Source organism: Salvelinus namaycush, chromosome 34 (genome assembly GCF_016432855.1).
Source record: "Salvelinus namaycush isolate Seneca chromosome 34, SaNama_1.0, whole genome shotgun sequence".
Taxonomy (NCBI): Eukaryota; Metazoa; Chordata; class Actinopteri; order Salmoniformes; family Salmonidae; genus Salvelinus; species Salvelinus namaycush.
Genome location: NC_052340.1, coordinates 30,315,751 through 30,383,890, shown reverse-complemented (window position 1 = coordinate 30,383,890; position 68,140 = coordinate 30,315,751). Strand labels below are relative to the sequence as shown.

The window sequence follows — 68,140 nt, the reverse complement described above, 5'->3', positions numbered from 1 at the left end:
CGTTCTCTAACCCAGTGTTGGTCTCTAACCCAGTGTGTTGGTCTGTGTCTCTAACCCAGTGTGTTGGTCTGTGTCTCCAACCCAGTGTGTCAGTATGTGTCTCTAACCCAGAGTGTCGTTCTGTGTCTTTAACCCTGTGTGTGGTCTGTCTGTGTCCTAAAACATGTGTGTTGGTCTGTGTCTATAACCTGTGTGTTGGTCTGTGTCTCTAAAACAGTGGGTTGGTCTGTCTTCGACCAGTGTGTTGGTCTGTGTATATAACCCTGTGTGTTGGGTATGCTAATCTGTGTGTTCCCCCAAGAGGACACTAGGAGTCAGGAGACACAGGTCAGAGGGCCCCAGTGTCTGGAACCATTCACAGCTGTAAACAGAACGTGAGAAAGCCTTGTGTGGTTTCCCCCGTCATAGACAAACACACACACACACACACACACACACACACACACACACACACACACACACACACACACACACACACACCGCTCACAGTGTGTAGTTTCCTCTGTGACACCAGGCTGCATGTGTCCCACATCAACTTCCTCTCTCTCTACTTTATCTAACATGCACACAAACAAAGACTCTCACACCCACCAGCTGGTTTTATTGTTTGTTGTTTGTGCCCTTTGCTCCATTCAAAGTTGGAGCCCAGTTTTGGAACTCACTGATGGCTTTGATAACGAAGTGTCCTGGGTTTTAGTGGGACAAACTCTCCCTACAGTCACCATGTCAATAAGAAACAGATAGTCCTGTCACAGACACAGACACACACACATAAACAGAGACACAGACACACACAAACACACACACAGAGACACAGACACACACACACAGAGACACAGACACAAACATACAGAGACACAGACACACACACATAAACAGAGACACAGACACACACAGAGACACACACACACACACACACACACACACACACACACACACACACACACACACACACACACACACACACACACACAGACACAGACACAGACACATACACAGACACACACATAGACAGAGACACAGACACACACACACAAACACACAGAGACACACAGAGACACACAAACACACAGAGACACAGAAATACACACATAGACACAGACACAGACACACACACACACACACACACACACACACAGACACAGACACACCCACACATAGACAGAGACACAGACACACACACATAGACAGAGACACAGACACAGACACACACACACACACACACACACACACACACACACACACACACACACACACACACACACAAACACACAGAGACACAGACACACACACACACACACACAGACACACACACACACACACACACACACACACACACACACACACACACACACACACACACACACACACACACACACACACACACACACACACACACACACACACACACACAGACACACACACACACACACACAGACACACACAGACACACACAGACACACAGACACACACACACACCCAGAGACACAGACACACACACAAACACACAGAGACACAGACACACACACACCCAGAGACAGAGACAGAGACAGAGACAGAGACAGAGACAGAGACAGAGACAGAGACAGAGACAGAGACAGAGACACAGACAGACAGACAGACAGACAGACAGACAGACAGACAGACAGACAGACAGACAGACAGACAGACAGACAGACAGACAGACAGACAGACAGACATGGTGCCATCTTTAAGACATTATAGCATCAGTCCCATCATCTCCTGCAGAGTGGAATCTGAGATCCGAGGACAACTAACTGGACAACTGAATAACTTAGTGGTTCCTCTCCTTCTCTCTTTATCATTCTCTTTGGGAGTGATGAGGTCACTGTTTTCCATGCCCACAGGCAGCGAGGAGGGTCGCGCATTCCCATTCTATTGTTTACTGTAACACTGAATACACTGTATGTTTCATATTGACCAGATTATTCCCCAATACACCACAGTATATTCTGAATGCTTTACTAGTTACTGAATCTGTGAGCATCTTTACAGAATTGATTGCATTTAGACCTATCTAAGACATCATCTAGCTTAAACCTCTAATATTGAAATGGTTGGTATGGGACTTGGTCTTGTTTTCATGCCCAGGACACGGAGTCTCTGCTGGGCAGATAGAGAAGAGACACTGGCTGATGTCACTCCCTCCATGTGTTATCTCTGTGCTCACAAAGCTCCTCAGAACTGGACCTCCTGACAGAGAGGTGTCAGGGATCTGCTGTCTGGGCCTGGGACCAACGCCCCATATTAAGACTGCAGACAGACACAGTGTAAAGCAATGTGCTTTGGCCACATACATACAGATCCCGAACTTATTGCCTCCTCCTTCTGTCCCTATCTCTGCCTCTCCACCTCCCCCTGTTCTACCATCTCATACATCCTACTCACCTCCCCCTGTTCTACCATCTCATACATCCTACTCACCTCCCCCTGTTCTACCATCTCATACATCCTACTCACCTCCCCCTGTTCTACCATCTCATACATCCTACTCAACTCCCCCTGTTCTAACATCTCATACATCCTACTCAACTCCCCCTGTTCTAACATCTCATACATCCTATTCAACTCCCCCTGTTCTACCATCTCATACATCCTACTCACCTCCCCCTGTTCTACCATCTCATACATCCTACTCACCTCTCCCTGTTCTACCATCTCATACATCCTACTCACCTCCCCCTGTTCTACCATCTCATACATCCTACTCACCTCCCCCTGTTCTACCATCTCATACATCCTACTCACCTCCCCCTGTTCTACCATCTCATACATCCTACTCACCTCCCCCTGTTCTACCATCTCATACATCCTACTCACCTCCCCCTGTTCTACCATCTCATACATCCTACTCAACTCCCCCTGTTCTACCATCTCATACATCCTACTCACCTCCCCCTGTTCTACCATCTCATACATCCTACTCACCTCCCCCTGTTCTACCATCTCATACATCCTACTCACCTCCCCCTGTTCTACCATCTCATACATCCTACTCAACTCCCCCTGTTCTACCATCTCATACATCCTACTCACCTCCCCCTGTTCTACCATCTCATACATCCTACTCACCTCCCCCTGTTCTACCATCTCATACATCCTACTCACCTCCCCCTGTTCTACCATCTCATACATCCTACTCAACTCCCCCTGTTCTACCATCTCATACATCCTACTCAACTCCCCCTGTTCTACCATCTCATACATCCTGCTCACCTCCCCCTGTTCTACCATCTCATACATCCTGCTCACCTCCCCCTGTTCTACCATCTCATACATCCTACTCAACTCCCCCTGTTCTACCATCTCATACATCCTACTCACCTCTCCCTGTTCTACCATCTCATACATCCTACTCACCTCCCCCTGTTCTACCATCTCATACATGCTACTCACCTCCCCCTGTTCTACCATCTCTTACATCCTACTCACCTCCCCCTGTTCTACCATCTCATACATCCTACTCACCTCCCCCTGTTCTACCATCTCATACATCCTATTCACCTCCCCCTGTTCTACCATCTCATACATCCTACTCACCTCCCCCTGTTCTACCATCTCATACATCCTACTAACCTCCCCCTGTTCTACCATCTCATACATCCTACTCAACTCCCCCTGTTCTACCATCTCATACATCCTGCTCACCTCCCCCTGTTCTACCATCTCATACATCCTACTCACCTCCCCCTGTTCTACCATCTCATACATCCTACTCAACTCCCCCTGTTCTACCATCTCATACATCCTACTCAACTCCCCCTGTTCTACCATCTCATACATCCTACTCAACTCCCCCTGTTCTACCATCTCATACATCCTACTCACCTCCCCCTGTTCTACCATCTCATACATCCTACTCACCTCCCCCTGTTCTACCATCTCATACATCCTGCTCACCTCCCCCTGTTCTACCATCTCATACATCCTACTCACCTCCCCCTGTTCTACCATCTCATACATCCTACTCAACTCCCCCTGTTCTACCATCTCATACATCCTACTCACCTCCCCCTGTTCTACCATCTCATACATCCTACTCAACTCCCCCTGTTCTACCATCTCATACATCCTACTCACCTCCCCCTGTTCTACCATCTCTTACATCCTACTCACCTCCCCCTGTTCTACCATCTCATACATCCTACTCACCTCCCCCTGTTCTACCATCTCATACATCCTACTCACCTCCCCCTGTTCTACCATCTCATACATCCTACTCAACTCCCCCTGTTCTACCATCTCATACATCCTACTCAACTCCCCCTGTTCTAACATCTCATACATCCTACTCAACTCCCCCTGTTCTACCATCTCATACATCCTACTCACCTCCCCCTGTTCTACCATCTCATACATCCTACTCACCTCCCCCTGTTCTACCATCTCATACATCCTACTCACCTCCCCCTGTTCTACCATCTCATACATCCTACTCAACTCCCCCTGTTCTACCATCTCATACATCCTACTCACCTCCCCCTGTTCTACCATCTCATACATCCTACTCACCTCCCCCTGTTCTACCATCTCATACATCCTACTCAACTCCCCCTGTTCTACCATCTCATACATCCTACTCACCTCCCCCTGTTCTACCATCTCATACATCCTATTCAACTCCCCCTCTTTATTTCTCTCTTTTTCTGCTTCTGCTTACCATTTCTCAATTCCTCCCATCTTTTTTCTCTCTCTCTCTCTCTCTCTCTCTCTCTCTCTCTCTCTCTCTCTCTCTCTCTCTCTCTCTCTCTCTCTCTCTCTCTCTCTCTCTCTCTCTCTCTCTCTCTCTCTCTCTCTCTCTCTCTCTCTCTCTCTCTCTCTCTCTCTCTCTCTCTCTCTCTCTCTCTCTCTCTCTCTCTCTGTGCTACAGGAGATTATGGATCGTATCTATAAGAATGTGATGACCAAGGTGGAGGAGATGAGCAGTGCTCAGAGGACTCTGTTCACTCTGGCCTACAACTACAAGCTGGAGCAGCTCTCCCAGGGACGCAGCACGCCACTGTGTGACAAGTACGTCAGTCAACTACAGTACACACACACACACACATCCTTACATATACACACTATATCGATTACACACACAAAACCTGATACAAGGTTGAGGCACAGTTCAACCAGGAAGTGTAAACATGAATTAACTGATCTCCTCCCCCTCCCCTCTCCTCCCTCCAGCTTAGTGTTTAAGAAGGTTCGGTCCCTCCTGGGGGGGAAGACCAGGGTGCTGCTGTCGGGTGGGGCACCCCTCTCTGCCGCCACCCAGCGCTTCATTAATGTCTGCTTCTGTTGCCCCGTGGGCCAGGGCTATGGCCTCACCGAGACCTGCGGAGCTGGAACCATCAGCGAGAGTGAGGGAGTGTGAGAGAGTGTGAGAGAGAGTGTGAGAGTGTGTGAGAGAGAGAGGGGTAGGAGGGAGGAAAGGAGGGATTTTTGGGATACAGAGGGATGGAGCTGAAGAGAAAGTAAATGGGAGACAGCATTGAAATATCCATTAGTTCTCCCCAATGCAGTAAAAGACTGCAGCCAGCAGTGATCCATTGCTCAGCATTAATGTTAACTGTGGTCCAATGAGAAAGTGCTGTCATCCCTCAGGGATGGGAGTGAGAGCACGGCCTTGGCGGGGTTACCATGGTTTGATCAGGTTGCCACGGTAACGGATGGGGCGCATTCAGCATAACAGTGCCGCTGTGTATTATACCGTGGTGAGTCAATGCAGCTTGTGATGGTAATGTGTGTGTGTTCCAGTGTGGGACTACAGTACAGGGCGAGTTGGAGGACCACTCGTTTGTTCTGAAATCAAGCTCAAGGATTGGGTGGAGGGTGAGTGACACAGACAGACAGGGAGGAGGACCCTTGGGTCTCTTTATCCACACACACACACACACACACACACACACACACACACACACACACACACACACACACACACACACACACACACACACACACACACACACACACACACACACACACACACACACACACACACACACACACACACTTATGAAAACAATGTCATATAGTTTACCAATCCATCCCACATAATTTACACACATGCCCTAGTCGGTGTGAGAGATGGACAGTGTTTAAGGAGAAAGATCACCCTCTCATATTTGAACTGCATTCACCATGATCTTGTAAGGAAGTCATTCAGAACACAACTCTTTCCTCTGTACAGTTTTCCATCATACAGTGTCGTAAGAAAGTATTCACTCCTCTTGACTTTTTCCAAATGTTCTTGTTACAAGATGGGATTCAAATGTATTTATCCGTCACTGTGTGTCAACGATCTACAAAGTACTACTCTGTAATGTCAAAGTAGAAGAAAAATTCTAACATTTGTCAAATTAAATTCTGAAAAATAAATCCCTAATATACCTTGATTACATAAATATTCAAACCCCTGAGTCAATACTTGTTAGAATCACATTTGGCAGTGATTACAGCTGTGAGTCTTTCTGGGTAAGTCTCTAAGAGCTTTGCACACCTGGACTGTACAATATTTGCACATTATTCTTTTCAACATCCTTCAAGCTCTTTCAAATTGGTTGTTGATCATTGCTAGACAGCCATTTTCAATTCTTACCATAGATTGTCAAGCCGATTTAAGTCAAAACTGTAACTATTTTTGGCATTGTTTTAGGTTATTGTCCTGCTGAAAGGGGAATTTGTCGGGCCTCCCGAGTGGCGCAGCGGTCTAAGGCACTGCATCGCAATGCTAGAGGTGTCACTACAGACCCCGGTTCGATCCTGGGCTGTATCACAACCGGACGTGATCAGGAGTCCCATAGGGCGGTGCACAATTGGCCCAGCGTCGTCTGGGTTAGGGGAGGGTTTGTCCGGGGGGGATTTATTTGGGTCATCGTGCGCTAGTGACTCGGTCGTCTGGGTTAGGGGAGGGTTTGTCCGGGGGGATTTACTTGGGTCATCGTGCTCTAGTGACTCGGTCGTCTGGGTTAGGGGAGGGTTTGTCCGGGGGGGATTTACTTGGGTCATCGTGCTCTAGTGACTCGGTCGTCTGGGTTAGGGGAGGGTTTGTCCGGGGGGGATTTACTTGGGTCATCGTGCTCTAGTGACTCGGTCGTCTGGGTTAGGGGAGGGTTTGTCCGGGGGGGATTTACTTGGGTCATCGTGCTCTAGTGACTCGGTCGTCTGGGTTAGGGGAGGGTTTGTCCGGGGGGGATTTACTTGGGTCATCGTGCTCTAGTGACTCGGTCGTCTGGGTTAGGGGAGGGTTTGTCCGGGGGGGATTTACTTGGGTCATCGTGCTCTAGTGACTCGGTCGTCTGGGTTAGGGGAGGGTTTGTCCGGGGGGGATTTACTTGGGTCATCGTGCTCTAGTGACTCGGTCGTCTGGGTTAGGGGAGGGTTTGTCCGGGGGGGATTTACTTGGGTCATCGTGCTCTAGTGACTCGGTCGTCTGGGTTAGGGGAGGGTTTGTCCGGGGGGGATTTACTTGGGTCATCGTGCTCTAGTGACTCGGTCATCAGGTGAACAGCGTTTCCTCCGACTGGCTTCCGAGTTAAGCGGGTGGGTGTTAAGAAGCGCGGTTTGGCGGGTCATGTTTCGGAGGATGCAAGACTCGACCTTTGCCTCCCGAACCCGTTGGGGAGTTGCAGCGATGAGATAAGGTTGAAATTGGGAAGAAAAAGGGGGTAAAATGCTAAAAAATAAAGTGAATTTGTCTCCCAGCGTCTGGTGAAAAGCAGACTGAACCAGATTTCCCTCTAGGATTTTGCCTGTGCTTAGCTCTACTACGTTTCTTTTAATCCTAAAAAAGTCACTAGCCCTTGCCAATGACAAGCATACCCATAACATGATGCAGCCACCACCATGCTTGAAAATATGAAGAATGGTACTCAGGGATGTGTTGTGTTGGATTTGCCCCAAACATAATGCGTTGTATTCAGGACATAAAGTTCATTTCTTTGCCACATTATTACTTAATTGCTTTGCTACTGCTCTGTCCTCCAGGTGGCTACCACATCACAGACACGCCCACCCCACGAGGTGAGATTCTGATTGGCGGGCCCAATGTTACCATGGGTTACTACAAGAACGAGTCCAAGAACCAGGACTTCTTTGTGGATGAAAACGGCCAGCGCTGGTTCTGTACGGGAGACATAGGAGAGGTCCATCCTGATGGATGCCTCAAGATCATTGGTGAGAAGCAGGGCTAACACCTCTTTTGAATGACTTGATTCTCAGTGTCCCCTTTCACCATGGTTATGCACCCAAGTTCATATTTGCTAAGATAAGCATTTACATTTGGGCATGTCCATCAAATGAGGCTGGTGGGAGGAGCTGTAGGATGATGGGCTCATTGAATGGTTGAAATGGAATCAATGGAGCAGAGTCAAACATTGTTTCCATGTTTGATGTGCTTGGTACCACTTCACTGATTGCATTCCAGCCATAACAATGAGCCTGTCATCCTATAGCTCCTCCCACCAGCCTCCTCTGATATCCATGTACAGTAGTATGTAAAGAAAACTCCCTGATACTGCCTACACCAGCACACCACATCAACATCATCCCAAAACCACTGAATCCCTTCTTCAAAACCCATGCCCCTACGTTCATCTATCAGTCTGGCAGAGCAGCTCCCAAGAACAACTGTTTCCCAATTCCACCTCACTTCTGAGAATTCATCTTGAGCCATGTTTACTTTGACATAAATCCTACAGCTCTCTGTTGTCTACATCTGTCTGTAAAGAATTGCAGTGCAGTGGAAAACGTGCTGTTTCTCCTCCAGTTCTCCTCAGTGTGTCCCTGTGTCTACAGATCGTAAGAAGGACCTGGTTAAGCTCCAGGCAGGAGAGTATGTGTCTCTGGGGAAGGTGGAGGCCATGCTGAAGAACTGCCCCCTTATAGACAACATCTGTGCCTACGCCAACAGGTGTGTGTGTGTGTGTGTGTGTGTGTGTGTGTGTGTGTGTGTGTGTGTGTGTGTGTGTGTGTGTGTGTGTGTGTGTGTGTGTGTCTGTGCGTGCGTGCGTGCGCGCGTGCGTGCGTGCGTGCATGTGCGTGCTCGTGAGTCTGTGTTTTTGTTTGACAATCCTTGTGGCAGTGGAGGCTGCTGAGGGGAGGACGGCTCATAATAATGGCTGGAACGGAGTGAATAGAATGGCATCAAGCCATGTGTTTGATGTATTTGATACCATTCCACCTATTCTGCTCCAGCTATTACCACGAACCCTTCCTTCCCAATTAAGATGCCATCAACCTACTGTGCCTTGTGGGTACCAAAAGTCCTCACAAGGATAGTAAAACAAGGAAAATTCGGACAAGTGGGGACATTTTTCCGCTCCCCACGAGGAGAAATGCTATTTTAGGCTTAGGGGTTAAGGTTAGGGTTAAGTTTAGGGTTAGGGAAAATAGGATTTTGGATGGGAATCAATTCTTTGGTCCCCACGAGGATAGCTATGCAAAACCGTGTGTGTGTGAATCAGTCTATGTAAAAAAACAGAGACATGGCGGTGTCTTCTTAACCGTTATCTCTCTTCAGCGATGAGATGTACGTGATTGGCTTTGTGGTGCCCAATCAGAAGCATCTGCTTTTGCTGGCGGAGCAGTATCTTATCCGGGGCTCATGGGAGGAGCTGTGTGACAACGCTGCCATGGAGGAGGTGGTCCTGCAGGTCATCACCGAGGCCGCCCTATCAGGTGAGAGGTCAAAGGTCATCAGACCTTGGAGAGAGGAGAGGGAAGTTATAGATAGATGGTAGTGGTAGTAGTATATACAGGTTATAGGGAGTCAGGTTGAAGCTCTACTTTTGTCATCCATTCCTTTTGGTGGTTGCTTTGGTTTCATCTCTGACTGGAGTTGTGATGCAATTCCTCTTCTTGTTTGTCTGTGCAGCCCAGCTGGAGCGGTTTGAGATCCCCCGTAAGATCCGTCTGAGCCCCGACCCCTGGACCCCCGAGACGGGCCTGGTGACCGAAGCCTTCAAGCTCAAACGCCAGCAGCTGAAAAGCAAGTACCAGGACGACATCGAGAGAATGTACGGCGGGAAGTAGGACCAGACCAGACCAGAACCTCTCCAAGCACAGAGCCAGCATCTGCCTCAAGCCGCCCAGCTCCTTGCTCCATCCTCTTATCCCCACCCGACCCCCAACCCCCATCCTGGACGAGCCACCAGAAGCACTCAAATTACTTGAATCTACTTTGTTCTCCTGAGACCAAAAAAGATAGACAGAGAGAGATAGAGAGAGAGAGACAGATAGAGAGAGAGAGACAGATTGAGAGAGAGAGACAGATTGAGAGAGATAGAGAGAGAGACAGATTGAGAGAGATAGAGGGAGAGAGACAGATTGAGAGAGAGAGACAGATTGAGAGAGAGAGAGAGAGACAGATTGAGAGAGATAGAGAGAGACAGATTGAGAGAGATAGAGGGAGAGAGACAGATTGAGAGAGATAGAGGGAGAGAGACAGATTGAGAGATAGAGGGAGAGAAATAGAAACATCAAAGAGAGGAGGCTGTGTTGTTGCAATATTTCCCCTTCACTGTTCCTTTATTCGATAAAATGGCTTTGCTTAAAAATGTGAATCAATAGACAATAGCCTAGCCCTGAAGACTGTTGGAGAGAAGGATTAGCTAGGGGAGAGTAAGTAAGGAGTGTTGTTGGAACACCCTCAAACAGTACCTCCATGTTCATTCCACTTCTTGCCCTCTTTGGAGATGATTTCCCTCAAGATGTGAGTTATGAGACAGGACAGGTAGGTCATGTTGCCTGTTGAGCTCATGTCTGTCTGAGTGTTGTCGACCGTTATTGAAGCACAAACTCAGGTTGATTGGAAAACTTTCCGTTTTAACCCCAATGCCCTTCTGTCTGAGGGCATCAGGAATGCTAAGCCATGAGAGCCTGTAGAGAGCAAGTACCATTAACATTTAGGTTAATAGCTGTTGTTTGATTATTTGTTTTTCTCCTTTAATTCCGTGATTCTGTTCACATTAGTATAGAGTCCTCATTGGCTAATTCTCTGTCCAAGTTCCAAATCCATGGCTGCTCACTGGCTGCTCACTGCTCACTGCTCACTGGCTGCTCACTGGCTTCTCAGCTCTATTCCTGAATCCAGTTTTTTTCACTGCTTATTCTATTGTTTATTTCAGAACCTAGTTCTGCCCGGAGACTAGTCTTACTTCCTGCAGGACAGGAAGAAACTACCTGTCAGTGTTTATTTTTGTTGTGTTTGGTTGATGCTGTTTTTTCTGCTTAGTGAGGCTTTAGTACGATGATATATATTAGATGCCCATCTGGCCATCCAATCCTACAAGCATCCAGTCAACAGGAGGTTCAGAGAGACTAAGATAAGATAATTACTTTATTATCCCCATGGGGAAATTTTGGTTGCGGCTAGGGCAGTGAAATGATGAGTCTCTTCCGCCAGAAGAAAAACAGAACATTTTGAGGTGAATATACAGTACCAGTCAAAAGTTTGGACACACCTACTCATTCAAGGGTTTTTCTTTATTTTTACTATTTTCTACATTGTAGAACAATAGTAAAGACATCAAAACTATGAAATAACACATATGGAATCATGTTGTAACCAAAAAAGTGTTAAACAAATAAAAAATATATTTTAGATGTTAGATTATTCAAAGTAGCCACCCTTTGCCATGATGCCAGCTTTGCACACTCTTGGAATTCTCTTGCAATGCTTTTCCAACAGTCTTGAAGGAGTTCCCACATATGCTGAGCACTTGTTGGCTGCTTTTCCTTCACTCTGTGGTCCAACTCATCCCAAACCATCTCAATTGGGTTGAGGTCGGGTGATTGTGGAGGCCAGGTCATCTGATGCAACAATCCATCATGCTCCTTCTTGGTCAAATAGCCCTTACACAGCCTGGAGGTGTGATGGGTCATTGTCCTGTTGAAAAACAACTGATGGTCCTACTAAACACAAACCAGATGGGATGGAGTATCGCTCCAGATGGGATGGTGTAATGCTGTGGTAGCCATGTTGGTTAAATGTGCCTTGAATTCTAAATAAATCACTGACAGTGTCACCAGCAAAGCACCCCCACACCATCACACCTCCTCCTCCATGTTTCACGGGGGGAACCACACATGCAGAGATCATCCGTTCACCTACTCTGCATCTAACAAAGACACGGCGGTTGGAACCAAAAATCTCAAGTTTGGACTCATCAGACCAAAGGACGGATTTCCACTGGTCTAATGTCCATTGCTTGTGTTTATTGGCCCAAGCTAATCTCTTCTTCTTACTGGTGTCCTTAAGTAGTGGTTTCTTTGTAGCAATTCAACCATGAAGGCCCGATCCACGCAGTCTCCTCTGAACAGTTGATGTTGAGATGTGTCTGTTTGCTTGAAATCTGTGAAGCATTTATTTGGGCTGCAATCTGAGGCTGGTAACTCTAATGAATTTATCCTCTGCAGCAGAGGTAACTCTGGGTCTTCTTTTCCTGTGGCGGTCCTCATGAAAGCCAGTTTCATCATAGCGCTTGATGGTTTTTGCGACTGCACTTGAAGAAACTTTCAAAGTTCTTTAAATTTTCCGGATTGACTGACCTTCATGTCTAAAGCAATGATGGACTGTCGTTTCTCTTTACTTATTTGAGCTGTTCTTGCCATAATATGGACTTGGTCTTTTACCAAATAGGGCTATCTTCTCTATACCAATCCTACCTTGTCACAACACAACTGATTGGCTCAAACGCATGAAGAAGGAAAGAAATTCCACAAATTAACATTTAACAAGGCACACCTGTTAACTGAAATGCATTCCAGGTGACTACCTCATGAAGCTGGATGAGAGAATGCCAAGAGTGTGCAAAGCTGTCATCAAGGCAAAGGGTGGCTACTTTGAAGAATCTCAAATATAAAATAGATTTTAATTTGTTTAACAGTTTTTTAGTTACTACATGATTCCATATGTGTTATTTCATAGTTTTGATGTCTTCACTATTATTCTACAATGTAGAAAATAGTAAAATAAAGAAAAACTCTTGAATGAGTAGGTGTGTCCAAACTTTTGACTGGTACTGTATATATTTCAGAACTCTTCCCTTGCCATTTCTATCATTAATATTATTATTATTACTTATGATAATGCCAATTAATAATACTCTTGTCATAAAATCATAATGTTTGTAAGAAAGATGTAGATTGGTGAATACCAATTTCTTTCAGTGGTAGAAAACATATTTGTACTCTGTTATAGGTGTGCACTTACATTAACCACACATTCACTTGCTAATGTAAGAGCTGTCGTTCTAGAACCACTGTCATGCTTGAAGTACACAGTATGACATATGATAATATAACATTTGGACCAAACTAAGGTGGGATTACTTGACCGATGACAAGAAGAGATGCACACAAAACACTTCCGTACGACAGTTAAGAATTTTGAGAATTTAGTTAAGAGCACAGCTTCAGCATTTATTTGTGTGTGTGTGTGTGTGTGTGTGTGTGTGTGTGTGTGCGTGCGTGCGTGCGTGCGTGCGTGCGTGCGTGTGTGCGTGCGCGCGCATGCATGCTGTGTTCTCGCACTTGAAAAAGCCATTCCTTGTATGTTGTTGTATGTGATACATCACAGCAAAAGATAGCCTAAAGCTTTCCTAAATGGTACAAACATTCCTCTGTAGAACACCATTCCACACATGACACCTGTTGCCTTTTCTTGTGATTTCAGGTGGATAACTACGCATAGGAAATATTTGAATAACAATGCTGTACACAGTAATGAAAGATATCGTTTCTTGACAGTTTGTGTTACTGTCACCCAGAATAACATGCCTTTCTGATGTTTTCCTGTATACTGTACATACTGTATATGAGGGGAGAAGGAATTATGTATATGTATAGGCCTATGTTAAATCTATTGAAGCTAGATAATATAGACCCGTTTAGGAACTCCTCCCTACTTGTCTGGGGAATCTGCCTTGTAACATAAGTGCATCAATTGTATTTATTTTTAATTTGCCTTGGAAATTATTAAATGAAGAAGTAAATAAAGATTGTGTTTGGTCTATCAGTGCTGTCCTGAGTTATTTGAGTGCAAATTGAGAAATTGGGCTGTCTTAATTAAAAATCTGATGTCCATTATGTCGTCCATTACAATTAGACCCATAATAAAGCAGTGATTGGTGACGTACCGTCAGGTGGTTATGATGATGATAATTACGTGAGAAAGTTCTGTTTGAACTGTAAGCTACAACAAACTCTTTTAACTTAATTTATCCAATAAGCTCAAAAGGGATCAGGCTAATCAAACTAAACAACCGTGCCCACCATCGTCATTCGTCATAACCTATTAATTTGAGGCTCAAATTTCAAAACCCCTCCCGTTAGCACTATCCTAGATAATTTGTTGCTTAAGTGGTTTTAAACTCTGCTTAATTATCTGTAATAATTTATTTTTATTTTTATTTCACCTCTATTTAACCAGGTAGGCTAGTTGAGATCATGTTCTCATTTGCAACTGCGACCTGGCCAAGATAAAGCAAAGCAGTTCGACACATACAACAACACAGAGTTACACATGGAATAAACAAACATACAGTCAATAATACAGTAGAAAAAGTCTATATACAGCATGTGCAAATGAGGTAGGATAAGGGAGGTAAGGCAATAAATAGGCCATGGTGGCGAAGTAATTACAATATACCAATTAAACACTGGAATGGTAGAATGTGCAGAAGATGAATGTGCAACTAGAGATACTGGGGTGCAAAGGAGCAAGATAAATAAATAAATACAGAATGGGGATGAGGTAGTTGGATGGGCTATTTGCAGATGGGCTACGTACAGGTGCAGTGATGTGTGAGCTGCTCTGACAGCTGGTGCTTAAAGCTAGTGAGGGAGATAAGAGTCTCCAGATTTAGTGATTATTGCAGTTCGTTCCAGTCATTGGCAGCAGAGAACTGGAAGGAGAGGCGGCCAAAGGAAGAATTGGCTTTGGGGGTGACCAGTGAGATATACCTGAGTGAGATATACCTGCTGGAGCGCATGCTACGGGTGGGTGCTGCTATGGTGACCAGTGAGCTGAGATAAGGCGGGGCTTTACCTAGCAGAGACTTGTAGATGACCTGGAGCCAGTGGGTTTGGCGACGGGTATGAAGCGAGGGCCAGCCAACGAGAGCGTACAGGTCGCAGTGGTGGGTAGTATATGGGGCTTTGGTGTCAAAGCGGATGGCACTGTGATAGACTGCATCCAATTTGTTGAGTAGGGTGTTGGAGGCTATTTTGTAAATGACTTCGCCGAAGTCGAGAATCGGTATGATGGTCAGTTTTACGAGGGTATGTTTGGCAGCATGAGTGAAGGATGCTTTGTTGCGAAATAGGAAGCCGATTCCAGAATTAATTTTGGATTGGAGATGTTTAATGTGAGTCTGGAAGGATAGTTTACAGTCTAACCAGACACCTAGGTATTTGTAGTTGTCCACATATTCTAAGTCAGAACCGTCCAGAGTAGTGATGCTGGACGTGCGGGCAGGTGCGGGCAGCGATCGGTTGAAGAGCATGCATTTAGTTTTACTTGCATTTAAGAGCAGTTGGAGGCCACGGAAGGAGAGTTGTATGGCATTGAAGCTCGTTTGGAGGTTTGTTATTAACACAGTGTCCTAAGAAGGGCCAGAGGTATACAGAATGGTGTCGTCTGTGTAGAGGTGGATCAAAGTATCACCAGCAGCAAGAGAGACATCATTGATGTATACAGAGAAGAGAGTCGGCCCGAGAATTTAACCCTGTGGCACCCCCATAGAGACTGCCAGAGGTCCGGACAACAGGCCCTCCGATTTGACACACTGAACTCTATCAGAGAAGTAGTTGGTGAACCAGGTGAGGCAATCATTTCAGAAACCAAGGCTGTTGATTCTGCCGATGAGAATGTGGTGATTGACAGAGTCGAAGGCCTTGGCCAGGTTAATGAATACGGCTGCACAGTAATGTCTCTTATCGATGGCGGTTATGATATCATTTAGGACCTTGAGCGTGGCTGAGGTGCACCCATGACCAGCTCTGAAACCAGATTGCATACCGGAGAAGGTACAGTGATATTCGAAATGGTCAGTAATCTGTTTGTTAACTTGGCTTTCGAAGACCTTAGAAAGGCAGGGTAGGATAGATATAGGTCTGTAGCAGTTTGGGTCTAGAGTGTTTCCCCCTTTGAAGAGGGGGATGACCGTGGCTGCTTTCCAATCTATGGGAATCTCAGACGATACAAAAGAGAGGTTGAACAGGCTAGTAATAGGGGTTGCAACAATTTTGGGCAGATAATTTTAGAAAGAGAGGGTCCAAATTGTCTAGCCCGGCTGATTTGTAGGGATCCAGATTTTGCAGCTCTTTCAGAACATCAGCTATCTGGATTTGGGTGAAGGAGAAATGGGGGAGGCTTGGGAGAGTTGCTGTGGGGGGTGGAGGGCTGTTGATCAGGGTAGGGGTAGCCAGGTGGTAAGCATGGCCAGCCATAGAAAAATGCTTAATGAAATTCTCAATTATAGTGGATTTATCGGTGGTGACAGTGTTTCCTAGCCTCAGTGCAGTGGGCAGCTGGGAGGAGGTGCTCTTATTCTCCATGGACTTTACAGTGTCCCAGAACTTTTTTGAGTTTGTGCTACAGGATGCAAATTTCTGCTTGAAAAAGCTAGCCTTAGCTTTCCTAACTGCCTGAGTATATTTGTTACTAACTTCCCTGAAAAGTTGCATATCATGGGGGCTATTCGATGCTAATGCAGAACGCCACATTATGTTACATTATGTTTTTGTGCTGGTCAAGGGCAGTCAGGTCTGGAGAGAACCAAGGGCTATATCTGTTCCTGGTTCTACCTTTTTTGAATGTGGCATGCTTATTTAAGATGGTGAGGAAAGCACTTTTAAAGAATAACCAGGCATTCTCTATTGACGGGATGAGGTCAATATCCTTCCAGGATACCTGGGCCAGGTCGATTAGAAAGGCTGCCGCGGAAAACAGCAGAGGTGTATTTGGAGGGCGAGTTGGTTAGGATGATATCTATGAGGGTGCCCATGTTTACGGATTTGGGGTTGTACCTGGTAGGTTCATAGATCATTTGTGTGGGATTGAGGGCATCAAGCTTAGATTGTAGGATGGCCTGGGTGTTAAGCATATCTCGGTTTAGGTCACCTAGCAGCACGAGCTCAGAAGAAAGATGGGGGGCAATTAGAGGTGTACAGCAGAGGTGTATAAGAACATTTAACCTGTAAGTGAATGTGTAGTAATAGTCCTCTAAGCACAGATCAACGTCCATCGGACGTCTTTTTCTGGTCCTGTCCGGATTGGATGTCTTTTTGGATGTGGGTGTGGGTGGGTGTGGTCTGGATCGGCCTTGATTTCAACATCCATGGACGTTGATTTTTGTCCAGACCAGACCAAATCTGAAACAATCAAATCTATGTTTGGTTCAGATTTTGTCGGGTCAGATCCGGCCTGGATTTAGCCAGAACATTGTTCAGATTTGGTCCGGGACGAAATGTTTATTTGTTAGCTCATTAGCATAATACCCAGCATGTTTTGCAAATGTACGTTTTTACATTTGCATTTTAGTCATTCAGCAGACGTTCTTATCCAAAGCAACTTACAGTCAGAGCATTCAACTAAGATAGATAAACAACATATCACAATCATAGAAAGATAAATATATATTTCTGTAACCGTTACTGAGAATGTTATTGTAGTTGAAGTCTTCTGTTGGTTTATTGTTTAGGTTATATCACTTTGAACATCATTGCTGCAAGTTGTAAGACTGTGTAAAAAGCTTATGTGCAATTGACAAATAATAGCAATTATAAATATTCTATATTGAAGTCTTCAGTTGGCTCCTTCTTCCAATATTAAATAGATTAAAAAAGGGTTTTTGTGATATAATGTTGAACTTTATTGACAATTCAATTTGGCCAATGACCAAAAAGTATTTGAAATATCTTTCAGAACTGAAAATTAACCTGTTTTCAACATCCGGGAAATATATATTTTCGCAATATTGGGATGTGCAATTTTAACAGGATTGGTGTGCTAGAGTTGAAGCATTGCACACCCATTAACTCACGAATGCATGTCGATGGAAAATTATTTTGGATCAATTCATTAAAAAAAGCTGTTAAATATCATATTCTATCAGAAAATGAAAAGTCACTTTAGTAACTTGACAGAATTGGAACATAGCGTTCGAAAATCGGATAACCATTGTTTGTCACATTTGTGTCTGGGCTCTGTCGACTCAAAATTTGACATTGGGCCAAAACTTGCCTCTCGACCACAGAGTGCACGTGATTATAGACATCCCAAGATCGCTATATAAATATTCCCATGCACTTGGATATCCTGTTATTAAATTCGAGAGGCGTACACACACGAGGACACGGATCATACAGCTGGGTCCACATGTCCCACAGCTCTGTTGCTCGGTAAGTTGGACAAGTAGTGTATCATTAGTAACAATAGGCTTTAGCCATTGTTCACTAAGTTTTGTCTAATAAAAAATGTATTTGGATAAATAGGCATACTTTTATACGATTAATAAAATAATTCGTATAGCCTGCAATTGAGAAATTATATGCTTAAATGTGTGCGTGAGTGTGCGTAAAGATGTGCGTAAAAGTTTGGGCAAAGAATCAAATTAAGATCCTAACCTCTGTAATGTTTCTGTTTTTCAAGGAAACTTCCTTCATAAACTCCACTTCATAAACTCCACTGAGGATGGAGAGGTCAGACAACTTTACAACGTCCCAACTTCTTCCCCTGCAGAGGGCTAATGACGCATCCCAAACTGACAAAAGCAACGGCAACGCATACGTGTACATTTTCATAGTAATCTCCTTTTATGGGGTCTTCCTCGTTGGTATAATGCTGGGCTACGTTCGCTCCAAAAGGCGGGAGAAGAGAAGGTCGAATGTTTTTAGGCGTCTGGTGCACGAGGAGGAGCAGCGGGAATGGGGCGCGCGGCAAAAGAAGCACAGCATCACCATGCCCTCGTTCCAGGTGTCGCTTCCCTTCTCCGCGGGGAGCCAGGGCCTCTATGAAGGAAGGGTCCTGAGCTCCCCTCTGGCCTGCGCCCTGTGCTCCATTGAGCAAAGCAGCGTCAGTTCACTGTGCTCCTCCGCCGACGTGCGCCTCGCCATCGAGGAGGAGTCGGACAGCGGTACGGCGGAGGTACCGGACGAGACCCTGAAGGGCAGCTCTCTCGACGACTTCGCGGAGATACAGATACTCCGAGAGGAACTGTGACGCTCAGAACAGATGATGATACTGGAAATAAACGCAACAAAACTGTAGACTTTCCATCCCTCTACGTCATATAGGAAATAAGTGGAGAAATGAATGACTGGTAAATAAAGTTTAGCTCGACATATGGAACAAGTGCTCTTTAACCATCCGGTTCTGAGCATTGAAACGTACCTGGAACCCACTTGAAATATATTTTTTGTAACGAAACCCTCTTCAATGTAGCCTAAGGTTTCCACTGTGCAGTGTTCATGTCTATGTAGGTTTACTTGGGGTTGTTGTGTAAATTGAAGATAAAAAACTATGCTCTGTTTGAGAGATATGGTTCTTCTCAACTCTTCTAGGGAAATAAATGTTTTTATGTTGAAAAAAGTTTATCCTTTCTTTTTTAAATCAAAGGGAGGTTGCAATATCTAGTTTTTCTCCAGAAGGGGGCAGTGCTGCAGTAGTTTTACACTACCTGTTCCGGAGGCACACTAGTGATTTCAGTAGAATCATCATTTACATGTTAGTCATTTAGCAGCTCTTATCCAGAGTGGCTTACATGAGCAATTGGGTTAAGTGCCTTGTTCAAGTGCACATTGACAGATTTTTCACCTAGTCAGCTCAGGGATTCAAACCAGTGCCCTTTTGGTTACTGGCCCAACCACTAAGCTACCTGCCACCCCATCCTGTCCTTTAATTGTCTTGTTCTGAAGTGTTGACATACTAATTGATCAAATTAGAACCAATTTTTTCAGGCAGTTAGCGATTATTGATTTTGACTTATTTACATTTCTTTCATTAAGCAGACTCTTATCCAGAGCCACTTAGAGGAGCAATCAGTGTTAATAAGGGACATCGGCTGATTTTTCACCTAGTCGGCTCGGAGATTGGACCTGCAACCTGTATCTGACAAGTCATCATGCAGTAAGATTAGCCCAAACCATCCCACCCACTGGAGACCTTCCCATCTGATAGTAATCCTGAGAAATGAGCTCAGAGTATGATGGGATTTCTCCTTATTGCTATGACAATAATACTACTACTCCCAGGCTACCACCCACCCACCCACCCACCCATCCACACACCTTACCATATCAGCCTAGCTGCAGGCCATAATGCTCACAACTCACTCCATTGACAACATGCCAAACCAAAGTTAGGTAAAACAATATTATGAAAGAAAAGGAATGTATTTTATGATGCTATTTAGAATGTAATGGCCCCTGTCTGGGTCGTAGGCCTCAATAAGGAGTCTTATCTTTCTCAAGCAATAAGCTCTGTGTGTATGTGGTCATGAGTTCTCCCGTCCTCTCTATTTCTCTCTCTCTCTTTCTTTATCTCTCTCTCTCTCTTTATCTCTCTCTTTCTTTATCTCTCTCTCTCTTTATCTCTCTTTTTCTTTATCTCTCTCCCTCTCTCTCTCTCTCTGTCTCTATCTTTCTCAGGTTAAGTTGACATAGATACAAATCACAAAAGCAAGTTGAGGCATACTAAATCCTATTTCCTGAGCACCTTAAACGTAACTGAATTATTAATGTGAAATAGTTCAATTTTGGGTACAATTCATACATTAAACACAAGGAAGTTGAGGCAGGATTAATGCTATTGTCTACTTCATGCTATTCCACAAATGATTGATAGTGTAGACACATCAGTGTGCACCATAAAGTAGAACTACAGCTGTAGGAATGGTTGGGCTCATGTCTTATTAATAAGGGCCAACCAGAGAGATAGGGTTGGTGAAAGAAAGAGCCGGACATCAAGGTGGAACTATACTGAACGAAAATATAGTTTACCACGCTCACTGCTTGTAGATAATTTTATATACTGAACAAAAATATTAATGCAACATGCAACAATTTAAAAGATTTTACAGAGTTGCAGTTCATATAAGGAAATCAGTCAATTGAAATATATTAATTTGGCCTTAATCTATGGATTTCACATGACTGGGAATACAGATATGCATCTGTTGGTCACAGATACCTTTAAAAAAAAGTTAGGGGCGTGGATCAGAAAGCCAGTCATTATCTGGTGTGACCACCATTTGCCTCATGCAGCGCGACACACTGTATCTCCTTTGCATAGAGGTGATCAGGCTGTTGATTGTGGCCTGTGGAATGTTGTCCCATTCCTCTTCAATGGCTGTGAAGTTGCTGGATATTGGCGGGAACTGGAACACGCTGCCATACACAGAGAATACCAAACATGATCTATGGGTAACGTCTGGTGAGTATGCAGGCCATGAAAGAACTGGGACATTTTCAGCTTTCAGGAATTGTGTACAGATCCTTGCGACATACACTACCGTTCAAAAGTTTGGTGTCACTTAGAAATGTCCTTGTTTTTTAAAGAAAAGCACATTTTTTGTACATCAAAATGACATCAAATTGATCAGAAATTTGAGCAAGAAGACAATTTTGGTTCAATTTGATGTTATTTTAATGGACAAAAATGTGGTTTTCTTTCAAAAACAAGGACATTCTTAAGTGACCCCAAACCTTTGAACGGTAGTGTAGGGCCGTGCATTATCATGCTGAAACATGAGGTGATGGAGGCAGATGAATGGCACGACAACGGGCCTCAGGATCTCATCACGGTATCTATGTGCATTCAAATTTCCATAGATAAAATGTTAGTTTTCCGCAGATTATGCTGCCCATACCATAACCCCACCGCCACCATTGACATCAGCAAACCGCTCGCCCACACAACGCCATGCATGTGGTCTGCGGTTTTGAGGCCAGTTAAACGTACTGCCAAATTCCCTAAAACGACGGCTTATGGTAGATAAATGAACATTGAATTACCTGGCAACAGCTCTGGTGGACATTCTTACAGTCAGCATGCCAATTGCGTACTTCCTCAAAACTTGAGACATCTGTAGCATTGTGTTGTGTGACAAACTGCACATTTTAGAGTGGCCCTTTTTTTGTTCCCAGCACAAGGTGCACCTGTGTAATGATGATGATGTTTAATCATCTTATTGATATTCCACACCTGTCAGGTGGATGGATTATCTTGGCTAAGGAGAAATGCTCACTAATAGGGATGTAAACAAATTTGTGCACAGCATTTTTGTCTATGTTGTGTTTATATTTTTGTTCAGTGTAGGAGCTGCAGTGTGTGAAATGGAAAGAATGAGACAGAAAGAGACCAAAACAATAGAGAGGAGGATAGAAAGAGAAAAATGAGAGATAGGGGGAGAGAGAAATGGAGAGAGTGACACACAGAAATGGAGAGAGTGACACACAGAGTGAGCAAGAGAGAGCGTGAGTGTGAGTAAGAGAGAGAGAGAGTGTGAGTGAATGAGAGAGAGAGGGAGGGAGAGATTAAGAGAGAGAGAGTAACAGAGAGAGAGAGCGAGAGCGAGAGAGACAATGCGTAGCAGTATAATACAACAGGATGTGTCTAAATAGCATCCTCCGTCAGTGGGAGCTGAGGAGGGTGAGTCCTGCCTGCGTCCTCTTGCGTCCTGCACTCTGCCCCACATATACTGTACACAATGAATAAAGTCTAAATGAGTCACTAATTTTGAGTCCTTTCACCTTTTTTCTCTGTCTATTGTTCTTTTAGCCACTCAATATCTTCCTCCCAAACTGTCTAAAATGTGAACTATTTCAGCTTGCAATTATGAGTCAAACTATTGACACACTCCTAGATGTTGAGTCACAGTTTTTTCCATAATTGGCCAATAAATGTGTTGACTGTTATTGTGGTTAATTCTTTAACGGCAACACAGAGTCCCCTCCATCAGAGTATATGGATCTGGCAGAAGGTAAATACTGTACATCATTAAATCAATGTGATTGCTTTTACTTTCCTTACAGCGGAAAGACCAGGGAGAGTAATCATTCAGAAATTCTTCCATCATTAATAGTGATCGATCTTCAGCATTGGGCCAGAGAGGGGGGAATATTTGATGTTTGCTCTTTTCTCTCTGCTTTTTTAAAAGGAAATGTGGTTCATGACCTTTCTGCTTTTTCCCTTGAAGATGCTGTCAGTCTTGCCAAGACCGCTAAATACATTACTGTAATCATCAAGGTGGTTAGCCAGGGCTTGGAAATAGGGAAATCATACATGAATCAAAACAATAATCCTGTTTTGTTGTACAATCAGCAATATGAAATGAACTACTCAGAAACTGTGAGAACACAGACATAGGCTGTATTTCTGCTACTGAGGACCAAAGGACTTTTTGCTGCCAGAGCTGGAGAAGATGAGGTTTAAAAACGCTAATGGTCATGAATTGAGGTTTGTGAATAAATCACATTTGCATTACATTCAAATAGATAGCAGTCGTGTCAACAAACAACAGAGGAGCCAATCTCACCCTTTTTCTAATGAGCATTTCAATGGCGACCTAGGCAGAAGGCGGTGGCTAACTTCAAATCAAATTTTATTAGTCACATGCGCCGAAAACAACAGGTGTAGACCTTACAGTGAAATGCTTATTTACAAGCCCCTAACCAACAATTCAGTTAAAAAAATATAAATAGAATATGAAATAAAAGTAAGGAGTATTTAAAGAGCAGAGGAAAATAACAATAGCGAGACTATATACAGGGGGTACAGGTACAGAGTCAATGTACGGGGGCACCGGTTAGTCGAGGTAATTGAGGTAATATGTACATGTAGGTAGAGTTATTAAAGTGACTATGCATAGATAATAACAGAGAGTAGCAGCAGCGTAAAAGAGGGGTGGGGGCGGCAAATCAAATAGTCTGGGTAGCCATTTGATTAGACGTTCAGGAGTCTTACGGCTTGGGGGTAGAAGCTGTTAAGAAGCCTCTTGGACCTAGACTTGGCGCTCCGGTACCGCTTGCCGTGCGGTAGCAGAGAGAACAGTCTATGACTAGGGTGGCTGGAGTCTTTGACAATTTTTAGTGCCTTCCTCTGACACAGCCTGGTATAGAGGTCCTGGATGGCAGGAAGCTTGGCCTAAGTGATGTACTGAGCCGTACGCACTACCACTATTGTGTCATCAGCAAACTTAATGATGGTGTTGGTGTCGTGCCTGGCCGTGCAGTCATGAGTGATCAGGGAGTACAGGAGGGGACTGAGCACGCACCCCTGAGGGACCCCTGTGTTGAGGATCAGCGTGGCAGATGTGTTGTTACCTACCCTTACCACCTGGGGGAGGCCCGTCAGGAAGTTCAGGATCCAGTTGCAGAGGGAGGTGTTCAGTCCCAGGGTCCTTAGCTTATTGATGAGCTTTGAGGGCACCACGGTGTTGAACGCTGAACTGTAGTCAACAAATAGCGTTCTCACATAGGTGTTCCTTTTGTCCAGGTGGGAAAGGGCAGTGTGGAGTGCAATAGAGATTGCATCATCTGTGGATCTGTTGGGGCGGTATGCAAATTGGAGTGGGTTTAGGGTTTCTGGGATAATTGTCACGGTTTTCTAAATTAGAACCCAGAAGCAGACCAGGACAAGGAGAGTAGGACGAAGGTGAGTATTTATTTACAAGTTTAAACGTAGAGGTAGAATGATCCAGGTGGCGGAGCGGGCAGCGGAGGTGAGTTGATGGGAGTGAATAGGCAGATCCAAGGGAGTAACAGAAGACACCGACGACCAGGCAGGGATGGGGTGAGTGTTCCGGGTGAATGACTGTAGACAGAACAAACGGAGGTAAGTTCAAGGCAAGCAAGACGTACAAAACAACAAAACAAACTCTATCAAACTGGAGGCTGATACGCTGGCACAACATACTGTTCATGGCTAACGATCCGGCAGGGAATGGATGTCAGGTCAGAGCTTATGAAGTGGAGGGGTGATGATCAGGACCAGGTGTGCAGATAGCTGATGGGATACAGGTGCGGGTAATCCGAGATCTCCCAACTAGCTACGTCGCCCGGCAACCAGACAGGGTGCGTTCCAGGACACCGGAAAAACACTCCAGGACAGAACACAGGCAAAAACAGACTCAGGAAGCGGGATTCGTGACAATAATGGTGTTAATGTGAGCTATGACCAGCCTTTCAAAGCACTTCATGGCTACAGACATGAGTGCTACGGGTCGGTAGTCATTTAAGCAGGTTACCTTAGTGTTCTTGGGCACAGGAACTATGGTGGTCTGCTTAAAACATGTTGGTATTACAGGGAGAGGTTGAAAATGTCAGTGAAGACACTTTCCAGTTGGTCAGCGCATGCTCACAGTACACGTCCTGGTAATCTGTCTGGCCCTGCGGCCTTGTGAACGTTGACCTGTTTAAAGGTCGAACTCACATTGGCTGCAGAGAGCATAAACACACAGTCGTCCAGAATAGCTGGTGCTCTCATGCATGTTTCAGTGTTATTTGCCTCGAAGCGAGCATAGAAGTAGTTTAGCTCATCTGGTAGGCTTGTGTCACTGGGCAGCTCCCTGGCTGTGTTTCTCTTTCTAGTCTGTAATGGTTTGCAAGCCCTCTCACATCCGACGAGCATCGGAGCCGGTGTAGTACAATTTGATCTTAGTCCTGTATTGACACTTTGCCTGTCTGATGGTTCGTCGGAGGGCATAGTGGGATGTATTATAAGCTTCTGGGTTAGAGTCCCGCTCCTTGAAAGTGGCAGTTCTAGCCTTTAGCTCAGTGCGGATGTTGCCTGTAATCCATGGCTTCTGGTTGGGGTATGTACGTACAGTCACTTTGGGGACGACGTCATCGAATGCATTTATTGATGAAGCCAATGACTGATGTGGTGTACTCCTCAATGCCACCGGAAGAATCCATGAACATATTCCAGTCTGTGCTAGCAAAACAGTCCTGTAGCTTAGCATCTGCTTCATCTGACCCCTTTTTTATTGACTGAGTCACTGGTACTTCCTGCTTTAATTTTTGCTTGTAAGCAGGAATCAGGAGGATAGAATTATGGTCAGATTTGTCAAATGGAGTGCGAGGGAGAGATTGTATGCGTCTCTGTGTGTGGAGTAAAGGTAGTCTAGAGTGTTCTCCCTCTAGTTGCACATAGATAGAAATTTGGTAAAAACAGATTTAAGTTTCCCTGCATTAAAGTCCCCGGCCACTAGGAGCGCCGCCTCTGGATGAGCATTTTCCTGTTTGCTTATGGCGGAATACAGCTCATTGAGTGTGGTCTTAGTGCCAGCATCGGTCTGTAGTGGTATGTAGACAGCTACGAAAAATACAGATGAAAACTCTCTAGGTAGATAGTGTGGTCTACAGCTTATAATGAGATACTCTACTTCAGGCGAGCAAAACCTAGAGACTTCCTTTGATATTGTGCACCAGCTGTTGTTTACATATATGCATTACCAGACGCCGCAGTTCTATCCTGCTGATACAGCGTATAACCAGCCGGCTGTATGTTGATGATGTCGTCGTTCAGCCACGACTCCGTGAAGCGTAAGATATTACAGTTTTGATTGTCCCGTTGGTAGTTTAATCTTCCTCGTAGATCGTGAATTTTTTTCCCAATGATTGTACGTTAGCTAGAAGAACGGAAGGCAGGGGGGGTTTATTCGATCGCCTACGAATTCTCAGAAGGCAGCCCGACCTCCATCCTCTTTTTCGCCGTCGTCTCTTCACGCAAATGACAGGGATTTGGGCCTGTTCCAGCGAAAGCAGTATCTCGTTCACATCGGGCTCGTCGGACCCGTGAAAGAAAAAAAAGCTTTTGCCAGTACGTGGTGAGTATCGCTGTACTGATGTCCAGAAGTTATTTTTCGGTCATAAGAGACGGTAGCAGCAACATTATGTACAAAATACGTTTAAAAAAAGTTCACCATCTTCTCCAGCACCGTCTTCCATTTCAGTCTGTGTTGACGGTGGTAAAAAAGTAATGCCACCCAGCACAGGGGAAGTCAGTTAGCTAGTGAATAGTAGAGAAGTCTAAACGCTAGCCACCTGTGACTAAATTAACTCTAATTGAAGGCCACCTGTGTCCACCTATGTCCTATGGTAATTGAACGGATGTAAGCCTACTTCCTCTATGTACAGTTGAAGTCTGAAGTTTACATACACCTTAGCCAAATACATTTAAACTCAGTTTTTCACAATTCCTGACATTTAATCCTAGTAACAATTCCCTGTCTTAGCTCAGTTAGAAACACCACTTAATTTTAAGAATGTGAAATGTCAGAATAATAGTAGAGAGAATGATTTATTTCAGCTTATACAGTGGGGAGAACAAGTATTTGATACACTGCCGATTTTGCAGGTTTTCCTACTTACAAAGCATGTAGAGGTCTGTAATTTTTATCATAGGTACACTTCAACTGTGAGAGACGGAATCTAAAACAAAAATCCAGAAAATCACATTGTATGATTTTTAAGTAATTAATTTGCATTTTATTGCATGACATAAGTATTTGATACATCAGAAAAGCAGAACTTAATATTTGGTACAGAAACCTTTGTTTGCAATTACAGAGATCATACGTTTCCTGTAGTTCTTGACCAGGTTTGCACACACTGGAGCAGGGATTTTGGCCCACTCCTCCATACAGACCTTCTCCAGATCCTTCAGGTTTCGGGGCTGTCGCTGGGCAATACGGACTTTCAGCTCCCTCCAAAGATTTTCTATTGGGTTCAGGTCTGGAGACTGGCTAGGCCACTCCAGGACCTTGAGATGCTTCTTACGGAGCCACTCCTTAGTTGCCCTGGCTGTGTGTTTCGGGTTGTTGTCATGCTGGAAGACCCAGCCACGACCCATCTTCAATGCTCTTACTGAGGGAAGGAGGTTGTTGGCCAAGATCTCGCGATACATGGCACCATCCATCCTCCCCTCAATACGGTGCAGTCGTCCTGTCCCCTTTGCAGAAAAGCATCCCCAAAGAATGATGTTTCCACCTCAATGCTTCACGGTTGGGATGGTGTTCTTGAGGTTGTACTCATCCTTCTTCTTCCTCCAAACACGGCGAGTGGACTTTAGACCAAAAAGCTCTATTTTTGTCTCATCAGACCACATGACCTTCTCCCATTCCTCCTCTGGATCATCCAGATGGTCATTGGCAAACTTCAGACGGGCCTGGACATGCGCTGGCTTGAGCAGGGGGACCTTGCGTGCGCTGCAGGATTTTAATCCATGACGGCGTAGTGTGTTACTAATGGTTCTCTTTGAGACTGTGGTCCCAGCTCTCTTCAGGTCATTGACCAGGTCCTGCCGTGTAGTTCTGGGCTGATCCCTCACCTTCCTCATGATCACTGATGCCCCACGAGGTGAGATCTTGCATGGAGCCCCAGACCGAGGGTGATTGACCGTCATCTTCAACTTCTTCCATTTTCTAATAATTGCGCCAACAGTTGCTGACTTCTCACCAAGCTGCTTGCCTATTGTCCTGTAGCCCATCCCAGCCTTGTGCAGGTCTACAATTTTATCCCTGATGTCCTTACACAGCTCTCTGATCTTGGCCATTGTGGAGAGGTTGGAGTCTGTTTGATTGAGTGTGTGGACAGGTGTCTTTTATACAGGTAACGAGTTCAAACAGGTGCAGTTAATACAGGTAATGAGTGGAGAACAGGAGGGCTTCTTAAAGAAAAACTAACAACAGGTCTGTGAGAGCCGGAATTCTTACTGGTTGGTAGGTGATCAAATACTTATGTCATGCAATAAAATGCAAATGAATTACTTAAAAATCATACAATGTGATTTTCTGGATTTCTGTTTTAGATTCCGTCTCTCACAGTTGAAGTGTACCTATGATAAAAAATTACAGACCTCTACATGCTTGATAAGTAGGAAAACCTGCAAAATCGGCAGTGTGTCAAAGACTTGTTCTCCCCACTGTATGTCTTTCATCACATTCCCAGTGGGTCAGAAGCTTACATACACTCAATTAGTATTTGGTAGCATTGCCTTTAAATTGTTTATCTTTGGTCAAATGTTGCAGGTAGCCTTCCACAAGCTTCCCACAATAAGTTGGGTGAATTTTGGCCCATTCCTCCTGACAGAGCTGGTGTAACTGAGTCAGGTTTGTAGGCCTCCTTGCTCGCGCACACTTTTTCTATAGGATTGAGGTCAGGGCTTTGTGATGGCCACTCCAATACCTTGACTTTGTTGTCCTTAAGCCATTTTGCCACGATGGTCATTATGGCCAAACAGTTCTATTTTTGTTTCATCAGACCAGAGGACATTTCTCCAAAAAGTACAATCTTTGTCCCCATGTGCAGTTGCAAACCGTAGTCTGGCTTTTTATGGCGGTTTTGGAGCAGTGGCTTCTTCCTTGCTGAGCGGCCTTTCAGGCCATGTCCATATAGGACTCGTTTTACTGTGGATACAGATACTTTTGTACCTGTTTCCTCCAGCATCTTCACAAGGTCCTTTGCTTTTGTTCTGGGATTGATTTGCACTTTTCGCAGCAAAGTACGTTCATCTCTAGGAGACAGAACACATCTCCTTCCAGAGCGGTATGACGGATGTGTGGTCCCATGGTGTTTATACAGATGAACGTGGCACCTTCAGGCGTTTGGATATTGCTCCCAAGGATGAACCAGACTTGTGGAGGTCACAATTTGTTTTCTGAGGTCTAGGCTGATTTCTTTTGATTTTCCCATGATGTCAAGCAAAGAGGCACGGAGTTTGAAGCTAGGCCTTGAAATACATCCACAGGTACACCTCCAATTGACTTAAATGATGTCAGTGAGACTGTCAGAAGCTTCTAAAGCCATGACATAATTTTATGGAATTTCCAGGCTGTTCAAAGGCACAGTCAACTTAGTGTATGTAAACTTCTGACCCACTGGAATTGTGATACAGTGAATTATAAGTGAAATAATCTGTCTGTAAACAATTGTTGGAAAAATTACTTGTGTCATGCACACAGTAGATGTGCTAATCGACTTGCCAAAACTATAGTTTGTTAACAAGAAATTTGTGGAGTGGTTGAAAAATGAGTTTTAATGACTCCAACCGAAGTGTATGTAAACTTCCGACTTCAACTGTATAGTTGGACTGTGGTAAGGGGTCACTGTATCAGTGGAGGCTGCTGAGGGGAGGACAGCTCATAATAATCGCTGGAACAAAGCAAATGGATTGGCTTCAAACCATGTGTTTGATGTATTTGATACCATTCCACTAATTCCGCTCCAGCCATTACCACGAGCACATCCTCCACAATGAAGGTGCCACCAACCTCGTGTGCACTGTATACATGAAGCATGTTCACTAAATGTCTTATTTCTGACTATGTAGAGAGAACAGATGTCCCTCCTATCATACATAACCTTTTAGAAAGGAGAGAAAGCCTTTCAAAGTAATTTCCAGAAGCATCTATTTAGTCTCTGTTAATATCACAGTGAATGTGACTTGTCTCTCCCAAGTGAGAACCTACATATTGACTTTGGAGGTTCGTCACCCACTGTGAGATGCTGCGTCTGCGAGCAGTGAGCTACAAAGCTTCCCAGAGATGAGGCGGGCGGCTCAGAGCGGTGGAGGGAGAGCTACAGAGCTAAAGCACACAGCTTGGTGGAGGCTTTGTTAGTTAGGGTTTCCTTGAAGCTTCGTTAAGGATGTGGGAGGTGTTGCGTGGCCCTACATGCCTGCCGAACGCACAGCTAACAAGCATGTTGATTAGTCAGGGTGAAATAGTGAGACGAGGGAATCTCCCTTTATATTATCCCCCCAAACATATGACAACATGGATGACAGATAGGGCCCTGAGACTAGATAGTGACTGGAGTTTTTCTCGGTCAAGTCAAGTAGTAAGTAATCTTGGATACCCAGAAGTAAAAATCTTGCGAAAGTTGTCACTTACCATTTGAATCTGTCCACGAGAGATTAAGTAGTAAAAAAAACTCAGCGCTCTTATGAGTATTGTAACGATAGTCGTCATATTCCTCCTCCTCAGACGAGGAGAGGAGAGAGGGATCGGAAGACCAATGTGCAGCGAGGTATGTAGACATCATGAATTTATTAGACAAGACGAACACTGAACCGAACTATACTTGATAAATACAAAATAACAAACAGACAACGTAGACTGACCTGAACATGCAAACTACATAAAATGAAGAACGCACGAACAGGAAAGAACGAATGAGACGAGACAGTACCGTGTGGTGCAAATAACACAGACACAGCGACAATCACCCACAAACAAACAATGTGAAACCACCTACCTTAATATGGTTCTCAATCAGAGGAGATGAAAACCACCTGCCTCTAATTGAGAACCATATCAGGTCACCCATTTACCAACATAGAAACACATAACATAGAAATGCCCACCCACACTCACGCCCTGACCGACTAACACATACAAAACAACAGAAAACAGGTCAGGAACGTGACAAGTATTGTCATGATGGAAACTGTTCACAGTTCTAAAACAGTATAGTTGTCAAAGACTAGCCATCCTCATTGGTTCATAGAACATACCTGCTAACGAATATCAAACTGAGCCACAATGCAGGTTAATTACCCACAAACCCCTCTGGACCAATCTGTTGTCATGATGACCAGATCAGACAGTGGTCATGGACACTGCAAGGCAATTTCATCTTTATAAGAGTGTTTCTTATGGTGTTGACATTTTTACTTTTACTTGACAAATGATTGCTTCCTGTGTAAATGTTACTGTTCGACTCCAAGGCCACTTTCCATCCCGTTTCTTCTCTCAGTAGAGCCATTCAGCAGGCTGCCTGTCATCATGGTGTCTGATTGAGCCAAATGCCAGAGACTCTTTCATTACTGAGCTCTCCAATGTGCCAGAGGCCTGATAAATCTGTTTAATAGCAGCAGTGTGGTAATTCCAGGTTTATAACTCTTTAAATACTGCATATTGGCCCAAACTAGGTTTTGTTATTGATCCCATTGGACATACCGATCAATCAATTTAGCAACTTGAAGACAAGGGTCATCTAGCAGTCAGCAGTGGCATTGACTGCCCGCAAAATCTTGGAAATGCAATGACAATAATGATTATAGTGTAGTTAATTAGACTTCCAGAAATACAGCCACATCCAGCATTAAAGGGGAAATCTGCTGTTCAAACAATAAAGCGGGCACCACGCCACTGTTTTGGTAAAAAGCTGAGGGATGGGGTTAGAGAAATATAACCACGCTCTAAGGCAGTGCTATCGATACAAAGACTGACCATACATAATATAAAATGATAGTTAAAACATTTTTTTTAACTATACAGAGTTTGTTTACAATTCCATTGTTTACAACAATGGAGTAAAAACTTATTTTTTGTTGATTCTGATGGGGACGACAGTTGAACTAAGATCATGAGGCATTTCTCAGTTCTATTCTTCAATAATAAATGGGGATATATCATTCATTTAAAACTGCCCCTTTAACAGCATACCATATTATTCATCATCAACTCATTATCATTTAAGGCCAGGAACAAATATCATGATGCAACATCATAACGAGTGGAGGAAGCAAACACATCACAACAACAATAACCACAAACACATCCGTCTGGATATTGGGAAGGTGTGGCTGAGGGTCCTGGAATCACATAGCCACTAATAAATAGAGAGAGAGGGAGAGAGAGGGAGAGAGGTATGGAGAGAAAGAGAGGTAGAGAGGGAGTGAGAGAGGTAGAGAGAGAAAGAGCGAGAGAGAGAGGGAGAGAGAGAGGGAGACGGAGAGAGAGGGAGAGAGAGAGAGAGAGAGGTAGAGAGAGATGATTGAGAGAGAGAGACGGAGAGAAAGAGAGAGTGAGAGAAAGAGAGAGAGAGAGAGGACTGACACAGTGTTAAGAGGGAGGGAGGACTGGTAGAGCGGACGATGAGTCACCTAGGCAGAATATTTATAGAAGGACCCAGGAAAGGAGGGGGCTTTAATGAAGCAAGACAAAGTCATCATAAAAAATAAAACTGAATATCTGAACACACACACACACACACACACACACACACACACACACACACACACACACACACACACACACACACACACACACACACACACACACACACACACACATGTAAATACAATGGTATGAGAACATTTAGCAAAACTGAGTTGCAGTTGAGTCTTTTGTAAAGTCTGCTCTTGCTCTTGAAATGTCAGCTGCTGATCGATACATTGAACTGCCTTTCATTAAATAGCAGAAAACAAAATAATTCACTCAACATTCATACCGGTTATTGATTATGGCAGTACGTCTATATGAATGCAGCTGCCTATTGAAGCCATTGGACACAGTTTATCAAAGCACACTATACACTTTATTACGGGCAAAGGTTTAGTACACATCACTGCATTCTGTATCAAAAAGTAGGCGGGCCCTCTTTGAAGTCTTGTAGATCAACGCATATCACTCTTATTGTTTATAAAGCCCTCTTGAACAGACTTCTGCCGTGTTAACCTGAAGAATGGATTCATTTTCTATGATTGTATTTTGTATCTCTGTTTTGCTTTTCGTAATGTATTGATGTGTATACAGTGCATTTGGAAAGTATTCAGACCCTTTGACTTTTTCCACATTTTGTTACATTACAGCCTTATTCTAAAATGTATTAAATCGTTTTTTCCCTCAATCTACACACAATACCTCATAATGACAAATCAAAAACAGGTTTTGAGAAATTTTTGCAAATTTATTACAAATAAAATCAGAAATATTACATTTACAAAAGTATTCAAACCCTTTACTCAGTACTTTGTTGAAGCACCTTTGGCAGCGATTACAACCTCGAGTCTTCTATGACACTACAAGCTTGGCACACCTGTATTTGGGGAGTTTATCCCATTCCTCTCTGCAGATCCTTTCAAGCTCTGTCAGGTTGGATGGGGAGCGTTGCTGCAAAGCTATTTTCAGGTCTCCCTAGCGATGTTCGATTGGGTTCAAGTCCGAGCTCTTGCTGGGCCACTCAAGGAAATTCAGAGACTTGTCCCGAAGCCACTCCTGCGTTGTCTTGGCTGTGTGCTTAGGGTCATTGTCCTGTTGGAAGGTGAACCTTTGACCAAGTCTGAGGTCATGAGAGCTCTAGAGCTGGTTTTCATCAAGGATATCTCTGTACTTTGCTCCGTTCATCTTTACCTCGATCCTGACTAGTCTCCCCGTCCCTGCCGCTGAAAAACATCCCCACAGGATGAGGCTGCCACCACCATGCTTCACCGTAGGGATGGTGCCAGGTTTCCTCCAGACGTCACGATTGGCATTCAGGCCAAAGAGTTCAATTTTGTTTTCATCAGACCAGAGAACCTTGTTTCTCATGGTCTGAGAGTCTTTAGGTGCCTTTTGGCAAACTCCAAGCAGGCTGTCATGTGCCTTTTTTACTGAGGAGTGGCTTAGAAACTGCATATGTATTCACCCCCTTTGCTATGAAGCCCCCAAATAAGATCTGGTGCAACTAATTACCTTCAGAAGTCAGATAATTAGTTAAATAAAGTCCACCTGTGTGCAATCTAAGTGTCACATGATCTGTCACATGATCTCAGTATATATACACCTGTTCATAAAGGCCCCAGAATCTGCAACACCCCTAAGCAAGGGGCACCACCAAGTAAGCGGCACTATGAAGACCAAGGAGCTCTCCAAACAGGTCAGGGAGAAAGTTGTGGAGAAGTACAGATCAGGGTTGGGTTCTAAACAAAATATCAGAAACTTTGAACATCCCACAGAGCACCATTAAATCCATTATTTAAAAAAATTGAAAAAATATGGCACCAAAACAAACCTGCCAAGAGAGGGCTGCCCACCAAAACTCATGGACCAGGCAAGGAGGGCATTAATCAGAGAGGCAACAAAGAGACCAAAGATAGCCCTGAAGGAGCTGCAAAGCTCCACAGCGGAGATTGGAGTATCTGTCCATAGGACCACTTTAAGCCATACACTCCACAGAGCTGGGCTTTACGGAAGAGCGGAGAGAAAAAATAGCAAACATGTTTGGTGTTTGCCAAAAGGCATGTCGGAGACTCCCCAAACATGTGGAAGAAGGTACTCTGGTCATTTGAGATTTTTGGCCATCAAGGAAAAATTCTATGTCTGGCGCAAACCCAACACCTCTCATCACCCCAAGAACACCATCCCCACAGTGAGGCATGGTGGTGGCAGCATCATGCTGTGGGGATATTTTTCATCGGCAAGGACAGGGAAACTGGTCAGAATTGAAGGAATGATGGATGGTGCTAAATACAGGAAAATTCTTGAGGGAAACCTGTTTCGGTCTTCCAGAGATTTGAGACTGGGACAGATTTTCACCTTCCAGCAGGACAATAACCCTAAGCATACTGCTAAAGCAACACTCGAGTGGTTTAAGGGGAAACATTTAAATGTCTTGGAATGGCCTAGTCAAAACTCAATCCAATTGAGAATCTGTGGTATGACTTAAAGATTGCTGTACACCAGCGGAACCCATCCAACTTGAAGGAGCTTGAGCAGTTTTGCCTTGAAGAATGGGCAAAAATCCCAGTGGCTAGATGTGCCAAGCTTATAGAGACATACCCCAAGAGACTTACAGCTGTAATTGCTGCAAAAGGTGGCTCTACAAAGTATTGACTTTCGGGGGGTGAATAGTTAAGCATGCTTACATTTTCAGTTTTTTGTCTTATTTCTTGTTCGTATCACAATAAAAAATATTTTGCATCTTCAAAATGTTGCATGTTGTGTAAATCAAATGATACAAACCCCCCAAAAATCTGTTTTATTTCCAGGTCGCAAGGCAACAAAATAGGAAAAATGCCAAGGGGGTGAATACTTTCGCAAGCCCCTGTACTTCTGGAATAATCTACAAAGCTCTCTAGTGTATTCATGTTGAGTTATTGCACATTTTGTTGTGTTACATCCTGAATTCAAAATTGATTAAATAACAAAAATTCACATCCATCTATACACAATATCCAATAATGACAAAGTGAAAACATTTTTTTAGAAATGTTAGCACATTTCCTGAAAATTAAATACAGAAATATCTGTCTGTATGGAGGAGTGGGCCAAAATCCCTGCTGCAGTGTGTGCAAACCTGGTCAAGAACTACAGGAAACGTATGATCTCTGTAATTGCAAACAAAGGTTTCTGTACCAAATATTAAGTTCTGCTTTTCTGATGTATCAAATACTTATGTCATGCAATAAAATGCAAATTAATTACTTAAAAATCATACAATGTGATTTTCTGGATTTTTGTTTTAGATTCCGTCTCTCACAGTTGAAGTGTACCTATGATAAAAATTACAGACCTCTACATGCTTTGTAAGTAGGAAAACCTGCAAAATCGGCAGTGTTTCAAATACTTGTTCTCCCCACTGTACATACAGTACCAATCAAAAGTTTGGACACACCTAGTCATTCCAGGTTTTTTCTTTTCTTTTTTACATTGTAGAATAATAGTGAATGCATCAAATCTACGAAATAACACATAAGAAATCATGTGGTAACCAAAAAAGTGTTAAATAAATCTAAATATATTTTAGATTATTAGATTCTTCAAAGTAGCCCCTCTTTGTCTTGATGACAGCTTTGCACATTCTTGGCATTCTCTCAACCAGCTTCCTGAGTTGCATTTAAATGCATTTAAATGAACAGGTGTGCCTTGTTAATTTGTTAAATTAATTTGTGGAATTTCTTTCCTTCTTAATGCATTTGAGCCAATCAGTTGTGCTGCATGTCCTTCAGAGGCAGGAAAGCATATTGCATCATCTGTGTGTATTTTTATGGTATTGTTATAAACTATAAATACCGGCTCCATTGTTGGTTGTTTGTCCTCTCCACCTCTCTCCCAATACTCTACCCCACCTTCTCCTTCATTGACATATAGAAAAGAAAAAGCAACAAGTGTGTTTCTGATATTGTATACTGCTTTCTATACCGTTCACAACAAAGTACATGTTTAAGCCTCCCGGGTGGCGCAGTGGTCTAGGGCACTGCATCGCAGTGCTAGCTGCGCCACCAGAGTCTCTGGGTTCGCGCCCAGGCTGGGCTGGGTTCGCGCCCAGGCTCTGTCGCAGCCGGCCGCAACCGGGAGGTCCGTGGGGCGACGCACAATTGGCATAGCGTCGTCCGGGTTAGGGAGGGTTTGGCCGGTAGGGATATCCTTGTCTCAGTATGTAAAAATGTATGCACTCTACTGTAAGTCGCTCTGGATAAGAGCGTCTGCTGAATGACTAAAATGTAATGTAAATGTATTTTTTGTAAAATATATGTATTATATTAGTGGTAAGGCAGATGATTATAACAGTGACATTTATATCTATGTGTGTCTTTCTACATTGTGCTGTTGAATGTTGATAGTGATCAATTATGTTTTGTGGTTTTTCATTGTAAATAAGAATTTGTTCTTAACTGACATGCCTTGTTAAATAAAGGTTAAATAAAACAATAAAAAACATTTGAGTTATGTGACTGCCCTGCATGTCTCCACTGCACTGAGATCCCTGTTGCCGAGGGTAACAATGTCACAATGTCTCACCGTGCTATAAGCTGTGAAAAGCCAATTGAAAGCCATTTCATATCACCTGCTCCTGAGGGGGCCATCCACCAATGCAGCGACTTCCTTTGTCACCATGGATACCAATGCTCACAAAAGCCAAGTGGCATTCTCTGCAGGGGAAGTGACAAAGAGCAAATAGATGAGAGAGGAGATTCAATACCAGCAGGTGTGACAGAGTGTACGTGTGAACTTGTGTGCATGTGTTGATGTGAGGTTGAGATAAGTGGTGGACGGATGTAAGGTGATGTGTGTGTTGATGTGTATAGGTCAGTGTGTGTGTGTGTGTGTGTGTTTGTAGCTGCCTGTATGACAGGGAAATACAGGGTTTTGATGTTCAGCATGGCTCTCGATTGTTGCTAATATAATTTTGAATATACTTATGTTAACCCAGTTCAGATAATCCTGTTCTTTTGACACTTTCCAAATCAACCCCTGCCCAAAAGACAGAGAGAGAGAGAGAGAGAGGAAGAAAGAGAGAGATGCGTATACTAGAGAGAGAGATAGATGTGTATACTAGAGAGAGACAGAGAGAGAGAGACAGAGAGAGAGAGAGAGAGAGAGAGAGAGAGAGAGAGAGAGAGAGAGAGAGAGAGAGAGAGAGAGAGAGAGAGAGAGAGAGAGAGAGAGAGAGAGAGAGAGAGAGAAAGGGACAAGTAAATAGGGGGCTAAGCATATTTCACCTATCCTTCGTGTGTCTTATAGTCATTTGGTGATAAAGAGAGACATGGGAGGGGACGTGGCCCTGGCTCCGGGCTGTGTGGATTCCTATGATCCAGGAAATGGGCTAATTTGTCTTGCTGTCGCGGGCAGTTGGTCAGAGCCATCGGGAAATTACATCCTGGTTGACAGAAGACAATTGCCTTGTTCCTCTACCCTAGGAAATGATAAAAGACATTACAGCAAGCCTTGAGCCTGTCAGGAAATACCTGTTTTAGAGAAGGCTCTATGGTGATACACGGTTCATCAGTTTTATAGTCTGCCTTCTATCTAAGCCCAAGCCAGTTTATCAAAAAGATTTGTATTTTTCTGTCTGTTGTAATGGTTAAAGTAGTTAAAGTCACAACAAATCAGATGCAGAATGTAGACAGATTTAGCTGAGCAAAAGGACTCAATGACGAGGGAGATCATGAGCTGCTTCCAATAACATTAAAAACGTACCATTCTTCACTAACCAGCAGAACAAACAGACAAACACTCACAGACCTCAGTCTGTTTGAGCAGTTTATTGATTAAGTCTTCCCACCACACTAAAGCCCAGTAGTCCCAGGTGACTGTGTGTTTGCTGCTCTAACACTCCAAAGCAGCTGTAGTCTGCCTATCAGCGCGCAGTCTACTGTCCACACTGCTCTCTCAAGCTGAAACTCCTCACTGACTCAACAGACAGGCCACAGATCAGGTAAAGAACCCCCAGGAGACAGACCAAGGAGTCACACGGCAATAGGAGACAGACCAACACGTTAGTCACCCAGCCGTAGGGTCGACAGGGAAACAGCATGATAGCAGTATCCTTCTATCATTAAACATGTTAATGTGCTGGATTTATTTGACCGTTTTCTACTCTGTCTCACAGCCACCCAGGGAGCAGAATGTATTGTCTACACAGTCAGTCTGCACCTGCCCAGCTGGCATTTGGTTCCTTGGAAGTTGTTTGAACGTCTGTTTTTGGTTTGCATAGGTTCTGGGAACAAAGCCAAACGTTTCCTGACCAGTAAAACAGAACATTCTGAGAATGGAAGTGAAAATTTAGGTTGTTCTGGGAACTTACATTTTTAGGTTGCAGGGAAGTTCTGATAACGTTTCACAATGGTTCCCTGAAAGTTTTCCTGAAAAGTTTTATTAACACTCTGAGAACGGAAATAATAGGTTATTTGGATGTTTTTGAATACCTTACTTAAAACCTTCGGTGACTTTTATTAACAATGCTATCTTCTTTTGGGTGAAGTTTTTTTTAACTCAAAGCTCAGATAGAAAACATGGCAATACATTTCCTTAGGCATTAACACATTTATTTCTACTGTGACACGAACCTATGATCTTCTATCTTCTATCCATGGAATTAGTCCACTAAGCCACTAGGATAGAGCCAGCATGCCTTGTTTTGTTAACACATAAAAAGCTATTATTTTTTGTCTATTTTAACAGACCCCATTTCAAAGGAAACAAGCAATCATTAAGATCAAGTGTGGCCAATTAATGGGCACAGCCAACACACCTGAACACACTTAACAAGATATATAGGGCTGCCCAACCCTCTTCCTGGAGATCTACCGTCCTGTGGGTGTTCAGTCCAACCCTAATTTAAACACACCTGATTCTACTAATAGTAGAATAGTAGAATAACACACCTGATTCTACTAATAGCTATACCTCGAAGAGTACCCTATGATAAGCTGTAGACCACACTATCTACCAAGAGAGTTTTCATCTGTATTATTCGTAGTCGTCTATTTACCACCACAAAGCTATAAGGCCATAAGCAAAGAAGAAAATGTTCATCCAGAAGTGGCGCTCCTAGTGGCCGGGGACTTTAATGCAAGCAAACTTAAATCAGTTTTACCAAAATTTTACCAGACGGTCACATGTGCAACCAGGGAAAAAAATCCTAGACCACCTTTACTCCACACACAGAGATGCATACCAAGCTCTTCCTCGCCCTCCATTTCGCAAATCTGACCACAATTCTATCCTCCTGATTCCTGCTTACAAGCAAAAACTTAAGCAGGAAGTACCAGTGACTCGCTCAATATGGAAGTGGTCAGATGACACGGACGCTACACTACAGGACTGTTTTGCTAGCACAGACTGGAAAATGTTCTGGGATTCATCCAATGACATTGAGGAATACACCACCTCAGTCATTGGCTTCATCAATAACTGCATTGATGATGTCGTCCCCACAGTGACTGTACGTACATATCCCAACCAGAAGCCATGGATTTACAGGCAACATCTGCATAGAGCTAAAGGCTAGAGCTGCCGCTTTCAAGGAGCTGGAGACTAATCCGGACACATAGAAGAAATCCCGCTATGCCCTCAGACGAACCATCAAACAAGCAAAGCGTCAATACAGGATTAAGATTGAATCCTACTATACCGGCTCTGACGCTCGTCGGATGTGGCAGGGCTTGAAAACTATTACGGACAACAAAGGGAAATCCAGAAATCCAGCTAAATGCCTTTTATGCTCGCTTCGAGGAACGCAACACTGAAGCATGCACGAGAGCACCAGCTGTTCTGGTGTACCAGGACGTGTACTCAATGCATGCGCGGACCAACTGTCAAGTGTCTTCACTGACATTTTCAACCTCTCCCTGACCGAGTCTGTAATACCTACATGTTTCAAGCAGACCACCATAGTCCTTGTGCCCAAGGAGGCTAAGGTAACCTGCCTAAATGATTACCGCCCCGTGGCACTCAAGTCGGTAGCCATGAAGTATTTTGAAAGGCTGGTCATGGCTCACAGCAACAGCATCCTCCTGGACACCCTAGACCCACTCCAAGTTGCATACCGCCTCAACAGATCCACAGATGACGCAATCTCAATCTCACTCCACACCGCCCTTTCTCACCTGGACAAAAGGAACACCTATGTGAGAATGTTGTTCATCGACTACAGCTCAGCGTTCAACACCATAGTGCCCACGAAGCTCATCACTAAGCTAAGGACTCTGGGACTAAACACCTCCCTCTGCAACTGGATCCTGGACTTTCTGACGGGCCGCCCCCAGGTGGTAAGAGTAGGCAACAACACGTCAGCCACGCTGATCCTTAACACTGGGGCCCCTCAGGGGTGTGTACTTAGTCCCCTCCTCTATTCCCTGTTCACCCACAACTGCGTGGCCAATCACGACTCCAACACCATCATTAAGTTTGCTGATGACACCGACAAGGATGAGATGGCCTATAGGGAGGAGATCAGAGAACTGGCAGTGGGGTGCCAGGACAACAACCTCTCCCTCAATGTGAGCAAGATAAAGGAGCTGATCGTGGACTACAGGAAAAGGCGGGCCGAACAGGCCCGCGTTAACATCGACGGGCTGTAGTGGAGCGGGTCGAGAGTTTCAAGTTCCTTGGTGTCCACATCACCAAACATATGTCCAAACATACCAAGACAGTCGTGAAGAGGGCATGACAAAACCTGTTCCCCACCAGGAGACTTTGGCATGGGCCCCCAGATATTCAAAAGATTGTACAGCTGCACCATCGAGAGCATCATGACCGAATGGTATGGCAACTGCTCAGCCTCCGACCGCAAGGCGCTACAGAGGGTAGTGCGAACGGCCCAGTACAAGCTTTCTGCCATTCAGGACCAATATAATAGGCGGTGTCAGAGTAAAGCCCATAGAATTGTCAGAGACTCCAGTCACAGAAGTTATAGACTGTTTTCTCTGCTACCGCACGGGAAGCGGTACCGGAGCACCAAGTCTAGGACCAAAAGGCTCCTCAACAGCTTCTACCCCCAAGGCATTAGACTTGAACAATTCATAAAAATCGCCACCGGACAATTTACATTGACCCCCTTGTACACTGCTGCTAGTCGCTGTTTGTTTGTTACCTATGCATAGTCACTTCGCCCCCACCTACATGTACAGATTACCTCAACTAGCCTGTACCCCTGCACACTGACTCGGTACCGGTACCCCCTGTATATAGCCTCATTATTGTTATTCTTATTGTTTTACTTTTTATTATTACTTATTTTAGCCTACTTGGTAAATATTTTCTTCTTCTTGAACTGCACTGTTGGTTAAGGGCTTGTAAGTAAGCATTTCACGGTAAAGTCTACACTTGTTGTATTCGGGCCATGTGGCAAATAAAGTTTGATTTGATTTGATTTGCTGCTCAACAAAACCTTAACTAGCTGAATCAAATATGCTAAATTAGGGTTGGACTGAAAACCTACAGGACTGTAGATCTCCAAGAAGAGGGTTGGGCAGCCCTGAGATAGAGGATAGAGAGAGTTTTGTTGATGCTGAGAACGGAATGGATATTTTAAATGCACATTCCTAGAACGTTTTCTGAGCATTACTAAAGTTTTCTTGTGGTTTTTATGGGAAGTTTCTTAATGTTATCAAAACAATTTGAGAAACGACTTGAACCATGAGGAAACCTATAAGAAACGTTATGCTGAAGTACTGAAATTCTCACAGAAGAACGTTGTTTCTTACATTATCTGAACTATTTGAGAACATTTGCAATGTCAAACAAGTTGGAGGACGTTCCTAGAACATTACCAAAATTGTAATGAAATTGAACCTTTTACTTTTAGGAAATGTTCTGAAATGTGCTGAGAATGTTCCAAAGCCAAGCCACTATCCTGCACTATTCCCAGACAGTTGTGGGAAGGTTGTATGCAAAATAACCATAGGACAACCATGCTCTCACCAAGCTCTAAGAAACATATGGTTCTCAGAACGTTATGTGCTAGCTGGGTCAGTATAATAGCAGAAACCACATTTCATGGGAAATAATTATTTTGAAGCCTTGAGTCTTCTTGCTGTCATATCCATCACTTATTTTTATAGAGTGATCATCTTGGGCATCCATAGATGATGATTCACACTTTCTAACTGACGCTGGTGTTTTGGTACCATGGGTTAGGAGTGAGGTAAAATCAGGTGGTTCTGTTTTTCTTATTTCTCACATATCACAAGAAGCGCAATCACACACATGCACACGCACAAATACAGCCAAAGATGTCTGCACACACATACATTGTCTCTCTCTCTCTCTCTCTCTCTCTCTCTCTCTCTCTCTCTCTCTCTCTCTCTCTCTCTCTCTCTCTCTCTCTCTCTCTCTCTCTCTCTCTCTCTCTCTCTCTCTCTCTCTCTCTCTCTCTCTCTCTCTCTCTCTCTCTCTCTCTCTCTCTCTCTCTCTCTCTCTCTCTCTCTCTCTCTCTCTCTCAATTCAATTCAATTCAATTCAAGGGGCTTTATTGGCATGGGAAACGTGTTAACATTGCCAAAGCAAGTGAGGTAGATATTATACAAAAGTGAAATAAACAATACAAATTAACAGTAAACATTACACATACAGAAGTTTCAAAACAATAAAGACATTACAAATGTTATATTATATATATACAGTGTTGTAACAATGTACAAATGGTTAAAGCACACATGTTAAAATAAATAAGCATAAATATGGGTTGTATTTACAATGGTGTTTGTTCTTCACTGGTTGCCCTTTTCTTGTGGCAACAGGTCACAAATCTTGCTGCTGTGATTCTTTGTGGATCTGTGTAATCTGAGGGAAATATGTCTTTCTAATATGGTCATACATTGGGCAGGAGGTTAGGAAGTGCAGCTCAGTTTCCACCTCATTTTGTGGGCAGTGTGCACATAGCCTGTCTTCTCTTGAGAGCCATGTCTGCCTACGGCGGCCTTTCTCAATAGCAAGGCTATGCTCACTGAGTCTGTACATAGTCAAAGCTTTCCTTAAGTTTGGGTCAGTCACAGTGGTCAGGTATTCTGCCACTGTGTACTCTCTGTTTAGGGCCAAATAGCATTGTAGTTTGCTCTGTTTTTCTGTTAATTCTTTCCAATGTGTCAAGTAATTATCTTTTTGTTTTCTCATGATTTGGTTGGGTCTAATTGTGCTGTTGTCCTGGGGCTCTGTGGGGTGTGTTTGTGTTTGTGAACAGAGCCCTAGGACCAGCTTGCTTAGGGGACTCTTCTCCAGGTTCATCTCTCTGTAGGTGATGGCTTTGTTATGGAAGGTTTGGGAATCGCTTCCTTTTATGTGGTTGTAGAATTTAACGGCTCTTTTCTGGATTTTGATAATTAGTGGGTATCGGCCTAATTCTGCTCTGCATGCATTATTTGGTGTTCTACGTTGTACACGGAGGATATTTTTGCAGAATTCTGCATGCAGAGTCTCAATTTGGTGTTTGTCCCATTTTGTGAAATCTTGGTTGGTGAGCGGACCCCAGACCTCACAACCATAAAGGGCAATGGGCTCTATGACTGATTCAAGTATTTTTAGCCAGATCCTAATTGGTATGTTGAAATTTATGTTCCTTTTGATGGCATAGAAGGCCCTTCTTGCCTCGTCTCTCAGATCGTTCACAGCTTTGTGGAAGTTACCTGTGGTGCTGATGTTTAGGCCGAGGTATGTATAGTTTTTGGTGTGCTCTAGGGCAACGGTGTCTAGATGGAATTTGTGGTCCTGGTGACTGGACCTTTTTTGGAACACCATTATTTTGGTCTTACTGAGATTTACTGTCAGGGCCCAGGTCTGACAGAATCTGTGCAGAAGATCTAGGTGCTGCTGTAGGCCCTCCTTGGTTGGTGACAGAAGCACCAGATCATCAGCAAACAGTAGACATTTGACTTCGGATTCTAGTAGGGTGAGACCGGGTGCTGCAGACTGTTCTAGTGCCCGCGCCAATTCGTTGATATATATGTTGAAGAGGGTGGGGCTTAAGCTGCATCCCTGTCTCACCCCACGACCTCTCTCTCTCTCTCTCTCTCTCTCTCTCTCTCTCTCTCTCTCTCTCTCTCTCTCTCTCTCTCTCTCTCTCTCTCTCTCTCTCTCTCTCTCTCTCTCTCTCTCTCTCTCTCTCTCTCTCTCTCTGCATGCTGGGAGTGTTTGGTGCATGCTGGGAAGTGTATGATCGAGGGAGTGCGTGTGTTGTGTGGAGTTAGATTTTCAGAACTTTCTTTCGGTTTTCTCTTTCTTGGTGGCATTCTTTGGTTTCTTCTGTGCATGATTAAGATTATTATATATATATTTTTTTGTGTGGTAGAATTAAGTATTTAGGTTTTTTCGTATCGAAATTACCTTGATTTTGGCGGGGATGGCTTCCCGAATTGGAATGCCGTCCCTGTCACTTCGGCACGGCTTTAGGTGTGTTACTGAAGCTACTGTCACGGTGGAGGATTTTCTGGTCGCCGTAGGAGAGAAGGTAGGCTATGAGAATATTGCTTATGCATCACGGATGAACAAAGCGGTGGTGGTATTTCTTAAAGAAGAGCGCCTTGTTGATCGTATGGTTGAGCAGGGCGTACTTTTTAAAGGAATGTTTATTCAAGTTACGCCGCTTTTTTCTCCGTCAACAAGGGTAACTATTTCAAATGTACCACCGTTTATTCCAAATGAGCTATTGGAGCGCGAGTTATTGCGCTTTGGGAAGTTTGCAAGCTCAATTAAGGTTGTTCCGTTGGGTTGCAAACACCCGGCGTTGAAACAGGTTATGTCGTTTCGGCGACAGGTGTTTATGTTTTTGGACTCACCGGAGCAGACTTTAGAGATATCGTTTAAAGTCAAGTATGACAATAGACTATATATGGCTTATGCTAGTACGGGTAGTCAACGGTGTTTTGAGTGTGGGGATGTTGGCCATAAGCGACATGCTTGCCCGAAAAGGGAGAAGGCAGAGGGAGGGGCGCAGGTGGTCATCATAACGCCTGGGCCCACTGATGTAGGGAGAGGTGGGCTGATAGTGGTTGAGCAGCCAGAAGCACCTGTTGCCGAGGAACAAGTTATCCGTGTTGAGGCCACGAGTTTGCAACTTGTATTAGAGGGAAATATTATGCAGCAGAAAAATATTGTTGTAGAAGGCAAGGATGGATCTGAAGAGCCAGTTCCTCAGACTGGTGAGGAGGTGCCCAGTACGAGTACTGGGGCACAGGAGGGGGTTCATATGGAGTTAATCTCCCAGGTAGTGGAGGAGACGCCCACTACGAGTAATGGAGTACAGGAGGGGGTTCAAATGGAGTTAATCTCCCAGGTAGTGGAGGAGATGCCTGGTACGAGTAATGGAGTACAGGAGGGGGTTCATGTGGAGCTAATCTCCCAGGTAGTGGAGGAGATGCCTACTACGAGTAATGGAGTACAGGAGGGGGTTCATGTGGAGCTAGGCTCTCAGGTAGTGGAGGAGATACCCACCACGGGTAATGGGGTTCAGGTGGGGCTAGTCTCCCAGGTAGTGGAGGAGATGCCTGGTACGAGTGATGAGGTGCAAGTGGGGAGTGTTGAAAGGGATGTGGTAGAAGGGAGTCAGTGGTCTGTGGCCTCAGCTGAGGAGGATCAGGAGAAGGATATGGATATCTCTTCTGATATGACAGCAGCTGGTGAGGACTCAATTTATGATCTAGAGGAGGTAAATGGTTTTCTGGATCAGACCTTTGGGAAATCTGTCAAATTGGCAGAATATTTTGATGTTGATAAGTTTGTGAGGTCAGCTGTGATGTTACAGAAGACGGTGGGGTTGGACGAGTTGAGTGAGAAGAAGCGGTTTCGCTTGAGGAAATTTGTTACTGCTGTTACAGCAGCAAAAGGTGGTGGGAAACGTGGTCAGGTTAATAAGAAAAAGAGTAAATAATGATGATGATCATGCTTCATAGGGTGTCTTTTTTCTCTTTGGTTTCTCTGTGGTATCTTCTGCTTTTCCTTTCTCTTTTCTACATGGAGGTACTAAGGGTAGGCTCTCTCAATATTAATGGGGGAAGGGACAGAAATAAGAGGGCTTGGGTATTAGAAGAAATAAAACAGAAAAGGCTTAATGTAGTTTTCCTACAGGAGACACATAGTGATGAGGATAATGAGGTTGACTGGGGAATGTGGTGGGAGGGGCAGCATATACTCAGTCATGGTACTAATTTCAGTGCTGGGGTGGCCATCTTGTTTTCCTCAGGCTTAGGGGTGACTGTGGTATCTACAACAGAGATTGTCAAGGGTCGGGTTTTATTGGTCAAGGTGGATGTTATGGGGTTTTTGTTTGTTTTTTTGAATGTTTATGCTCCTAATGAGGGTACCGAGCGTCTTGTTGTGTTTGATAAAATAAAAGAAACCTTAAGACAGTGTGACCAAGAGGGGTGTATGGTTTTAGGGGGGGACTGGAACTGTACTGTGGATTTTACTGTTGATCGCAACGCTGAAGAACCTCACCTGCGGTCAGCCACTTTCCTGTCTGGCCTATTAACTGAGTTAGAGCTTTCTGATGTGTGGAGAGTAAGGAATGCAAAAGTTAGGCAGTACACATGGTTGAAAGTGAATGAAGGTCGTGTCAGTGCAGCAAGGTTAGATAGGTTGTACGTATCTGATCAATACTGTAGTAGGGTTGGAAGGTGTGCCATTACTCCTGTGGGTTTCTCTGATCATCATATTATTACTGCTGATATTCACTTGTCCTGTCCACGAAGGTCATCACCTTACTGGTATTTTAATGTTAAATTGTTACATGATGTCAAGTTTTGTGAAAGGTTTTTGTTGTTTTGGGAAAAATGGAGGGTTACAAAAGGGAATTTTGAGTCCTTGAGACAATGGTGGGATGTTGGGAAGGCCCAAATACGAGTATTTTGTCAACAGTATACTGCTTTGTCTCAAATTGAAGTTAAAGAGACTATCAAGGCCCTTGAACAGGACATCAAATCAATTGAATTGAAGCTGCTCACTCAGAATGACCCTGGACTAGTCATGAACTTACAGGACAAGAGACATGAACTGAGGTCGTTTCTGCATGAAAGAGTGAAAGGTGCCTTGATTAGGTCTCGTTTCGCTTCCCTCAAGGACATGGATGCTCCTAGTGCTTTTTTCTTTAACCTTGGACAGTCGAAATTACAACGTAAACAGATGGTCTGCCTTCGTCTCCCTGATGGGAAGGTGACCACGGATGACAGTGAAATGCGTCAACATGCCGTGGATTTCTACTCTGCCCTGTATAAGGCGGAGGATTGTGACTCTCTGTGTACTGACCAGTTGTTACACGGTCTTCCTCAATTGGGAACTGAACAGAGAGTCGCATTGGACTCTGACATTACACTGCAAGAGCTGTCCACAGCAGTTATGCAGCTCTCAACAGGCCGAGCCCCTGGCATTGATGGTTTACCATCTGAGTTCTATAAGCATTTTTGGGGGTCTATTGGGGAGGATTTTTATAAAGTGGTGTGTGAATCTTTTCATGAGGGTTCTCTTCCTGTATCCTGTCAACGTGCTGTTCTTTCACTGTTGCCAAAAAAGGGGGATTTGGCTCTCATAAAAAATTGGAGACCTGTTGCTTTGCTGTGTGCAGAATACAAAATAGTTTCTAAATGTCTCTCAAACAGGTTGAAAGAGTATCTGGGATTGTTGGTCCACAAGGACCAGTCCTACTGTGTACCTGATCGCTCAATTGTTGACAACTTGTCTCTGATAAGAGATGTTTTAGACATTTGTAAACTGTCTGATGTAAATGTGGGTTTACTTTCTTTGGATCAGGAGAAGGCTTTTGACCGAGTGGACCACCAGTATTTGTTTAAAACGATGAAAGCCTTTGGGTTTGGGGATGTTTTTTTGTCTTGGATGAATTTACTGTATGCTGGGGCCTCGTGTATGGTGAAGGTGGGGGGTGGTTTGAGTTGCCCCATCCCTGTCCAAAGGGGCATCAGGCAGGGATGCCCAATTTCAGGGCAGTTATATAGTCTGGCAATTGAACCAATGCTTTGTTTTTTAAGAGCGAAGCTTACTGGTTTCTCTGTGCCAGGTGTAATGAAGGGACCCACGATAGCACTGTCTGCGTATGCAGATGATGTGACAGTTTTTATTACAGGGGCTGAGGATGTTAAGGTTCTCTCAGACGCTTTAATGGTGTATGAGGGTGCCTCCTCAGCGAGAGTCAATTGGGGAAAGAGTGAAGCGCTGTGGGCAGGTCAGCTTCAGATAGGGTCCGCTCCACGGTTACCAGGGGGGCTTCAGTGGGGCAGAGATGGAATGAAGACATTGGGTGTTTTTCTAGGCTCTGATGTCTTTCAGAAAAAGAACTGGGAGGGTGTAGTGGAGAAAGTGTGTGCCAGACTGTCAAGATGGAAATGGGTGCTACCCCAGTTGTCTTATAGGGGAAGGGTACTGGTAATTAATAATCTTGCTGCCTCTACCCTGTGGCACAGACTAATGATTTTGCAGCCACCAAAGGGTCTGATACAAGAGCTTCAGAGGACCCTTGTCAACTTCTTCTGGTCTGGACAACACTGGATCAAAGCTGCAGCCCTGTACCTGCCACTGCACGAGGGGGGACAAGGCCTGGTGGACATTTCCTCTAGGATCATGGCTTTCCGGCTTCAAGCAGCCCAGAGACTGTTATACAGTGACGGTTCTAGCTGGGTCGACACAGCCTACGCATTGATGAGGAGAGCGGGCTGTTTGGGCTTAGACAAGCACCTTTTCCTTTTAAAGCTGGAGGGGGGTGAGTTGAATGGCCTGACTCCATTTTATGAGTCTGTTATGCAGGCTTGGAGGGTTCTTGACAAGTCCCGTAAGGCCGGCACGCTACCAGGGATGTGGATTTTTGAAGAGCCTCTTTTTTATAACACTGCCATCCAGTCCAGTGCTCTGGGTTCAGCCAGCCTGCGTTCATGCCTGTTAGGTGTGGGGTGCACCAAGCTGGGTCATCTGATGCAGAGCAGGAGCAGATCGTTGGAGGAGCTGGGAGAAAGAGCGGGGATCCGATCATCTCGCCTACTGAGGAAGGTCGTCGCTGAGGTCTGTGACTCCTTGCCAGTTCTTCATCGTCAGTATGTGACTGAATTTTCCAATTCTGATCGGTGGAAGGAGGGTCTGGATTATATGTTCCCTGCACTGATTGTTAGTGCTGCGGTGGGGGCATTTGAGGAGGATGTGGGGATGCTGCTTTCCTTCGATACCCCGGAGCTGTGGGAGTTCAAGGAGGTGGGAAAGAAGGCCATGTACAGAATATGTGTAAAGGTGTCCCATGCCTCTTCCCTGGAAGGGGTAAAATCGACGAGGTGGGCGGGTGTGCTTGGTCCAGGTGCTTCCCCAAAAGGCTGTTGGCGATCCTTATACAAACTGCCGATTGATAAGAGGACAGCTGACCTCCAATGGAGGATAATACATGGAGCTATAGCCACCAACATGCATCTGGTACACCTGGACCCTACTGTTGGGGAGGGGTGTCCATTCTGTGCAGAGTCTGAAACTCTGGCACACCTGTTTTTACTGTGTCCCAGGTTGGTCGGGATGATTGACCTGATTACTGACTGGTTCTCAACGTTGGGAGTGGTTTTCTCTTCCCAACTGTATATATTTGGGCCAAAGTACAGGTTCAGTCAAAAAGGTGTCGTTGTGTTGCTTAATTTTGTGTTAGGGGCAGCAAAATTAGCGATATGGAAGACCCGAAAGAACAGTATTCGGGGACAAGGGTCTGTGGATGTGGTGGGAATGCTGGAGGGAATGGTGGCAGCGAGAATAAGGGTTGAGTTTGCCTATTATAAACTTGTCAACAATATTGATCTGTTTTTGAGTATATGGGGTATTCAGAGGCTGTTGTGTTTAGTTACTGTGGAGGAGGAGTTGGAGTTGTGTTTTTAATTGATGTGTAACTGTGGTTTTGTATGAGTATTTATTGTGTGGTGGGTTTCCAGACCCAATAAAGATTATTTAAAACTCAAAAACTCTCTCTCTCTCTCTCTCTCTCTCTGCATGCTGGGAGTGTTTGGTGCATGCTGGGAAGTGTGTGATCGAGGGAGTGCGTGTGTTGTGTAGAGTTGGATATTCAGAACTTTCTTTCGGTTTTTTCTTTCTTGGTGGCATTCTTTGGTTTCTTCTGTGCATGATTAAGATTATTATATATTTTTTTTGTGTGGTAGAATTAAGTATTTGGGTTTTTTCGTATCGAAATTACCTTGATTTTGGCGGGGATGGCTTCCAGAATTGGAATGCCGTCCCTGTCACTTCGGCACGGCTTTAGGTGTGTTACTGAAGCTACTGTCACGGTGGAGGAGTTTCTGGTCGCCGTAGGAGAGAAGGTAGGATATGATAATGTTGCTTATGCGTCACGGATGAACAAAGCGGTGGTGGTATTTCTTAAGGAAGAGCGCCTTGTTGATCGTATGGTTGAGCAGGGCGTACTTCTTAAGGGAATGTTTATTCAAGTTACCCCGCTTTTTTCTCCGTCAACAAGGGTAACGATTTCAAATGTACCACCGTTTATTCCAAATGAGCTATTGGAGCGCGAGTTATTGCGCTTTGGGAAGTTTGCAAGCTCAATTAAGGTTGTTCCGTTGTGTTGCAAACACCCGGCGTTGAAACAGGTTATGTCGTTTCGGCGACAGGTGTTTATGTTTTTGGACTCACCGGAGCAGACTTTAGAGATATCGTTTAAAGTCAAGTATGACAATAGAATGTATATGGCGTATGCTAGTACGGGTAGTCAACGGTGTTTTGAGTGTGGGGATGTTGGCCATAAGCGACATGCTTGCCCGAAAAGGGAGAAGGCAGAGGGAGGGGCGCAGGTGGTCACCGTAACGCCTGGGCCCACTGATGTAGGGAGAGGTGGGCTGATAGTGGTTGAGCAGCCACAAGCACCTGTTGCCGAGGAACAAGTTATCCGTGCTGAGGCCACGAGTTTGCAACTTGTATTAGAGGGAGATGTTATGCAGCAGAAAAATATTGTTGTAGAAGGTAAGGATGGATCTGAAGAGCCAGTTCCTCAGACTGGTGAGGAGGTGCCCAGTACGAGTACTGGGGCACAGGAGGGGGTTCATATGGAGTTAATCTCACAGGTAGTGGAGGAGATGCCCACTACGAGTAATGGAGTACAGGAGGGGGTTCATGTGGAGCTAATCTCCCAGGTAGTGGAGGAGATGCCCACTACGAGTAATGGAGTACAGGAGGGGGTTCATGTGGAGTTAATCTCACAGGTAGTGGAGGAGATGCCTGGTACGAGTAATGGAGTACAGGAGGGGGTTCATGTGGAGCTAATCTCCCAGGTAGTGGAGGAGATGCCCACTACGAGTAATGGAGTACAGGAGGGGGTTCATGTGGAGTTAATCTCCCAGGTAGTGGAGGAGATGCCTGGTACGAGTAATGGAGTACAGGAGGGGGTTCATGTGGAGCTAATCTCCCAGGTAGTGGAGGAGATGCCCACTACGAGTAATGGAGTACAGGAGGGGGTTCATATGGAGTTAATCTCCCAGGTAGTGGAGGAGATGCCCACTACGAGTAATGGAGTACAGGAGGGGGTTCAAATGGAGTTAATCTCCCAGGTAGTGGAGGAGATGCCTGGTACGAGTAATGGAGTACAGGAGGGGGTTCATATGGAGTTAATATCACAGGTAGTGGAGGAGATGCCCACTACGAGTAATGGAGTACAGGAGGGGGTTCATGTGGAGCTAGACTCCAAGGGAGTGGAGGAGATGCCCACTACGAGTAATGGAGTACAGGAGGGGTTTCATGTGGAGCTAGGCTCCCAGGTAGTAGAGGAGATGCCCACTACGAGTAATGGGGTACAGGAGGGGGTTCATGTGGAGCTGGGCTCTCATGTAGTGGAGGAGATGCCCACCACGGGTAATGGGGTTCAGGTGGGGCTAGTCTCCCAGGTAGTGGAGGAGATGCCTGGTACGAGTGATGGGGTGCAAGTGGGGAGTGTTGAAAGGGATGTGGCAGAGGGGAGTCAGTGGTCTGTGGCCTCAGCTGAGGAGGATCAGGAGAAGGATATGGATATCTCTTCTGATATGACAGCAGCTGGTGAGGACTCAATTTATGATCTAGAGGAGGTAAATGGGTTTCTGGATCAGACTTTTGGGAAATCTGTCAAATTGGCAGAATATTTTGAGGTTGATAAGTTTGTGAGGTCAGCTGTGATGTTACAGAAGACGGTGGGGTTAGACCAGTTGAGTGAGAAGAAGCGGTTTCGCTTGAGGAAATTTGTTACTGCTGTTACAGCAGCAAAAGGTGGTGGGAAACGTGGTCAGGTTAATAAGAAAAAATTTAAATAATGATGATGATCATGCTTCATAGGGTGTCTTTTTTCTCTTTGGTTTCTCTGTGGTATCTTCTGCTTTTCCTTTCTCTTTTCTACATGGAGGTACTAAGGGTGGGCTCTCTCAATATTAATGGGGGAAGGGACAGGAATAAGAGGGCTTGGGTTTTAGAAGAAATAAAACAGAAAAGGCTTAATGTAGTTTTCCTACAGGAGACACATAGTGATGAGGATAATGAGGTTGACTGGGGAATGTGGTGGGAGGGGCAGCATATACTCAGTCATGGTACTAATTTCAGTGCTGGGGTGGCCATCTTGTTTTCCTCAGGTTTAGGGGTGACTGTGATATCTACAACATAGATTGTCAAGGGTCGGGTTTTATTGGTCAAGGTGGATGTTATGGGGTTTTTGTTTGTTTTTTTGAATGTTTATGCTCCTAATGAGGGTACAGAGCGTCTTGTTGTGTTTGATAAAATAAAAGAAACCTTAAGACAGTGTGACCAAGAGGGGTGTATGGTTTTAGGGGGGGACTGGAACTGTACTGTGGATTTTACTGTTGATCGCAACGCTGAAGAACCTCACCTGCGGTCAGCCACTTTCCTGTCTGGCCTATTAACTGAGTTAGAGCTTTCTGATGTGTGGAGAGTAAAGAATGCAAAAGTTAGGCAATACACATGGTTGAAAGTGAATGAAGGTCGTGTCAGTGCAGCAAGGTTAGATAGGTTGTACGTATCTGATCAATACTGTAGTAGGGTTGGAAGGTGTGCCATTACTCCTGTGGGTTTCTCTGATCATCACATTATAACTGTTGATATTCACTTGTCCTGTCCACGAAGGTCATCACCTTACTGGTATTTTAATGTTAAATTGTTACATGATGTCAAGTTTTGTGAAAGGTTTTTGTTGTTTTGGGAAAAATGGAGGGTTACAAAAGGGAATTTTGAGTCCTTGAGACAATGGTGGGATGTTGGGAAGGCCCAAATACGAGTATTTTGTCAACAGTATACTGCTTTGTCTCAAATTGAAGTTAAAGAGACTATCAATGCCCTTGAACAGGACATCAAATCAATTGAATTGAAGCTGCTCACTCAGAATGACCCTGGACTAGTCATGAACTTACAGGACAAGAGACATGAACTGAGGTCGTTTCTGCATGAAAGAGTGAAAGGTGCCTTGATTAGGTCTCGTTTCGCTTCCCTCAAGGATATGGATGCTCCTAGTGCCTTTTTTTTTTAACCTTGGACAGTCGAAATTACAACGTAAACAGATGGTCTGCCTTCGTCTCCCTGATGGGAAGGTGACCACGGATGACAGTGAAATGCGTCAACATGCCGTGGATTTCTACTCTGCCCTCTATAAGGCGGAGGATTGTGACTCTCTGTGTACTGAACAGTTGTTACATGGTCTTCCTAAATTGGGACCTGAACAGAGAGTCGCATTGGACTCTGACATTACACTGCAAGAGCTGTCCACAGCAGTTATGCAGCTCTCAACAGGCCGAGCTCCTGGCATTGATGGTTTACCATCTGAGTTCTATAAGCACTTTTGGGGGTCTATTGGGGAGGATTTTTATGAAGTGGTGTGTGAATCTTTTCATGAGGGTTCTCTTCCTGTATCCTGTCAACGTGCGGTGCTTTCACTGTTGCCAAAAAAGGGGGATTTGGCTCTCATAAAAAATTGGAGACCTGTTGCTTTGCTGTGTGCAGAATATAAAATAGTTTCAAAATGTCTCTCAAACAGGTTGAAAGAGTATCTGGGATTGTTGGTCCACAAGGACCAGTCCTACTGTGTACCTGATCGCTCAATTGTTGACAACTTGTTTCTGATAAGAGATGTTCTAGACATTTGTAAACTGTCTGATGTAAATGTGGGTTTACTTTCTTTGGATCAGGAGAAGGCTTTTGACCGAGTGGACCACCAGTATTTGTTCAAAACGATGAAAGCCTTTGGGTTTGGGGATGTTTTTTTGTCTTGGATGAATTTACTGTATGCTGGGGCCTCGTGTATGGTGAAGGTGGGGGGTGGTTTGAGTTGCCCCATCCCTGTCCAAAGGGGTATCAGGCAGGGATGCCCAATTTCAGGGCAGTTATATAGTCTGGCGATTGAACCAATGCTTTGTTTTTTAAGAGCGAAGCTTACTGGTTTCTCTGTGCCAGGTGTAATGAAGGGTCCCACGATAGCACTGTCTGCGTATGCAGATGATGTGACAGTTTTTATTACAGGGGCTGAGGATGTTAAGGTTCTCTCAGACGCTTTAATGGTGTATGAGGGTGCCTCCTCAGCTAGAGTCAATTGGGGAAAGAGTGAAGCGCTGTGGGCAGGTCAGCTTCAGATAGGGTCCGCTCCACGGTTACCAGGGGGGCTTCAGTGGGGCAGAGATGGGATGAAGACATTGGGTGTTTTTCTAGGCTCTGATGTCTTTCAGAAAAAGAACTGGGAGGGTGTAGTGGAGAAAGTGTGTGCCAGACTGTCAAGATGGAAATGGGTGCTACCCCAGTTGTCTTATAGGGGGAGGGTACTGGTAATTAATAATCTTGCTGCCTCTACCCTGTGGCACAGACTAATGATTTTGCAGCCACCAAAGGGTCTGATACAAGAGCTTCAGAGGACCCTTGTCAATTTCTTCTGGTCTGGACAACACTGGATCAAGGCTGCAGCTTTGTACCTGCCACTGCACGAGGGGGGGCAAGGCCTGGTGGACATTTCCTCTAGGATCATGGCTTTCCGGCTTCAAGCAGCCCAGAGACTGTTGTACAGTGACGGTTCTAGCTGGGTCGACACAGCCTACGCACTGATGAGGAGAGCAGGCTGTTTGGGCTTAGACAAGCACCTTTTCCTCTTAAAGCTGGAGGGGGGTGAGTTGAATGGCCTGACTCCATTCTATGAGTCTGTTATGCAGGCTTAGAGGGTTCTGGTCAAGTCCCGTAAGGCCGGCACGCTACCAGGGATGTGGCTTTTTGAAGAGCCTCTTTTTTATAACACTGCCATCCAGTCCAGTGCTCTGGGTTCAGCCAGCCTGCGTTCATGCCTGTTAGGTGTCGGGTGCACCAAGCTGGGTCATCTGATGCAGAGCAGGAGCAGATCGTTGGAGGAGCTGGGAGAAAGAGCGGGGATCCGATCATCTCGCCTACTGAGGAAGGTCGTCGCTGAGGTCTGTGACTCCTTGCCAGTTCTTCATCGTCAGTATGTGACTGACATTTCCAATTCTGATCGGTGGAAGGAGGGTCTGGATTATGTGTTCCCTGCACTGATTGTTAGTGCTGCGGTGGGGGCATTTGAGGAGGACGTGGGGATGCTGCTTTCCTTCGATACCCCGGAGCTGGGGGATTTCAAGGAGGTGGGAAAGAAGGCCATGTACAGAATATGTGTAAAGGTGTCCCATGCCTCTTCCCTGGAAGGGGTAAAATCGACGAGGTGGGCGGGTGTGCTGGGTCCAGGTGCTTCCCCAAAAGGCTGTTGGCGATCATTATATAAACTGCCGATTGATAAGAGGACAGCTGACCTCCAATGGAGGATCATACATGGAGCTATAGCCACCAACATGCATCTGGTACACCTGGACCCTACTGTTGGGGAGGGGTGTCCATTCTGTGCAGAGTCTGAATCAGAACAAGCCGGGATACAGCAAGGCCTATATTAATGTGCAGCAAGAAGCTTAAGACTCCAAGGGAAGCCATTTATACACCCAAAACAGAATTGAGCGTGTCATATTGTGTAACATGGCAGAATAGATTCAGAAAGAAGGGAAGCTGTGACTGACTGTCAGGTACATGGGGTAAAGCAAGAGAGAGACATTAAAATATCATATGACCCCTTTCTAGCCAGACTTATTTTTTGCTCTGTTTTGTTGATTTTTCTTGACTGTTCCGGTGGCTTCATTAGCTGCCTTAGGCAAAGGAGACAGGGTGAGGAACGGAAGGAATACATTGGAAGTAATGTGAAGGAAAGATGTGGCACCACTGTAGCGTGGTTGTGATGAAGTCCTGTTGTGGTCTAATGTGTTATGACAGTACTGGATGAAGGAGCCCAGAATAGACACTACTGTGTGGAGATTCTGAACATCAGTAAACAGCATCTGTTAGAAGACTGAGCATTACCTACACTCTTAGAAAAAAGGGTTATTTGGGGTTCTATATAGAACATGTTGGTTCTTTGGACGAGATTAAAGAACCCTTTACTAAAAAATGGTGAGGGTTCTATCCCTACCCCAGAGTGTAATGGGGATTTTTGAAAACAACAGCAAACAAAAGCTAATCCAGTCAAATTAAACTCTGAAATGACAGCTAACATTCCCTTTAAATTTGTTTAATCTGTTTTGTATTGACATTTATATCCATAATGAATGATGCTGTTGCATGATTTCTCCTGATCAGAGAAATGGCTAGCTGACATCCTACACCGTTAGCTCTCTGTGGCAGGGGGAAGATCAAATTCATATAGTTGCCGAGGTCTGAGTGGCAAACAGCAAGGTTCATACAAACCTTTGCTGTTGCAAACTATATGCTATCTAGAATGGTCGCCCTGCGTCACCCAGGTGGGTGCTACACATTGGTGGTGGATGAAATGAGTTTCCCGATACTATGTAAAGCGCTTAGAGTAGCTCAGTTGGTAGAAAAGCGCTATACAAATCCAATCAATTATTATTAATTCATTATTAGAAGCAAGAGGAAATAATGTGTTTAATAAAAGCATACATTCTTAGATTATATAACTATATATTATATAATTATATAAAGAAATGTCCTCTCACTGTCAACTGTGTTTATTTTCAGCAAACTTAACATGTGTAAATATTTATTTGAACATAACAAGATTCAACAACTGAGACATAAACCGAACAAGTTCCACAGATATGCGACTAACAGAAATGGAATAATGTGTCCCTGAACCAAGGGGGGGTCAAAATCAAAAGTAACAGTCAGTATCTGTTGTGGCCACCAGCTGCATTAAGTACTACAGTGCATCTCCTCCTCATGGACTGCACCAGATTTGCCAGTTCTTGCTGTGAGATGTTACCCCACTCTTCCACCAAGGCACCTGCAAGTTCCCGGACATTTCTGGGGGGGGAATGGCCCAAGCCCTCACACTTTGAATCAACAGGTCCCAGACATGCTCAATGGGATTGAGATCCGGGCTCTTCGCTGGCCATGGCAGAACACTGACATTCCTGTCTTGCAGGAAATCACGCACAGAACAAGCAGAATGGCTGGTGGCATTGTCATGCTGGAGGGTCATGTCAGGATGAGCCTGCAGGAAGGGTACCACATGAGGGAGGAGGATGTCTTCCCTGTAACGCACAGCATTCAGATTGCCTGCAATGACAACAAGCTCAGTCCGATGATGCTGTGACACACCGCCCCAGACCATGACGGACCCTCCACCTCCAAATCGATCCCACTCCAGAGTACAGGCCTCGGTGTAACACTCATTCCTTCGACGAATCCGACCATCACCCCTGGTGAGTCAAAACCGCAACTCGTCAGTGAAGAGCACTTTTTGCTAGGCCTGTCTGGTCCAGCGACGGTGGGTTGTTGCCGTTGTCCTGTCTGGTCCACCGACTACATTGTTGCCGGTGATGTCTGGTGTGGACCTGCCTTACAACTGGCCTACAAGCCCTCAGTCCAGCATCTCAGCCTATTGCGGACAGTCTGAGCACTGATGGAGGGATTGTGCGTTCCTGGTGTAACTCAGTTGTTGTTGCCATCCTGTACCTTGTCCCGCAGGTTTTGTATTCGGATGTACCGATCCTGTCCAGGTGTTGTTACACATGGTCTGCCACTGCGAGGACGATTAGCTGTCCGTCCTGTCTCCCTGTAGCGCTGTTTTACGTGTCTCACAGTACGGACATTGCAATTTATTGCCTTGGCCACATCTGCAATCCTCATGCCTCCTTGCAGCATGCCTAAGGCATGTTCATGCAGATGAGCAGGGACCATCTTTCTTTTGGTGTTTTTCAGAGTCAGTAGAAAGGCCTCTTTAGTGTCCTAACTTTTCATAACTGTGACCTTAATTCCCTACCGTCTGTAAGCTGTTAGTGTCTTAACGACCGTTCCACAGGTGCATGTTCATTAATTGTTTATGGTTCATTGAACAAGCATGGGAAACAGTGTATAGAACCTTTTGGTCAATTCAAAATGTAACTGCCATTCTGATTTTAAAAAACTGCCATTCCAGCATGACCAAGCAAGAAGATGGTGGTTGAACGAACTTGCAAGTAGCCTACCAATAAGCACATTCTTTTTCAATATATCAAATCAAATTTTATTAGTCACATGCGCCAAATACAACAGGTGTAGACCTTACAGTGAAATTCTTACTACGAGCCCCTAACCAACAATGCAGTTTCAAAATACGGATAAGAATAAGAGATAAAAGTAACAAGTAATTAAAGAGCAGCAGTAAAATAACAATAGCGAGACCATATACAGGGGGGTACCGATATTACATTACACTCTGGGGTAGGGATAGAACCCTCACCATTTTTTGGTAAAGGGTTCTTTAAACTCATCCAAAGAACCAGACCGTGAGGCTGCCTGAGAGACCGGCCCATTCAACATCACCAGCTGTCATCATATGGTGAGAAACATCTTGTTCCCCAAGGCAAAAACCCTGTGCTACCCAGGAGCACGAGTACAGGACATAACAAGGCTGCTTCCGACTGTTCTACCACAGATGCCGGGAGCTGACACTGTCGTAGTCCATGTGGGGTCAAACTACATCAGGAGGGCTAGCTCGGAACATTTGAAAATTGATTTTAAAGAACTGATTTTAGCATTAAAAGACTCCAAAAAACAGCAAATCATTTCAGGTCCAGTACCATCGTTGGGCCGCGGGTGTGAAAGATTCAGCAGACTGCTGGCATTACACATCTGGCTAAAAGACTACGGTAGCTCTGCAGGAGTCACTTTTATTGATAACTTTGACACCTTCTGGAAACAGAAGATATTCTACAGGAATGACAGAGTCCATGCAAATCATCTTGGCTCCTGGACGCTGTCCACGCATTTCAAGGCTGCATTGAAACATTGGTTGGTAAATGATCCAAGACCAGCTCAGTTAATCCCTATCATTGACAATGAGTCGTCATAATGCTGCATCAAATGTATATGATCTTAGGGGCATTGGCAAACACAATGTAAGTCATTTAATTTATGTACCCTAATTGCACCGAATACATCTGTTTATCCTACAGCTATTGTAAGCAGTAATCATGAGCCTATAAACCAGAGTTACACTGTTAGCACTGAGGCGGTGTGCAATAGTAGGAAGACTACTTTATGCAAGTGCAAGGTGCAAGCTGATTGCACTATCAGCTCCAAAGTAAATAACATGAGTAAGTCTACCTCTGATAAGCTTCCCAGTAAAGCATTAAAAACAATCAAGCAACACAGAAAAGTGCGAAAAATAGCCCATATTAACATATTTAGCCTAAGAAACAAGGTCCATGAAGTCAATAACTTGCTTGTAACAGATGACATTCATATTCTGACTATCTCTGAAACTCACTTTGATAATACCTTTGATACAGTGGTAGCAATTAATGGTAATAACATCATAAATGCCAACGGAGGTGGTGTTGCGGTCTATATTCAGAAACACATTCCTGTAAAGCTTAGAGACAATCTAATGTCAAATACTGTTGAAGTAATATGGCTACAGGTTCATCTGCCTCACCTAAAGCCCATTATTGTGGGAAGCTGCTATAGACCACCAAGAGCAAACAGTCAGTATCTGGATAATATGTGTGAAATGCTTGATAATGTAGGTAATATCAACAGAGAAGTATATTTTCTGGGCGATTTACATATTGACTGGCTATCATCAAGCTGCCCACTCAGGAAAAAATGTCAAACTGTAACCAGTGCCTGCAACCTGGATCAGGTTGTCAGTCAACCTACCAGGGTAGTTACAAACAGCACAGGAATTAAATCATCAACACTGTCATGACGTTGGCCTGTGGGTAAGGTTTATGACCCCCCCATGAATACCTTTCTCCCTTCCCTCTCTCTCGGACTCTACTGAAGGACTTTTGAATAGCCTTTGTTAAACATAGAGTCTGGGAACATCAAACAAGGGGGGGGGGGGGGGGGGGGGGGAACCATATTTCGGTAATAGAACCAGTTGAAAATATGCGTTGGTACTTAATGAATATGATGTCAGTTCGGTTGTCATCTGAGACATTATGACTGATGACAAGACGACATAAACTGTATCTGGGAAAGTCTACACATTCTAGTTATCAGATTCACATGGAATTGTTGTGCAATTTAAATGTTTAAATATGACACTATTTGTGAAAAGATTAAATTCAATTTTAGCTTCCAAATGAGAGATTTGGGTTTTCATAAAGTTAGAGCTCTGCTCAATCAGTGGCCCGCCCCTGTGAAGAGACATGGGTTATAAACTATGAAACACACCCTTCTCTCCCTCCACTATATAAGCCCTTGACGAAAATGTAACTATCTGTTCCGAGGAAGGTAGGACGACGGTCCATACGGTGAAAAGGACTAACATATTCCAGTCTGTGCTAGCAAAACAGTCCTGTAGCCTAGCATCTGCTTCATCTGACCACTTTTTTATTGATCTAGTCACTGGTGCTTCTTGCTTTAATTTTTGCTTGTAAGCAGGAATCAGGAGGTTAGAATTATGGTCAGATTTGCCAAAATGGAGGGCGAGGGAGAGCTTTGCATACGTCTTTGTGTGTGGAGTATAGGTGGTCTAGAGGTATTTTTCCTCTGGTTGCACATTTAACATGCTGATAAAAATTTGGTAAAACAGATTTAAGTTTCCCTGCATTAAAGTCCCCGGCTACTAGGAGCGCCGTCTCTGGGTGAACATTTACTTGTTTGCTTATGGTGGAATACAGCTCATTCAATGCTGTCTTAGTGCCAGCCTCTGACTGTAGTGGTATGTAAACAGCTACAAAGAATACAGATGAAAACTCTCTCTGTAGGTTGTGTGGTCTACAGCTTATCATGAGATACTCTACCTCAGGCGAGCAATAGCTCGAGACTTCCTTAGATATTGTGCACCAGCTGTTGTTTACAAAAATACATAGTCCGCTGCCCCTCATATTACCAGACGCTGCTGTTCAATCCTGTCGGTACATCGTATAACCAGCAAACCGTATGTTGATATTGTCATCGTTCAGCCACGATTCCGTGAAGCATAAGATGTTACAGTTTTTAATTAATGTCCCGTTGGTAGTTTAATCTTCCGCGTAACTCACCGATTTTATTCTCCAAAGATTGCATGTTTGCTAGCAGAATGGAGGGAAGTGGGGGTTTATTCGAGCACCTTCTCAGAAGGCAGCCCGCCCTTCGGCCCCTCTTTCGCCGCATCCTCTTCACGCAGATCACGGGGATCGGGGCATGTTCCCGAGGAAGCAGTATATCCTTCGCGTAGGGCTCGTCAGAGTTGTGAAAGGAAAAAAAGGTGAGTAATCGCAGTCTAGAAGTTGTTTTCAGTCATAAGAGACGGTAGCGGCAACATTATGTACAAAATAAGTTAAAAAATAAGTTACAAACAACGTAAATAAACGAACAACAAAACTTAATTGGCTAGGGGCACGTAAAACGTCTGCCTTCTTCTCCGGTGCCATCTCACATTAAGGTAAGCAAAGTCTATTATTTAATTAAAATATATGAAGCCAAAGTCATATGATAAACTACATGCTAGATAAATAAAGTTTAAATGTTAGAATATGAGCACTTTTGTAAGCTAGCTAGCTAAACAGAAAAAGATAGGCTACTTTAATTCACCTCTTTAGAAGCTAGCCAGCTAACCCTTTCAAATAAACATATTTTATTATGGGATATGCCAAATAGAGCTACAGAGCCAGCCTGATATTGGCAATTAGCTAATTGTTACTTTTATTTCAATTGAGGGGACTGTTTCATGAAGCCATTAGAAGACTGTTTCTGACTGAGAGGAGGTAAGTATAAATGACTTATAATAAATGATGTATAGTAAGTATTGGTAATTCTATAGCCTATTTAATCATTACATGACTTTTAACACAACATCTAGGTTTTGCTCAGTCTGACAGTAACCCAGAACTATCAAAGGTAGAGGATCTCTATTTCAGCTGCTGCTGACAACAACTGCATGTAAGTTGATCTTCTACATTATAATATAATTATAAGTCTGCATAGCATTTTGTCTTCATTTTGGCAGATTAACACGTGTTTATTTCTGAAGATTAACTATTTTTTCCCCTTCTTCTCTGGAACCAGTCAGACAACAACCCCTTACTGTACTGGCGGTAGGTAGCCCAGCGGCTAAGGAGTTTGACCTGTGGCCGAAAGGTGTCCGGTTCAAATCCCGGGCGCTGGGGAAAAAAATGGGTGGAATTGATCTGACAACTGGAGGGCTGCTGGGTTCATATCCTCAAAACATTGCCCAACATTTGGGCCCTTGAACAAGGCCCTTAACCCCACAACATGCTCTCCATCCAGGGGTGCTGCACTGCAGCTTGAACCTGTACTTGTCTCAATTGTGTGTGTCTGCTGTTTGGGGAGGTTGAGAATGGAGCAGAATAAAAAATGTTGTTGTTCAATGTAACTAATGGACAAAGTTGTATTGTATTGTGAAAGAAGTCAGCCAGAGGTGACATGGGCCAACACTCAAACAAAAATATGCCTCCCTGGTCACCAGTGCATATTTCCAAACTATGTTTGCATATAATGACAAATTGAACAAAACAACAATGCTGGCATTCATTTGTCCAATATTTAATTGTTTATTAAATTATATTCTTAGCTAAAAATATGACTATTTAAGAGTAGTAATTAATAAATGGCAGTACGCAGGGTTTTATACGGAACCATTTTTATATGGAACAACCTCTATGGTTCTGATCAAAAAACTATACAAAAGGGTTCTATATAGAACTTTTAGGGGTTCCACTCAGCAATAAAAGAAACGTCCCTTTTTCAGGACCCTGTCTTCGAAGATAATGAATAAAAATCCAAATAACTTCACAGATCTTCATTGTAAAGGGTTTAAACACTGTTTCCCATGCTTGTTCAATGAACCATAAACAATTAATGAACATGCACCTGTGGAACGGTCGTTAAGACACTAACAGCTTACAGACGGTAGGCAATTATGGTCACAGTTATGAAAACTTAGGACATTAGAGGCCTTTCTACTGACTCTGAAAAACACAGAAGAAAGATGCCCGTGGTCCCTGCTCATCTGCGTGAACATGCCTTAGGCATGCTGCAAGGAGGCATGAGGACTGCAGATGTGGCCAGGGCAATAAATTGCAATGTCCGTACTGTGAGACGCCTAAGACAGCGCTACAGGGAGACTGGACGGACAGATGATCGTCCTCACAGTGGAAGACCATGGGTAACAACACCTGCACAGGATCGGTGCATCCAAACATCACACCTGCCGGACAGGTACAGGATAGCAACAACAACTGCCCGAGTTACACCAGGAACACACAATCCCTCCATCAGTGCTCAGACTGTCCGCAATAGGCTGAGAGAGGCTGGACTGAGGGCTTGTAGGCCTGTTGTAAGGCAGGTCCTCACCAGACATCACCGGCAACAACGTCGCCTATGGGCACAAACCCACTGTCACTGGACCAGACAGGACTGGGAAAAAGTGCTCTTCACTGACAAGTCGCGGTTTTGTCTCACCAGTTGTGATGGTCGGATCCGTGTTTATCGTCGAAGGAATGAGCGTTACACCGAGGCCTGTACTCTGGAGCGGGATCGATTTGGAGGTGGAGCTTGTTGTCATTGCAGGCAATCTCAATGCTGTGCATTACAGGGCAGACATCCTCCTCCCTCATGTGGTACCCTTCCTGCAGGCTCATCCTGACATGACCCTCCAGCATGACAATGCCACCAGCCATACTGCTTGTTCTGTGTGTGATTTCCTGCAAGACAGGAATGTCAGTGTTCTGCCATGGCCAGCGAAGAGCCCGGATCTCAATCCCATTGAGCACATCTAGGACCTGTTGGATCGGAGGGTGAGGGCTAGGGTCATTCCCCCCCCAGAAGTGTGTGGGAACTTGCAGGTGACTTGGTGGGAGAGTGGGGTAACATCTCACAGCAAGAACTGGCAAATCTAGTGCAGTCCATGAGGAGGAGATGCACTGCAGTACTTAATGCAGCTGGTGGCCACAACAGATACTGAATGTTACTTTTGATTTTGACCCCACCTTTGTTCAGGGACACATTATTCCATTTCTGTTAGTCACATGTCTGTGGAACTTGTTCCGTGTATGTCTCAGTTGTTGAATCTTGTTATGTTCATACAAATATTTACACATTTTAAGTTTGCTGAAAATAAATGCAGTTGACAGTGAGAGGACATTTCTTTTTTTGATGAGTTTATGATGCAAGCGATAGAACCCTTTTTGTTTCTAAAGGAAACTTTCTTTCCAAATGCAGTGAGTTTTACCTAGAGGGCTCTTTATCACATGATGCTAAATACTAAAGAAAGGTGTGCACCATGGTAACCAGTACAATTCTGTCTCACTGTGGATCACATCATTTGAACTCAATAACATCTTCTGAGAAATATTCAAAATTGTTATGTATCAACATCAGTGGCAATTTTAGCATGTACATCTTGGTGTGGCAAACGTTTATTTTTTTATTGGGGATGCATGCCACAAACCAACTACACAACACAACAATACATTAATTGCACTATAACGGTGACAAATGGTGCCCACAAACTGTTAGGGCCTACATAAAGCTTCTCAACAGCAGTCCCAACACCTTACCACTGCTACGCCTGGCTATCAGCGGAGCCTTGTCTGGCAGTGAAACAGTTCATTCAGAATAAGTTGGGTGAATTTTGGCCCATTCCTCCTGGCAGAGCTGGTGTACCTGAGTAAGGTTTGTAGACCTCCTTGCTCGCACACGCTTTTTCAGTTCTGCCCACAAATGTTCTATAGGATTGAGGTCAGGGCTTTGTGATGGCCACGACAATACCTTGACTTTGTTGTCCTTAAGCCATTTTGCCACAACTTTGGAAGTATGCTTGGGGTCATTGTCCATTTGGAAGACCCATTTGCGACCAAGCTTTAACTTCCTGACTGATGTCTTGAGATGTTGCTTCAATATATCCACTTAATGTTCCTCCTCATGATGCCATCTATTTTGTGAAGTGCACCAGTCCCTCCTGCAGCAAAGCACTCCCACAACATGATGCCACCACCCCAGTGCTTCACGGTTGGGATGGTGTTCTTCAGCTTGCAAGCCTCCCCCTTTTTCCTCCAAACATAACGATAGTCTTTATGGTCAAACAGTTCTATTTTTGTTTCATCGGACCAGAGGACATTTCTCCAAAAAGTACAATCTTTGTCCCCATGTGCAGTTGCAAACCGTAGTCTGGCTTTTTTATGGCGGATTTGGAGCAGTGGCTTCTTCCTTGCTGAGTGGCCTTTTTTCGTTTATGTCGATATAGGACTCGTTTTACTGTGGATATAGATACTTTTGTACATGTTTCCTCCAGCATCTTCACAAGGTCCTTTGCTGCTGCTCTGGGATTGATTTGCACTTTTCGCACCAAAGTACGTTCATCTCTAGGAGACAGAACGTGTCTCCTTCCTGAGCGGTATGACGGCTGCGTGGTCCCATGGTGTTAATACTTGCGTACTATTGTTTGTACAGATAAACGTGGTACCTTCAGGCGTTTGGAAATTGCTCCCAAGGATGAACCAGACTTGTGGAGGTCTACAATTTGTTTTCTGAGGTCTTGGCTGATTTCTTTTGATTTTCTCATGACGTCAAGCAAAGAGGCACTGAGTTTGAAGGTAGGCCTTGAAAAACATCCACAGGTGTCACGCCATGACCTTAGTATTCTTTGTTTTCTTTATTATTTTGGTTAGGTCAGGGTGTGACGAGGGTGGTATGTGTGTTTTTGTCTTGTCTAGGGTTTTTTGTATGTCTAGGTGTGTGTGTCTAGTCTAGACATATGTAGGTCTATGGTGGCCTAGATTGGTTCCCAATCAGAGGCAGCTGTTTATCGTTGTCTCTGATTGGGGATCCTATTTAGGTTGCCATTTTCCAGTTTGGTTTGTGGGTTATTGTCTATGTGAAGCTGCATGTCTGCACTCATTGTTTGTAGCGTTCACGTTTGTTTTGTTATTTTGTTTAGTGTTCTTCGTGTTCAGTCGTCTTCTATTAAAAATATGTATTCACATGACGCTGCGCTTTGGTCTCCTCACTACGACGTTCGTGACAACAGGTACACCTCCAATTGACTCCAATGATGTCAATTAGCCTATCAGAAGCTTCTAAAGCCATGACATCATTTTCTGGAATAAGCTGTTTAAAGGCACAGTCAACTTAGTGTATGTAAACTTCTAACCCACTGGAATTGTGATACAGTGAATTATAAGTGAAATAATCTGCCTGTAAGCAATAGTTGGAAAAATTACTTGTGTCTTGCACAAAGTAGATGTCCTAACCGACTTGCCAAACCTATAGTTTGTTAACAAGAATTTTGTGGAGTGGTTGAAAAACAAATTTTAATGACTCCAACCTAAGTGTATGTAAACTTCCGACTTCAATTGTAATAGATTTTTGGACTCACCTTGTTGTTCTGTGCTTACTTGAACAGGAAGGTGGTGATGCAGTCCTTCGTAGGGAAATTTTGTCATCAAATTTTGTCATCAATGTCTGGCATTCTCTAGATTTATGGTGCTTTCAAGACAACTGGGAACTCTGGGAAAAAAACAAGGTTGAATCATGATGACGTCAGTGATGTTCTGGTCATAGCTCTAGAAAGAGGCCCGAGTTCCTGATTTACAATTCCAAGTTGGATGACAATTCAAAACTTATTTTCCCAGTCGGAGCTAGTTTTTTCCTGAGTTCCCAGTTGTCTTGAACTCACTGAAGTCAGATTTCCCAGTTCCGAGTTAGTTGTTTTG

General features: G+C 44.3%; 2 protein-coding genes across 2 annotated transcripts in view; both read left to right on the top strand.

Moving 5' to 3' along the window:
* The window catches only part of LOC120028479 (long-chain-fatty-acid--CoA ligase 3-like), a 24,627-nt gene extending 14,589 nt beyond the window's left edge, over positions 1–10,038 (top strand). Inside the window, exons 4-10 of the mRNA XM_038973684.1 lie at positions 4,877–5,031; positions 5,194–5,366; positions 5,764–5,838; positions 7,993–8,181; positions 8,803–8,917; positions 9,527–9,684; positions 9,881–10,038. Coding sequence (XP_038829612.1) covers positions 4,877–5,031; positions 5,194–5,366; positions 5,764–5,838; positions 7,993–8,181; positions 8,803–8,917; positions 9,527–9,684; positions 9,881–10,038 — 1,023 coding nt within the window. The remainder of the gene's footprint in view (positions 1–4,876; positions 5,032–5,193; positions 5,367–5,763; positions 5,839–7,992; positions 8,182–8,802; positions 8,918–9,526; positions 9,685–9,880) is intronic.
* Positions 10,039–18,347: 8,309 nt separating this feature from the next.
* On the top strand, positions 18,348–19,563 carry LOC120029103 (potassium voltage-gated channel subfamily E member 4-like). The gene is made up of 2 exons (XM_038974404.1): positions 18,348–18,411; positions 18,662–19,563. The coding sequence occupies exon 2, from the start codon at positions 18,704–18,706 to the stop codon at positions 19,229–19,231; it is 528 nt and encodes a 175-aa protein (XP_038830332.1). The 5' UTR covers positions 18,348–18,411; positions 18,662–18,703; the 3' UTR covers positions 19,232–19,563.
* The last annotated feature ends 48,577 nt before the right edge of the window (positions 19,564–68,140 follow it).

What these genes read in the sequence shown, in the direction of transcription:
- LOC120029103 (XM_038974404.1), top strand. Translation starts at nt 18,704, where the DNA reads ATGGAGAGGTCAGACAACTTTACAACGTCCCAACTTCTTCCCCTGCAG.